General features: G+C 37.8%; 2 protein-coding genes across 2 annotated transcripts in view; one reads left to right on the top strand and one right to left on the bottom strand.

Annotated features, from left to right (window-relative positions):
* TMEM207 (transmembrane protein 207) overlaps positions 1-5,677 on the top strand; it is an 18,531-nt gene extending 12,854 nt beyond the window's left edge. The window contains exon 5 of the mRNA XM_047698391.1: positions 3,972-5,677. Coding sequence (XP_047554347.1) covers positions 3,972-4,102 — 131 coding nt within the window. The 3' untranslated portion in view covers positions 4,103-5,677. The remainder of the gene's footprint in view (positions 1-3,971) is intronic.
* Positions 5,678-17,616: 11,939 nt separating this feature from the next.
* Positions 17,617-40,396, bottom strand: CLDN16 (claudin 16). Its single transcript, XM_047698274.1, is given in 7 exon segments — positions 17,617-19,551; positions 20,352-20,543; positions 23,231-23,395; positions 27,983-28,085; positions 39,974-40,108; positions 40,110-40,160; positions 40,163-40,396. Coding segments are annotated over 7 exon segments (921 nt in total). The 5' UTR covers positions 40,304-40,396; the 3' UTR covers positions 17,617-19,417.
* Positions 40,397-72,089: the final 31,693 nt, after the last annotated feature.

The raw sequence follows: 72,089 nt of genomic DNA, 5'->3' as shown, positions 1-72,089 counted from the left end.
TGACAAGCCAAGAGGAGAATTTTGATGGAATATGGAAAGCTGGGATGGACTAAAATTTACTGCTATTAAAATATATAAAATGGGAAATTTCTTCCACTAACAATACCAGACAGCAGTATTATGGCTCAGGTTGTCAATTATCTTGATTAGAAATATTCAAGAGACAAAGACAAACACTTGCTTGGGATCCTCATAAACAGTGTGCCAGCCCAACGCACCCAATGCACGATGATATTTCTGTCTGGGAAAGGTCCTTGGGAATCTCACACAAATACCTAGGCCCCTGTTGATCTCATGTACCAGTAGGCAGGCCTTTTCACAGTTCTCTGCTGATCTACTACTCAGATTCCTCAGTCTTTCCTCTTCTCTCATGGGATCTATGTTTCTATGTCCATAGCATGTCCAAAAAGGGGGAAAGAATCCCTCCAATATCCCCATGGAGGGTAAGGAGAAAGAGCGAGAACTGCTAGAGAAAGAGGAAGGGAGGGAGACCAGAAGGAAGCCAGGAAGGTGGAGGGAAAGGGGAAGGATGAAGAGTAGAGGAGAAGGAATCTATAGTTGGAGGTTGGAGGTATTTTGAGGAATGAAATGAATAATGATTTATTTTATGCAAGCCTTAGGTCATGTTACTTTTTTCTGCCTCAGTCCCACATCCTCTTCCAGGACCCAGCCCCCAGATAGTTTCTCTTCTTCTGTTATCACCCAACACCCCTCCCCACTCCCAGCTCCTCTCATGGATCCAGTTTTCCCTTAGCATCACTGCTGTACCCCCAGAAAGGACCTGTTCAATGCCCTACACCTTCCTCTGTGAGGTTCTCTGTGAAGTGATCTCTGGAACCTCTTGCCCTTTCTCTCAGCCATCAGACCCTAACAGTTCTAGAATAACTCAGCACCTGTGTTAGGGGCAAGCATTTCTTGTTTTAATGTTTTCTTATGGCCTTACCTTACCTTACCTATTTTAATGATGCTTTTGGAATCCCTTTTATCTGAGAAGTCCACAGAAAATGGGAGATTTTGAAAGGTATTTTCCCCCTCAAATTAATAAATGGAGAGAACACACACTGGGCCACAGAAATGACGTTTTAAAGGACTGTATACAGATTTTTAGTAGAGGTGGGAAAAGAAGAGAACATCATTAAAATTCTCCACACCCATCTATACCCCAAATCAGAATCAATGCTCTCACTTTAAAGGATCTGGTTCTGTGAGACAGGGTGAATAGGTAGACAATACAAGTGACCTGAAAAAAGTTTTGAGTTTTTTAGTTTCATAGTTTTGTTTATGTGTTAAATCTGTATTTGAAAAAATAAGTAATGGCAAAGGAGTTGTAAAGTTGACCATAAACAGACTTTTTTTTGTTTTTGTTTTTTGTTTTTGTTTTTGTTGTTGTTGTTGTTGTTGGTTTACTGAAAACAGGTCTTCATTGAAAATAAGGTTGTGAAGCTGAGTAAAAGCCCTTATTTGTGAGAAAATAAGACATTTAAGGATAATGAAAAGAAAAACGTTTGGGTTCTGGTAGGTGAGAGGACAAAAGGCTTGAGGGAGAAAAAACAATCTAGTGTTCATTAGAAAGAGAGAATTTGAGAGCATAAAGAAAAGATCCCCACAATTATCTGTCCATATTCCTTATTAAAAATAATAAATTGGGACGCCTGGGTGGCTCAGTTGGTTAAGCAGCTGCCTTCGGCTCAGGTCATGATCCCAGCGTCCTGGGATCAAGTCCCGCATCGGGCTCCTTGCTCGTCAGGGAGCCTGCTTCTCCCTCTGCCTCTGCCTGCCATTCTGTCTGCCTGTGCTCGCTCTCTCTCTGACAAATAAATAAATAAAAAATCTTAAAAAAAATAAATTACTGTAAAATCTACATTGCCTCCATTTCCATCCTATGTAGATCAGACTTGGGTCCTGTTAGCCCCAGCAAGGCAGCAAACAGGTCCCATGCCATTTCTGAGAAGCCAGCGAGGTAAGTGCCCACGGAGACACCCCTCCTGAGGCCACTCATCTTAGGGGTTGATCTCCTCAATAATGCTGCCTTTCAGAGATCCAATCTTCCTAACCCCATTTCTTCCACAATTTCAGAGATAATCTTCCCTTTTTTTGTACTTCTGGGTAAATAGAAATACTAATCTTTCATCAATGATGAAATGTAAGGGCTCTGAATTGGGGAAGGGACAGAGAAGAAGCAGGCTTCACATGCCAGCTCCTCTCTCCATCACCTCTCCCAGATCCTATCTTATTTTAGGATTGTTTCCGAAGTGTTACCTCTCTGAACTTTATGTTCTTTAGGTAAATATTCTGTGACTCATTTTAGGTAAGGAAAGAGGGAGCATTTCATTCACCTACTTTCGTTTCAGAGCATAATAGTAATAATAGCTCACATTTATTGAGCACTTACCATGTGCCACGTTCTGTGCTAACACCTAACATCTTTAGGCTCATTTACTCTTCCCTACAATGCTATGAGGGGTTCACTATCATTCTATACTCCAAAGATGAGGGAGCTCCTCCTCTCTGCCATTGTAGTACAAAAAGGTACATTGTATAAATGAATGACATAGTTATGTTCTGATTATATTTAATATATAAAAGCAGTCACAGAACTAGATCTAGTTCAAGGGCCATTTTTTTTTTTCTCTTTAAAGGTGTATTTTTTTTAAAAGATTGATTGATTGATTGATTGATGAGAGAGACAGAGAGAGCACATGTGAGCAGGGAGAGGGGCAAGAGGAAAGGAAGAAAATCTCAAGCGGACTCCACACTGAGTGTAGAGCCCCTGAAAGGGCTCCATCCCAGGACCCTGAAATCATGACCTGAGCTGAAACCAAGAGTCAGAGGCTTAACCCACTGAGACACCAGGCACTCCTCTTTAAAGGTGAATTTAGAGTTGTTACTAGAATTTATAGTAGTCATTGTTTTGAAAAGAAGCAATCAGAGCACCTGGGTGGCTCAGTAGGTTAGGGTCTCTGCCTTCAGCTCAGGTCATGATCCCTGGGATGGAGCCCCGAGGTGGGCTTCCCCCTCTCTCTGCCTGCCTCTCTGCCTACTTGTGATCTCTGTCAAATAAATAATAAATAAAATCTTTAAAAGAAAAGAAAAGAAAAGAAAAGAAAGGAAAGGAAAGGAAAGGAAAAGAAAAGAAAAGAAAAGAAAAGAAAAGAAAAGAAAAGAAAAGAAGCAATCAAACCATTTCAAGACAAAGACCAAGGTAGAGGAAAATATATGGATTGTGGCTTTGAAATGTTACTGTTGGTTCTTGTAACTCAAAAGCAGTAGCAGTCTTTCAAGGAAATACTAACAGGAGATTTCCAAAAGAGCTATGGGAATAAGTACATAGCTTCTCAAAGTGATCAGTTTGAGGAAGAAAATGCTTGTTTTTGATATTTAGTACCTTACAGTGTGCATAATCTTAAAGTCAAAATTTTTATTTCGAGGCATTTTTAAAAATTTGATCAGGTTTTTCCTTTACTGTGCATGTGTACTTTAGATGCAAACTTTTCACAAGTTAACATTTTTACTAGTTCTCATAGAGAAATGTTTAATTAGTTACATTTGTTTAGTTTGCAGAGCATAAATATGAAATAATGAAGTTCAGACATTACGTTTAAATATTTCTATTGAAATTTGCCTTTCCCATGATGGAAACATTAGCTAAAATACTGTTAGTATTTACAGGAATCTTGTCTTTCAGTCTACCAAAAAGGGCATTCTTCCTACTTTCTGCCTCTAAATTGTAAATGCTTCTTGATGGGTTAGTCAGTGATGATATCATCTGTTCATGAGAGCAAATTTCCTTGCTATAGTGACTAAACTATCACTTTAGAGAGAGCAGGATGGTTGTAAATTTTTTCTCAAGGGCACAAATAATTTTCTGTTGCTCCAGTGATCCAAGAAATGCCAGATTTTATTAGGCAGTTCATGTACTTCTGTCTTATGCTGACTAGAAAGATTACAAGTCCCCATTTTTCTCTTTCCAGGGACAGAAGTGGCTGTGAATCCAACTGTTGGAATTCACCTTCAAACTCAAAACTCTGAAATGTGTCCTGCTCCATGTTTTGGCACTTTAGACCCCCCACCTCCATATGAAGAAATTCTGAAATCAAGCTGATAGCTCCAGATCGTCAACTGACAACATTAGAAACATTTTTTTTTTAATTCTGAAACATCAAATGTAGGAACAATTGTTTTATTTAGTGTGAATTTTCAGAAATCAATTAATAAGCCTGAAAAAGGACAATTAATAGAGTCTGCAAAAAGACAAGAGAATGACTGTAGAGAAAGAATTTCGGTCAGGGAGATGTTTCAGTAGTGAATTACTGGACTTTTCATGTATCATTGCCATATTCTGTTTCATGCTATACAACCAAGTGATTGTCTCTCTATCAACACTCCCATTAATGCATGGAGTAGTCTCCATTAAGTGCGATTCCACTCCAGGTACACATCACAGCTTTCTCTGCCTTATTCTCTCTGTTTTCATCCAACCCCTCCCCTCGTATGGAGTTAATAAGAGTTATCATAATTAAACGATGGTCCAAGTGGAGATTCAGACATGTCCAGACCCAAACCAGAAAGAGAATATTTGAATTAGGGTAAAAGGTGAGAGTAGGAACAAGGGACACTCAGAGTTGAAGGATGAAGGGTGAATGAAGGAGATTAAAAGTCCCCGTTCGAAAAGGTGCCTCTCTCAGCCTGAGGAGAGAGAAAGTGTAGATGGAGGCTGAAGGAGACCCCGAAGCTGTGCGGCATGTGTAATAGCACAGTGTGGAGAAGGAGGAGGCTCCCATTTGGATGGTAAATGTAGGCTCTAGAGCCCACAGTCTTTCTCTGGTACCTGGAGACTCGGCATTTCTTGAGGAACTATGATAAGTATCTTTGGCTTAGATATCAATGTTCTTATTGAGAACACTGACTACAGAAGTAGCAATGGGACAGTTTCAGCATTTTTGCAGTGACCATGAGCAACGGGGTGCCAGGAAAAGAAATCCATGCTAGAACAGCCGGTGGTGTTCAGCTGACAAATTTGTCAAACAAAACAACTGATACCTCCACTTATTTACTTAAAATACCTCTTAAGATAGCTTGATGAAATTTATCTCCTAATCTTTTCGCAAACTTGTTTTTCCAAACTTTCCTCATCTCCAGCGACAGTAACAGCAACTTTTGAGTTGCTTAGACCAAAGAACTTGGAGTCATTCTTGAGTCCTCCGTTTGTGTCTCTTCCTGTATCCCTGTTGTCAGAAAGTGGCTTGGCTCAGCTCTTAACTTTAAAATAAGCTTAGATTCTAAACAGTTCTTACTACATCTCTGGTGGGAGCCACTCACAACCAATCATTGCCTGGATGACTGTAATAGCATCTCGACTGGTCCTTTTGCTTGCAGCTTTGCCCTTCTATATATTCTATTTCCAACACAGTAGCTAGAGCAATATTTTCAAAACATAAGGAGAATCATGTCCCTTACCTAAACTCCAGTGACATTCCACCTCACTCAGAGGAAATGCTGAAGTCCTTATCCCAGGCCCCTGTAGGATCAATACCCTGCCCAGGTCTCCTTTCCCGTGACTCTCACCCTTACTTATTTGTCCCAGAAACACTGTTATCAGACCTATCAGGTGTTAACCTTCCTGCATCTGTCTGTTCGGGCCCTAGTACTTGCTGTTTCTTTTTTTCTTTTCTTTTCTTTTCTTTTCTTTTTTTTTTTTTTTTGACAGACAGAGATCACAAGTAGGCAGAGAGGCAGGCAGAGTGAGAGGGGGAAGCAGGTTCCCCGCTGAGCAGAGAGCCCGATGCAGGGTTTGATCCCAGGACCCTGGGATCATGACCTGAGTTGAAGGCAGAGGCTTTTACCCACTGAGCCACCCAGGGGCCCCATTTGCTGTTTCTTTTGTCTGCAACACTCTTTCTCCAAATATCAACATTGTTTCACTCTCTTACTTCCTTTAATTCTTTGTACCAATGTCACCTTCTTCATGAGACCCACGCTGATTATTCTACTTTAAAAATTGCAACTTCTCCCCATCCTGGCACTTCCACCTCTTTGTCTCAGATACACTTTTTTTTTTTTTTTTTTCATAGCACTAACCACCTACTCTACTACAAAATTGAATTCTATTTATAATCTGGTCGCCTTCCCTTGCTAGAATGTAAATCTATAAGTGGACAGATCTTTGTGTTATTCACTAATTTATATCCCAGGGTCTAAAGGAGTCTGGTATTTAGTATGTATTCTAGCAGATTTTGTAAGCCTTCTTACCTAGTTCAGGAAAGTCCCAAAGGTAAATGGATGAGATTTGGTAGGGATAAGGCTTTACAACAGTGAATGTGGGTAAGAGCCAGGGGCAGATGGCTTATTGCTACTAAAATAATCTCATTAGTATCTACTGATGAAAGAAGCCCAGAGAACTTGTGTTAATATACTCTAATAATCTCAGGTAGGTAAGCAAGGTTTAGGGTGTATACAAGGTGCTTCCAGATTTTATTCTCATGATAATTTTGTGACCTAGCTACCCCTAACTTCGAGTTACACATGGTAGATTGAACATATCTGCTCCCCTCTGAAATGCACTAAGATTATAATAAAAGAGGAAAAATGTTTTTAATTCACAAGAACAAAGACATTGGCAAGAAGATGACAAAGAGCATTAACAGCAAGATTTTGGTATACAGAGAGATATCTAAAATGGAGGCAGATGGATAAATCATAATTCATTGGGGTTTCAAGTTTCTCCACTTGGCTTAGTGTCTTCAGGGACAAAACCGAGAATAATCAAGCAAATTCATGCTGTAGCAATGCAGGGAGTCCCCAAGAATTAGAGGTAGGAGAGGTGAAGAGAACTCTGGAAATGATGATGAACATGATCTACAGGAAGATAGTATTTTTTTTTTTAAGATTTTATTCATTTATTTGACAGAGATCACAAGTAGGCAGAGAGGCAGGCAGAGAGAGAGGGGGAAGCAGGCTCCCTTCTGAGCAGAGAGCCCGACTCGGGGCTCGATCCCAGGACCCTGGGATCACGACCCGAGCCGAAGGCAGAGGCTTCAACCCACCGAGCCACCCAGGCGCCCCCAGGAAGATAGTATTAAACAACTTAATTAGTATTAAGAACATATTAAGAGCCAGTTCCAGTCAGGACATGACAACAAATAGCTGTAGGATGATAAGAGGGATATTAAGAAAAAAAATACATAATAAAAATGTGGTGATAAATTAAAAATTGGTAAGTGGAAAGTGAAGGAACTGAAAAGATGATTCTGTATCTATGAAAAACAGAAGCAGGATTAACCCCCCAACCCTGAAATGGTTAAACTATGAATAATGTAAATAGTAAGTAATGAGTTTTACATTGGGCATTAGTTATATCAATAAGCTAAACAGAGGGGGAAGTGTGTCTAAGGATCTGATTAGGATTTAATAAGAAAACTAAATCCTAATCAGATTGTGGGAAGTCAGTGAATAATATTTAAAATTAAAAGAAAGGGATGCTTAGGTGGCTCAGATGGTTGGGCTTCTGCCTTGGGCTCAGGTCATGATCTCCAGGTCCTGGAATCACGAGCCCCACGTCTGGCTCCCAGCTCAGTTGGGGGCCTGCTTCTCCCTCTCCCTTTGCCTCTCCCCCTGCTCTTGCTCTCTCTGTCTCTCTCTCTCTTTCTCTCTCAAGTGAATAAATAAAATATTTTTTAAAAATAATTCAATTAAAAGAAAATTTTTTAAAAAATTGTTAAGTATGTCATTTGGAAATTGGGTCCTAAGTATCTGAAGCAAAACACTAAAACAGTTGAAAATTATTGCCTCAAGAATTTGGAGATAATGCTATGTGGGGTTGGGTTAGAGCTAAGAAGTGCTGGCTTTTATCTGAGCCTATGATACAATTTGAGTTTCAAAACTAAATGCATGCGTTACTTTAATTCTTTCTCAATCTCTCTTTCTATAGCCCTAGCTATCTATCTATTTATCTATCATGATCCATCACTGCCTTCATTTAACAGATTAGAAAATGTGGGTTCTGGAAAAATTACTGCCTTGCCCAACATTCATTGTTTACTAGCATGAGGGACAAAACTAGAGACGAGGCATTTTGATCTTTCAGTTCCTATTCCAGATATTTTTCCCCACAATGATCATCTAACTTCAAAAGTGGCTACAAGCGGCACATGGCTGGCTCAGCTGGTTGAGAGTCAGACTCTTGATTTTGGCTCAGGTCATGCTCTCCATGTTGGGAGATAGAGCCAGGTCTGGCTCTGTGCTCAGCAGGGAGTCTGCTTGAGATTCTCTTCCTCTCCCTCTGCCCCTCCCCTGCCGACATGTGTGCATGGGCACGTGCTCTCTTTCTCTCTCTCTAAAATAAATAAATCTTTTTTAAAAAGTGGCTACAAACATCAGAGAATGTGGGTTATAAGTAAGTGTACCTCTAATAAGTCATGCTACGGAGTTTTTGTTCATATCCTATGAGCTATGTATGTTAAAATTCATTCCCATTACAGAACAGGCAGTGGATATAATCGACACCTAGAAAAGTACAAGCGCATCTGGAAACAGGGCTAACGATTCAGCAGCTGGAGTTTGCCAAAGACGTTAGTGAAAACACGGTTGAAGCGATCGGAATTTATTTTTGTGACTTGCATTTATGTGTCAGGGCATGCCTTACCAAACTGCATGCTTGGCATGTGGTTGGTTGGTTGGTTTTGGGGGATGGGGGGAGAAGTGTGGGAGGTGTTGGCAGGTAAGTAGGGCTGATAGAAAAAGTTTGTTTACATAAAAACTTTTTTTTTTGACAGAGATGTCTTATCAGACAACCCAGATTACATTTTCATTTAATTCTAAAAAATACCCATTAAATGACCACTACATGTTAATTATCATGTAACATTCTGGATAGATTTCCCCACCAAACTTGTTAGTATGATTTATAGTGATATTAGAGTTTCCATTACTTTGCTCAGATCTCCAGACAGAGACTTAGAAGTTCTAGCAGATGCTCCTCATGGTCCATGGAAAACTACTGAAAATAATAAAAGTAATTTGGATTATATGATATCATAACATTTAAAAAGGAAATTTAAAACAATAAACCTGTACATTTTCTGTCATCTCATCTCTGAAAATCTTTACTTGCATCTTAGTTCACCAATAAATTGTTAAACTTCTATTTAACCTGGTGTTTCAGGTTTAATTCTAGTAAGACTAGAGTTTTTTCTTCTTATGTTAAAGAGCATTCATTTTTTAAATGAGGCTTTTCTAATTGCGCAAAGGTGTAGCTTTTTTCTTTAAGCATCCAGCAGAGGGCATGAAAGCCTACTTATGATTGTAGCCCAATGCTAGATTTGATTTAATGGCTAATGAAACCACAAAGCTGAGTTACTACTGATACCAGATTTTTGACAAACCCAAGCAGAATGGAATGATAATGATGTTCAAGCTTCCAAAGAGGAAATCTATTACCTTACCACATATTGCTCACAATGAAGCTGAGCATCAGGTGAGAGATACTTGCCATGGGAGGGTCTAGAAAATCTGATATACACTCTCACTTCTGAGGAGGGGATCTATGAGTTTGAGTTGCCCACAAAGGCAGGCTAATGGGCGTACAGGATGTTCACGTGGTATGGAGAATCTACAGCACCAACCCCACAGGTCTAGCCTATTTCTTTTGTACCTGACCACAAGTTCCCCTTTCATTTTCAGTTTTGTAGTTCCAGATTTGTTTCATTTGTGTTAGGAGCACAACTTTTATAAAAGACAACTTTAAAATTCAATATCTTTCATGAAGATGAAATAGAGTTGGGATAGAACTGAATAGCATTCATGTGGACAATGAAATGAAACTCCAGCAGAATATTATATCTAGGGCAAAATGTGAAATACGTCAGGATCGTGTGAGAGGAAATGAGACGATGAAAATATGTTGCCTGTGAAACCCCACTTTTGATAAAGAATGGTTTCTTTTTAATCAGAACAACAACAAAAAAGACAAATATATACATCCCAAAGGAATCTCACTTTTAAGTTCATTTTGCTTTGTGATTTTGTGCAAAATAATCTTATCTAGGCTATTTTTGTCTTTCATATTGAATACTAGATCCTGGGAAAGAGTGTAGTTAATTGCTTTATTATTTTTACTAATTGTGTTTCTAGGAAAATGAAATAAAAGTGATATCCCTTTACAAAATGGAATTGTGTGGTGATAAAAATGTAATTTAAAGTTGTGCATTTAGACAAGAGTTATTCTTTTCTTCTAAAATTATGTCAGTCTCTACCTATCTAATTCCTGAAGCAAATAACATATATCAATCAAGATGGCAGATTTCTATATTAATAAGATGAAAAATGGTATTGTTCAGAAGCACTGAAATTATCAATAAACACAGGTTTCTTATTTTTATTACTTATTGGGGAAGGCTTCCTTTTTGGAAAAATCTATTTTGTGGGATGCCACAAGCAAAATTAAGAGAAATTTTTTTTTTCCTTAGCAATTAATACAGTTACGTTTGCTTTTCTATTTAATAAGTAGTTTTTGTTTTTCCGGTTGCATATGAAAACTGAAGTGTCAATTCAGATTATTTTCTCTTTTATATATCTAAATCTGGGTAAATTTATAATGTTAAAAGAATCTTAGCTACCACTAACTAATTGCCTTCTAGATTTAGCTATTATTTTTTCTTGAAAAATATCAAGAGACACAAACTAAGAAAGTCTAAGGACACATTTTAAATAATCAGTGAACGACTACATACTTACCTAATATCGTGGAGAGTATTTGTCGCCTGTGACTTGGCCAAAACAAAACAAAGATCAGTGCTATATGAGGAGAGTTGGATGAAGGGATGGGATCCCAATCTTTTAACGATCTTAAAGCATTACTGGGGAATGTTCTGATAAGCTGCTAAATGTGAGGGACACCACCCATGGGACACACTCAAATAATAAGAGATGGAGAAACCCAGGGCTTTTACCCTACTGTTGGGGGTATACATATTTGTTTCAGTTCAGAACCGAACTGTATAAGCCTTTACAAGAGAGTTTGTTTACTTTAAAAATACATTTTCTTTTTTTTTTTTTTAAAGATTTTATTTATTTATTTGACAGACAGAGATCACAGGTAGGCAGAGAGGCAGGCAGAGAGGCAGGCAGAGAGAGGAAGGGAAGCAGGCTCCCTGCTGAGCAGAGAGCCCGATGTGGGGCTCGATCCCAGGACCCTGGGATCATGACCTGAGCCGAAGGCAGAGGCTTTAACCCGCTGAGCCACACAGGCGCCCCAAAAAATACATTTTCTTTTACTCTGATTTTATTAGCATAAGTAAAGGATTCCATAAAGAAAGTAACAAGAACTGACATATGCTCAGAACAGCCATTAATGGAACTTAACCCCATGTGATTGTCTCCACTGTGATTCTAGCTCCTGATTTTTATTCTCCAATAACATATTTTTTTCCTGAGTTTCCCTCATTTGTTTCTTTTTTATTTATTTATTTATTTATTTATTTATTTATTTATTTGACAGAGAGAGATCACAAGTAGGCGGAGAGGCAGGCAGAGAGAGAGAGAGGGAAGCAGGCTCCCTGCTGAGCAGAGAGCCCGATGTGGGACTCGATCCCAGGACCCTGAGATCATGACCTGAGCCGAAGGCAGCGGCTTAACCCACTGAGCCACCTAGGTGCCCCTCATCTTTGTTTCTGACATGGTTGGCTGACTGCTTCAGCTTCTGCTATATTAACCAATTAGCTTTTAAAATTTTTATTTACTAGCCTCAAAGCCTTTCCCTTCTCTAATAAAATAGAGCCCCTTCAGATGTCCTCTTCTAATCCATATTTCCCATCAATCACTCTAGAAAAAAAAAAAAAAGGCATGGTGTAATGTTTGTTTTAATTTAGTAAGAGAGAAACTGTGTTTTACAACTAGAGCATATCTCAGCTCCTTCCCCTAGTTTCTGGGTGATGTAGGCTTAGCTTTACCTAGAATAACATAATTTAAAAAAACAGCAGAAAAGTTTGATGATTTCAGCAACCCTCAGAGTTTTCCTTCCACATGCAACCCCTCCTCTGGCAAAGTCAGGAAGACAATTCAAGAGCCCAGTCGACTGGGCTTCATGTCCCTTTATCTGTAGGAAGTGAAGATTGTATCAAAAAAGCATCCTCTTTCCTTCTTTAAAATGTCCAATTTCCTTTTTGACTCCGATTTTTCTTTTTTCCTCTGCTGAGTATTAGCAACAAACATTTAAGCTGTTGGTTTTTTGCAACTGATGAGGTATTAGAATATAGGTAAGGTTCGGGTGGAGTCCGGAACCAATGACAAAGAAAGAATTCTTGAGACATCTTTGGTGCAAAGTGGTGGTTTATTAAAGCATGGGGACAGGACCCATGGGCAGAAAGAGCTGCTGCCCTGGGGTTGTGATGGGTGGCAGGTTACCTACGATGGGGTTGGGGAGGTAAGGAAAAAGGCAGGTTTCAATAGAATTTTCATGTGCTATAGAGGACCTATAAAATACCGGATGCCTTGAGGCCTTGTTATTGTCAAGGTTTTTCCCTCTAGCAAGGTACTAACATTAAGATAGTTGGGAGATTCCTAAAGAACGTCCCACATGTCCCACCCAGCAGTGAGGGTTGGGGAAGGTTGCAGGGTGTCAGCTTTTGCTTGGTCCTCAGCCTGCCTTCTGTTCCCTCATCAGAACCAGTTAAGTTTTTGCAGAGGAAACCTGATAGTACTTTACATTTTTCAAATTTCTCCTAAACCTTGGTTCAAGTGGAGAGTACAGAAATCACAGTATTTGATTTGAGTCATATCAACAGCAAAGTGGGGACAATATTCGATTTGGAATTCGGGGTCCAATTAAAAAAATATTTTTCAGACAGTTGCAACAAAATAGACATTGGAAAAATCGATACTAAGGAGTTAATTGTTACTGTTGATTGATAATGATATTGTTGTTATAATGTTTAAAAAGTCTATGTTATGCATATATAATGAATTATTTATGAGTGACATAATACGATTTCTGAGATGTGTTTTAAATAACCAAAGTGAATAAATATTATTTTCTTACTCTTTGGGCTGTAGAAATATCCTATATACTGAAAAACCGCCAGCCCAAAATGGTGTTACTTAGACAGAGTTCCCAAACTGGGGCTTAATACTGAATCTTCTTGCAGTTTCAACCTCCCCAGAAATGTAGCCTTAACAGGTCAGTCAGGAACTTTTTTTTTTCAACACCAGTAAGGCTGTCACCTGAGTCCTCTTTATCCCCCCACAGAAAGAGGAGATAATTAGCATGATGAGACAACTTACAGATAGCCTCCTCTGGGACAATCCTTTCCTTTTGCTAGTAACTTCCTTGACCCACCCCACCCTCCATTAATAAAAACCTTCTATTTTGTATAGTTCCCCAGATTGCCTACCTGATGGATAGGGTGCATCCTGATTCATGAATTGTTCAATAAAGCCAATTAGGTCTTCAAATTTATTTGGTTGAATTTTGTTATTTGACAGAGCATATGTCCATTTTTCATCTGCTAACTCTAATCCTAGTTTGTGGCTTTTCTTTGCATGAGCAATAACATTTAATAAGCTATTTTGCCTTTTGCTTAGAGTATATTCTATTTTAAGAATACATTGACTAAACCATCCTATGCCAAAATTCAGTCTCTTAAATATGAACTTTCTTATTTTTGATTGCCTGGAAGGTGTTTTTACTTATTTTTATTTAATGTATTTTAAATCAACTCAGTTTCAAACTTAAATGTTTGTTAAATGGAAACTTTATCATAAGTGAAAAACAGGCTTTTTCAAATCCATATAAAAATAAATAGAAGGCTATAAAATAGAAAGACTTAATGTGCCACTGAAAATGTTTTCAAATACCATTGTTAGTAGGTTTGATCTACTTTGAGAAGCCCGACAATATACCTTTTGAAATTTGGACTACCCCACATGGGACTAAAAACCAAAAAAAACCTTAAAATTTCCATCTGCAGAAATATTCAATTAGTGATTATTTAAAAAGTTGATCAACTGTGCTCAATTTAGTTAAATAAATGCAAATCAAAGCAGAAATAGGATACCATTTTCTACCCATAATTTCAGTAACAGTATTAAAGATTGCTAACATCCTGCATTACCAACAGTGTGGGAAAACAAGCACTTTTATATTCTGCTGGTGAAGTGTAAATCAGTACTTTTTTTGGAGGCCAATTTGGCTATAGGTATCAAAAATTTAATATATTCACATGGATTCAGTTTTTCTACTTTTAGACATAGTAATGTATTTGTTATAATCCTATGAGGACAAAGGGGTTTTTAAGACAGTATTCATTGTCACATTGCTTATAATAGCAAAACTGAAGATGTTTAAAGGGACAAATTAGATAGACAATGGTTCATGTAAACAATGAACTATGAAGCCATTAAAATGGATGAGGTGGTATGGAAAAATATCAATAAATATATTTAAGTATTGATTTTATTTTTAAAAGGAAAATATCGAGTAACAAAATGCCGTATATACATTGTCAAAGGATCTCTGTATGCCATAAATTTTAATTTTTGTTTCTTTGAAAGGATACAAGAAATATGGGAGAAGTACATCTCTTGGGAGAGAGACTGTAAGGGAAGTCCATGGAGGTGGGTAAGAGGAACATTCATATTCAGTACTGTTAATTTCTGAAAAACATTATGCATATATAATTTTCTCTGTGTTAACTCTCTTCTAGGTGCTGGAATAATCGTGGGGTTTTTGTGTGTCTTTTTCCTTATCCCTTTTTATTTTAAACAAATAAAATTATTTCAATAAATCTTTAAGTGACAAATTGCAAGCTTTTTTTTGAATGGAAAGAGGTTAACCAATATTGAACTGTGCATTATATTATTTTCAATTAATTACTGCATATCAGGGGCTAACATTATTTACTTGGGAACAATTACTTCTGAGCTCAAAAACTGCAGAACCTACTCCAAGAACTATTTTTCTACCTAATTCTCAGTTCATCCCCTTAAAATAAGATTCGAACTGTTCTCTTCAAAACCAAAAAAGTAAAGCAACTGATATGAAAGAAGATTAAAGTGTAAAGGAGAAGAAATGATCGGAAGATTAACTGAGAATCAGAATTATGTCTGTGATGGTGAAAACTAGCTTAATACTTTGCTGCATAAAGGATTCCACAAAGAAGCTGTCTGCATTAGGAACACTAGGATGGTTGCCATGCCAAATAAAACTAGCACCCCGGGAACTTGGGTTGTATTTCTAACGATAGCATTGAGGGTTTTTAACAAATATCTTCTGTTGAATTTTCCTATCTTGGAAAGAGGGAAAATGCTATCTCCTCATATTTTTCATTTTAAAATAATTTGTGGGGGTGCCTGGGTGGCTCAGTGGGTTAAGCCTCTGCCTTCAACTCAGGTCATGATCTCAGGGTCCTGGAATGGAGCCCTGCATAAGGCTCTCTGCTCAGCAGGGAGTCTGCTTCCCTCTCTCTCTCTGCCTGCCTCTCTGCCTACTTGTGATCTCTCCCTGTCAAATAAATAAATAAAATCTTTTAAAAAAATTTAAAATAAATAAAATAATTCGTGAATATCAAAACCTCCTTCTCCGATGTGCCTCAGTGGCTCAGTTGGTTGAATGTCTGCTTTCAGCTCAGGTGATGGGATGGAGCCCCAGCTCTGGCTCCTGGCTCAACGGGGAGCCTGCTTCTCCCTTTCCCTCTGCAGTTCCCCCTGCTTGTGCTCCTGCTGGCTCTCTCTCTCTCTCTCTCTCTCTCTCTCTCAAATAAATAATAAATAAAATCTTACAACAACAACAAAATACCTCCTTCTCCCAGTTAAGCTCTGGGAACATGGAAGTACTTGCAATTTTTAGCACATTAGTTGCTTTCTCTTGCTTCTTTCTCTGTGCATGTTGTTCTTTGTATAGAATTCTTTCTCCCAAGTTGTCTCCTTTGAACATGTCCCTCCTCTGCAAAGCCTCCCCTTACTCTTAGGCGGAGTGATTGCTTTCTTATGCCAATGCATACATACCCACACTGTAGCAATTATTTTATTGCACACTAACTTTAGTTGTTTGTGTCTCTGTCCCCTCTGTGCTTGAGGATGCTTGAAAACACACAGATGGTCTTTTAATCAAACTGCACAGATATATGCATGAATGATGTAAGAACAATCCAATCAACAAATCAGTTGCATGCAACGGCTGCTTGGGTTTTGCAGGCCACAGGATGATCACCATTTCATTCACTCATTTATTCAAACACAGGTACTGAGGGCCTGCGATGCATCAGGCACGGTGCAGAGTGCTGGGAATAGAGCAGTACACGAAGTAAAAAATGTTTTGCCCCTTTGGAGCTTGCAGTCTTGTTAACTATTTTTAAAGATTATTTATTTATTTATTTGAGAGAGAGAACAGAGGGGAAGGGCGGAGGGAAAGGAGAGCTGAGCACGGAGCCACACAGGCCTTGCTCTCAGGACACAGAAGCCATCACCGGAGCCAAAACCAAGGCTGACAAGAACTGGCTGCCCAGAATCATGTTAAAATTTTTGTCCCTTTATCCTAGAGACAATAGGAAGACATTTAAGCAAAAGGAGAAACATGATTAGTTATGGTAACTACACAGACTCAGATGGGGAGACGAGGCTTATTTTACAGACAAATTTCTACTACAGTTGTAAATAAAATAAAATTAGAAAATCACCTTTCTACAAATCCTAACCAATTATTGATTCAGATAAGGATTATCAATTGTTAAAGGTGTTATTTTAAAATTATTATTATGGTTGATGGATAATGGAATATCCCTACAGTTTCCAGAAGAGCTCATAATAATCCCTTGCTTCTGTCACTAATATATACAACTGAAGAGTGGATGGATTAGATAGCCATCATCCTAACCCAGTGAATCATTTTCGCATAACTGAGGCTAAATCAACCAGATATTAAATCTCCAGATATGCTATCACAACACTTACAGTGTCTTCTAGAAACTTTTGAACTTGATTACATCAAGTCTACAGATTTAAATTTCAACTTATTAGAAATAGAAGGCATAGAGAAATAATCTAACTGTCATCAAAACAGAATCCAAAAGGTGGGACAAAATTAAAGAAAACTGGTTCCATTGTTTTGTTTTGTTTTGTCTTTTCAGAGTCAATGAAAAAAGATGTGGCTCAAATCAAAGAGATTTAAGGGGCATACCAACCAAAGGAAATGCAGATTCTGGTTTGGACAAACCAGTTGTCTTATGCATTTTTAAAAACTTGGGGAAATTTCAATGGGGATAGGGAATTAGATAAAATGAAAATGTATTGCTATAAAAAAGCAGAAGTACTACATAGGAAAAAAAGTAGCTCATAAGGCAACATATACGAAATTATCTCTTAAAAATAAATACATGCTTATGTGGGAGTGTCTTTGCATATATGTGTATAAAAGCAGAATGTCTGGAAGGATATGCAGATAACTCAGTGAGGTTTTAGGACTAGTGATGCTCTCGGTGGAGAGAACACAGGGCCATATTGTAAAATATGGAAGATACATTTTTGGTTATTTTTGTTCTACAACTTTCTACAATGCATATATACAACATCTATAATAACAAAAGGCTAATTCCCAAAAAAATAAAAAAAAAAATATATGTCCCAGGATATACAAAACATTTTTATTGAGAAAAATTTCAAAACATTCATAGATGTCAGTTATCACCAGAATCCTCTGAAATATTTCCTCATACAAATGAAGTCTTTTAGGGTGGAAAAATTTATATTTCTAAAATCTGATGAGTCATTTAATTAATTTTACCCTGCCTTTCCCAAGAAGAATTTCAAAAGACTTATTAGACTATATAAAACATGACAGAAAATACCTTATTAAATAAAAGTAGAAGTAAAAAATTTAAAAGCCAAGGTTGTGAAAAAGTGAACAAAAAAAATAAGTTTTAAGCTGCATAAAATAACACTAATATAACAAGTAAACATGATCTACAAACAATTTCTTAAGTGTCAATTACATGGTTAGTTATATCTACGAAATAAAAGTTAATCAGTTGCTTTCAGTTCTAAGATTCGCTTAGAATTTCTCCTGAGAATACTGGTAAAAAGATACCACGTGGTCATGAACACCATTCACAACAACATAAATATATGTATTAGGCTTTCATCATCTCATTTTCACACGACTTTTAGCTTTTTAAATTTAAAACACTTCTTTTGGGGGGCCTTCAGAAATTCACAACTAAATCTTCATTTTTCCAAAGAACTAATTTCTAGTTCAGTGGATAGCCTGTTAAGGTACAGCAAGAGTATTAATGCTATTCATGCAATATATAAGAAATCAGAAAACCTGAGATTAAATTATTTAACTTTTTAAAAAACCCTACCATTTAAAAAATTAAGATGATTACATTAGAATATGAGTAAAATCCCATTAGCAATCATTCACTGATTTCTTTAAGTGTATAATTAAATATATAGTTCTTTTTTCAAATAAGTATACAATTTATGAGAAAAATTGATCTTATTTTCACTAAAGAACTGTGAGTCTTTATTTCTTCCAATCAACAACTATGTTACATTTTATCACATGTCAGATATTTTCCTGGGTGCTGAGGATCCAGTGGTGTGAGGACACCAGAATCAGTGAATTCTATTATAATGTATTCATGAAACATTTTTGGATATCTAATCAATCAACGAATGAACTCTCTGGTTCAGCTATCGCTGCTGTGGTCTAATAGTTTGGCAATATATAGGCAAAATTATAGTGTGATAAAATAATACACAGATCTCTTATGTTGTTAATGAGAAATAAATCACTGCTCTCGTATTAATTAAGCACTTGCATTTGACATGCCAGGCTTGGAGGGGAAACTTCTTATCTTTAAATTCCACCAGTGGCTGGTGTAGGAAGCTGTTGATTTATTTTTTCTATTTTAACAGTCAGAGTAATGGTAGGGTTTGATATACTAGTTTAAATTTAGAAGAATCATCTTCTTCCAAGTTATCAAATAACTCACTCAGATGAGAACACGAAGAATGAACCAAAAGCCAGGAAATTTGCTAAGAGGCTGTCAATCCCTTCAAAGATTAGAATCTCTGGCCTCTTTAGAAAGTTGCTTTCTAGTCTTAAAGTGTCATTTTACTTGAATATCACCATGTCACAATCTTTAATAGCAATATAGAAATCACAAACAAACATTTGTATATCCTAGCAACCTTATCTGGAAATACAGGGGAAGTGTATGAGGGCCTGTGAAAGAGGAGGGTAGAAAGGAGGAGAGACAATATGAGAGTAACAGAAAAGGAGCAGGATAAGAGAATCAAACTTCTTGATTAAGCTGAGCAGTTAATTTAGTTGAACATATTGAGGTTTAAGTAAGTGTTCCTGGAATAACCCAAACATACGGATTGATTATTTCAGTAACATACATGCAGATAGACACGTGGCACTCTATACCCTCGTGTCCACTGCATACATTTTGGCAGTCTCTGTCCGAGGGGCTACGTATGACTTGGCCATCGAAACAGTTGCTGTTGAATAGGCTTTCCTCATGGAATACGGATAGTGCCTCTCAGGTCCAACATCTGTTGGAAAGAGATAAATGTTGTGATATAAATATAAATAAGACTCAGTAAATCTGGGGGAGAAAATGTCATTTTACCCATTCTTCTCATAAAGAGGAAAGAATACAAATATTCTAAGACAGAATCATCTAAGAAGAACCCTAGAAGAAATTTGAAGATTTTCATCTGGAAAGCTTTTTTTTTTTTTTAATTTAAAATTTGGGTAATTTTCTTTTCTTTCTCTCCCCTCCTTTCTCTTTCTCTCTCTTTCTTTTTCCTTTTCTTTCTGTCTCTTTCTCTCTCTTTTCTCTTTCTTTCTTTCTTTCTGATGAGGAGATGGATTTCTCTTACTTTTAAAGTGATATTTTTAGAGACCCAATAAAAACACATTACATTTATTAACAACAATTTTTGACTTAGCTCTCAGTCTACTTCTTTATTTAACTCTGGATATATATAGAATAGATTGGATAAAATTAGATATATGGGATTAGGAACACACTGAAATCATCATTTTATATTTAGATATTGGATATAGCTATAACTGTGGGTGTGTTTGTTTTCACCCATTATACCACTAATCAGGTAATAAGCCATGAATATTGCAAATCAGTTGCCTTTAAACAACAGAAATTGTTAAAGTATCATTTATGATAAGTAGGGATCACGTATCATTTATAATAAGTAGGGATCAAGTATGCAAAAGGCTATGTGAAAAGTGTTCACCATTTCATTATTTTGTGCTGGTAGGATCTGTTTCCATTTGTCTGGGAAGACTGATACAGGATGCATGTAAATGTGTTACTTTATTTTGTTCTTACCTTTGAAGAGGTATAAGCAGCATGTCAGGACGGCACCAGCCAAAAAGCAACCCAGAGACCCAGCCATTCCGAGCCAACAAGACCAACCAAATTTATATTGGATGCCAAGAAATATATTGTGCAAAACCAGAGAAGAACGTTCCACGTAAACATCAACAGCATACCACACCGAACCAATGATTCCTGGGGCACCTGATAGAAAGAAAAGTTGCTAAAAATAATGCAGGCCTTCCCAAGTTTAAATTCAAGGAGATCTGACTGCTACCCCAAAATGCATGGCATAATTTAGAGGGATAATAATGATGTGAAGGATTCATGGACAGCTCAAAGTTTGGATACCTCTTCGATGTCTTCCTTTTGTTTTCTATTTTGCATTTCTTCTCAACTATATATCAGTTTATACATAAAGAGAAATACAAAGATTTAAACAATGCAGTCTTCCTCTGTTTGTGTAAAGTTAAAATGATCATTGTGGTTTTCTTTAATTCCTTCTTTCCAATGTTTTCTTAAGTGTTATATAAAATAAAATATGAAAAAAAGAAAGAACACAAAATCAAAGACAAATAATATATAGCCTATATTCATTGTCTATTGATTTTTAATTAAAAGTATATATCTTTAAGACTATTCTATTTCTCCTCTGCCCAACCACATAGACCCACAATTAAAGCTATGTCAACTACATAATCAGCACCCATAAGGAAACCATGTTTTAGAAGTCAATAATTTTAGTGTGTTGGGGTCAAAAACAAATAACTTCAGTAAAAACTGCTTTTATTTTAAAATAAATTCTTTTCTACCACCCCTACACTATATAAGCATGAACAAAGAAATTTTGTTCCTTTTAAACAAAATTTAATACCCCAAATTGTCTCTCTGACAATTGGACTGGCTTGAAATGATGTCACAAGAGTCCTCTCACTTTAAGGGTATAAATTGAACATCATTGATTAGATGCAAGGGAAAAAGGTGAGGAACTATGGGACAAAATGTTATGTGAAAAGTGTTCACCATTTCATTGCATTTTTTTCCCAATTGTTTAACGCAAGAAGTTTAAGAAGGAAAAGATCATGAACACATAACCTTCAGATAACAGTTTAAATTACCACATATTTTCTATAATATTGTAATCTATAAGTTTAATATGGAAATTCCTTTACAAAATTTACAGATTATGAAAAATTATACATATACACACAAAGAGATACATATATATGAAATATGTATATATTTAATTTCATATGAAAAGAGTATGCCATAAATATTTATATGTAACATATCATGTGTATGGCATTAGTATTTTAGACATAAAATTAGTATTTTATATACAAGATATATGGCATACTAGATGGTTCCAAGCCCTTGGCCATCTATTGAAATTTAATTTTGTCATTTCTTTAACCACTCCTGTAGGGATTTTCCCCATCAATTCATTGTTTCTTTGTTTTGGTCTTTGCTTTCATTTATTCATTTATTTTTTTAATAAAAAATGGTATATCTAGCGATATTTCAAAAAGTATTCTGGAGTAAAATTGTATAGCATTAAATGGTGTTTTTTTTTTTTAATTTGTTGAGTAAAACACATTTTTACATACAAAAGCTCCATGTTATCACTAGGCTAGACATGGGAATAAACGTCTTAAAAAGGAAAACTTACTAAGTTCTTGTGACTTTTTAATACAACCTGAGGATCATCAGGCCTTGACTCAGTGTGTGTGTGAAAAACTTCACACAGTTTTGACTGTGTGATGGGTTAGGCTCTCTGCTATGTGCTTACTCCATCCACACTGGATCTTCAAGACAACAGTTCAGAGTAGGTATGATGACTGGGGCTTCACCTTATTTTGCAAATCAAGAAAAGGAGACCAGTTGCTAAACTCACACATCACACATGTATATGTCTAAGTATTTATTTTTCTTTTTTATTGTTTTTTAGGTAAACTCTACCATCCACATGGGGCTCCAACTCACCACTCCAAGATCAAGATCACATGCTCTACTGACTGAGCCAGCCAGGTGCCTCTCCAAGCATTTTTAGTTCCCAAATCCCTATTCATTCATCTTGCACTGCCTGGTGAGATTCCCACGTACATTTGCTTTGCTAGCTTTTGGCTGCTACCATAAAAAAATGATGGTTTTCTCTCTGAGGGCTGTGCCCAGTGGTTTTCAATCTTCTTGCACTTTGATTTCACCAGTGTATTTTCTCTCAACTTGCATTAAGATCCTAAGAAGACATCATGTTGTGACAGAGGAAGACTAAACTGAATTTAATGACAGACCTGCATAAAATATCACTCTTGCTCTTCCATCAATAAACACCATGTAAAGTGCTTCTTGACTGTTCATTAGTCATGCTTGATTTATTAGCCTTCAGGACTCCATTTATTCATCTGCTTCTTAAGTGGAGATATAATCTGCTTTATTGTTACATTTATGATCAAATGGCACATGAGAAAAGTCTAACATAGGACTTGGCACAATTTAGTTCACTGCAAAAAAAATTGGTGGGAGTGAGTACAGGTATGGAGGGGATGGTTTGACACTTACTTTAGAATTTAATTTCAGGAATAATAATAAAAAATAAATTATTTGAAAGATTTTAAGCATTATGTAACTTTTTTCAGCATTTTAACTTTTTAAATGGTTAAAAAGTAGTTTAAGGACTTCAATAAACTTTGCTTTGGGACATTAACAAAAATTAATTATCTAATTCTACAGCTAAAGGAAGTAGGGTTGGTGGATGTGCTCTTTTTACCTGTAATCTAGAAAAGCAGATTACATATGTTCCTCAAACGAACTGCTTGATGACAAGCACCCTTCTCCTTCATTTCAAGATCAATGACAAGCATCCCTACCCCCACCACTAGTGCAGAGAGTACCTGCTATTAGCAGTATGGTTCCGGAAACAAAGCAGATGCGGACTTTGATGTATGGCTCATCAGGGAGGAATTTCACACAGTTGAGACCAAGAAGCAGAGTGATAAATCCAAAGCCAGCTAGAATATCTGCAGTAATCATCAATGCTCGAGTTACCACCAGCTTCACTGGAAGATCAGGACAGGTGGTTACATTGTGGTCAGAGGAAGGAGACATGTTAAGGCACACAGGTGCACCCAAAACAGATAATCACATGCATTGATACATGCCCACTGAAAAAATTAGACTTTAAATCTGCATGAACGTGGAATGTTATCATAAAATGCAAAAATATAATGAGATTATTGATATTATCATTTGTTTAAGCACTGATTATTACTTAGTCCTGCTGGCCCCCTAGCAAAATATCTGGGATATAATGTAGACTAAATAACTATTTTGTTGCTTATTTCCTGTTTTGGAATGAGTCTTGTTGACAAATATTACAAGTGAATGCTGGATTGAAAGTAGATTATCTATTCTGCAGAAATTACCCCAGTAAATATTTAAGAAATTAATGATCACTTCATTTGTTTGAAGTTTTATTTAAAAATGTACTCTTAATAACTGGCTAAAATACGGTATAGGGAGCAGAATAAGATGCTTCAACATGTAACTTGTCAATTCAGGTTGGTGAGAGCCATTAGTAGGTTTTTAGAAGGAGAAAGAGCTTCTGTTATTTAGTAGAACACTATATCTAGAAGCCAGATCATATTCTTTTTCATTTCATTTTCTGGTGGTGATCCTTCTTGGCCAACATTTCACATGAAGCCTTCAATGTTGCACTGTCAACTGAGCAAAATTGAAAACTATAGCCATTTGAGAATATATGGCAGAAGGTCCAGGGAAGAGGATATCAGGTAAACAGAATGGACTAGTAGTAGTCATCATCTACAATGGAAGCATCCTCAACTGTGAAAACCTATTGAGCTGTGAATCCTAGTTATGCTAAATTTAAAATAGGAGAATTTGGGGCACCTGGGTGGATCAGTCAGTTAAGCATCAGCATTCAGCTCAGGTCATGATCCCAGTGTCCTGGGATTGAGTCCCACATTGGTCTCCCTGCTCAGCGGGAGTCTGCTTTTCCCTCTACCTCTTCCTGATGCTTCTGATCTCTCTCTCTCTCTCAAGCTCTCTTTCAAATAAATAAAAAATTTTTAAAAATAAAAATAGGAAAATTTTATCACAAATGGAGGGTTAATTATCCAATGTCAAAGCTACTGCTATTTTAGCTCTTAGAAAAGTGATACAATTTATTCTTTTGATGGCACAATAATTATGTTTTATTTTCATAGTGATTGCAGTTTCCTGGAATTTTAAATAATTTTTGCTCAATGGTGAGATAAATTTAGGGCTTATTTAGTAATAGGTTGCTTATAAAATATGGCCAATTTATTTAAAATAAAAAGATACTTTTATGATTCATCTAAGAGAGGAAATCAATGCATAAAATCAGCATCTACCAGACTTTTTTTTTTTTAATGTAGACTCCACACCCAGCGTTGAGCCCATCATGGGGCTTGAACTCACCCCTTGAGATCAAGACCTGAGCTGAGATCAAAAGTCAGTCGATTAATTGACTGAGCCACCCAGGAGCCCCAACTTCTACCTGATTAATAGGTAAATATTTAAGATCTTAAAAGGTGGCATTATTTAAAAAAAAAATTAAACTTAAATTTCTAATTTAGGCCAAATCAAAAGTCTATTTTTCTCAAAATTCAGGAAAGAGAAAAAGATGTAACTAATGAGGTGGTATCAGTTTTTATGTTTCAACAATCTTGAATAATATATACAAGTGAGTCTCCTACTCAGCACCCCAAGCCAAGCAGTCCCACACTTTGGAGGGCCTTCCTTAAATATTTTTAAGTCTCCTTTTAGAATCTGGGTCCAACAAGGCCAGCACTGCCATCTGGATTGGATGCTTTAAAATCATGGCCCTGGTTTTCCCCTCACTAACACTCAATCCCACACAGAGTATGGTTTCTTTCTTTCCTTCCTTTCTTCCTTTCTTTCTCTCTCTCTTTCTTTCTTTCTTTCTTTCTTTCTTTCTTTCTTTCTTTCTAAGATTTTTGTATTTATTTATTAGAGAGAGAGAGAGAGAAAGAGGGAGGGAAAGAATGGGGAAGAGCAGAGAGAAAAGGAAAGAACAAGTTTAGCAGACTCCTTGCTGGGCTCAGAGCTCAACATGAGGCTCAATCCCAAGACCCTGAGATCAAGACCTGAGCCAAAATCAAGAGTCCATCTGTTAATTGACTGTACCACCCAGGGCCCCCAGAATGTGATTTCTGATGCTTCTGTGGAACTCCCCAGCTTATGCCCATGGTGTCAGCCCATGTTCCAAGAGGGCAGTTCTGCAGGCAGATGGCTAATACTAACCAGCCAGGAATTTCTTTCTGGGAATTGTCTGAGATCTGGCTGGTAGAATAATGTTAAATATTCTGATTTGGGGAGGGCGTACTCAACAAGAGTCCTGAAAAAAAATTTGTCTGAGTCTGTATACCCTTGGTCTACAGGAAAATGGAAAAGGTTATCTAATTATGATTCTATAAAAAATATCAAAGACTAAAAATAAAATATCACAGGTAATATCCTAACTTAGAGGGTGTAGTTATGTTATTTTCTTAGAATACATTTTCATCTTGTGTCTAAGCATAGGATAGAATTTTTTAAATCAAAGTGATGAATGTTTAAGGTATTATTTGAAATTAATAGGTAAGAATATATTTTAAAAGGTGAGATGGTATAGACAAATGATTAAAAGAAGGAATATTGGGGTGCCTGGGTGGCTCAGTGGGTTGGGCCGCTGCCTTCGGCTCAGGTCATGATCCCGGGTCCTGGGTTCGAAACCCCGCATCGGGCTTTCTGCTCAGCAGGGGGCCTGCTTCCTCCTCTCTCTCTGCCTGCCTCTCTGCCTGCTTGTGATTTCTCTCTGTCAAGTAAATGAATGAAAATCTTTAAAAAAAATAAAAAATAAAGTGGCTAAGCATGGGGCTTAGATACTTATAAAAAAAAAAGAAGGAATATTAAAATATAAACAGCAGTTTTCTCTGTGCAGTAAGCTTATGAATATTTTCTGTTATTCTTGCATAAATGTACATAACATATTTCAAAATTTTAAATATTTTACCTTTTTTTTAAATTGCTTTCACCATAGCACTACATTTCTGGAATAGTCTAGTGTCCACATAAACTTGCATTCTTATGGACCAAATCATGATTCTTTGTAGGTAGAATTAGGTTAGCTCAAGGAGGGAAAAAGAAAGAATTAACAGGTCTTTAAAAAAAAGTGAAATATGGGGGCGCCTGGGTGGCTCAGTTGGTTAAGCAACTGCCTTCGGCTCGGGTCATGATCCTGGAGTCCTGGGATCGAGTCCCGCATCGGACTCCCTGCTCGGCGGGGAGTCTGCTTCTCCCGCTGATCTCTCTCTCCTCTCATGCTCTCTCTCTCTCTCAAATAAATAAAATCATAAAAAAAAAAAAATGAAATATGGGCCTTAGGAATTCGGTTAAAGAACACTCAAATCCTAAATAGCAGAAGAAGATATTTTCGACCACTGCTCCTTTTAAGTGCTTATCCCTGACTGAAATAGCCATCCAGGGGAAAAGTCACATTCCAAGGGTTTGCTTTTCATTTAACTTGAGAAAAGAAGTTGCCATTCCCTGCTATACCCCATCCTCCACTTTGAAAGAGACCGAAACCAATTAGCGTTAACAACAGCTCTGGTATTTCTTGGCATGACTGGATGTTCTAAATAAATTAATGCTATGGAGAAAAACTGAGAGAATCAATGGTAACATCTCTTAATCTATGAAATCTCTTTCTTTCTTTCTTTTTTTTTTTTTTTTTTTGAGATTTTATATATTTATTTGACAGAGAGACAGAGAGAGAAAGCACAAGTAGGCAGAGCGGCAGGCAGAAGGAGAGGGAAAAGCAGATTCCCCACTGAGCAGGGAGCCCAGTGCAGGGTTGGATCCCATGATCCTGGGATCATGACCTGAGCAGAAGGCAGCCCTTTAACCTACTGAGCCACCCAGGCACCCCTGAAATCTTTATTTCATAGGAACATGGGTCTTGCTAACACCTGATCAAAATTTAAAGCTAAAGGTCAGGAGGATGAAGGAGAGGGCTTTACCCTACCTGCTAACCATGCATCATCACGTATACTGATGTTTTCATTCCCTGATCCTGTCTGTGTTTCTCTCTTTACCTATCTATCTCTATGTCTGTTTTTCTGCCTCTCTGTCTCTGCCCCCTACTTCCACCTTCTCTCTTTCTCAGCAAATTTCCCATTGAATTACTGTAAACTTCCTATTTGACTTAAGTCACACCTAAAAGACATCTTTGAAACACTTTTCATCTAATCTGTGGATTCTAATTCTCAAATCACAGCACCCTGAAGAATTCATTTCAATTTAAAAAGTGTGTACTTTAAGTCTACTGTGTGTAAGACGCTCTGCCAGGCCCTTTGGGGCAGCAGAGATGAAAAAGTTAATATTTTTACCCTAAAGGAATGTATAAATACATGGAAAAAGATAAAATAGACTCAAAATGTTTCAATTCACATTTCTGAAATAAAATAAATGTTTTAATCAAAACTTCTAAAGTTAGAACTTTACTATAGACTGTAAAAAACCAAAAATACACAATGGAAACCCAAGTTCAGTGTTGTTTGATACCCTCTCCCTGGCAAGGGGCTTGTCCAAGGCATACTTACAGGGGTGTTCAGCAAGTATAGAATCATACTCGTCACAGGTGCGGATCCCATCAAAGGCATTAGTGACACACTCCCACCAGAGGCCTCGGCATTTTGTGCTTACCTAAATGTTGGAGAAGACACCATGCAAAACAAGTCACTCAGACACCCTTCAGCTCCCCTCCATCAAAGGAAGACCTTGGCTATTGTGCATTTGATAGTACAGTACAGTGGTTGCAATTGTGATCGGAATTTCATTTACAACAAGCACAATGTACTTTAGAGTATTTTCTCTTAAGCACTAACAGCTAAAGGCTTTCCCCACCAGGAAATGAATTTACTTCCTGATGGGGGTAGGGGGTTGGAGGTGGGGGGCAGGAGGAGTGGTGCTAGATGTAGATAAAATCACAATTAGATATATGCAAGTGTCTATGACTAGTTCCATCATGGAGTCGTAGTTTAACAGGGAGACAATTCTTGGCTTTCTTGTGCTGACACATGTTCATCAAAAAAAATAAATAAATAAAAATCAATCAATAAATCTAACAATGGTTGCTAACTGTTGGCAGCCTCAGTCTGTTAAGAATGTACATTAATTTTTGCTCACCATAAACCCTGTATTCCATGAAGAAAGGTGTTATGATATACAAAGTTCATAATTTGACAATAATTGCCAAAGAAACTTATACCTAAAGAAAACAATAAATCAAATATAAAGGCCCACAACTTCTTCCTTTTTGTTCCACTGACATACTACAAATGTTTAAGCTGTGAGATGAATGTGAACAAATTGAGCCTTGACTTCATACTGTCTGACAGCCATAAACCACTTTTACTTAGAAACTCTGCAGATGAATCTAAGTATCCACCTAGAGCTAAAAGATACCAGTGCCCCCAGACTTTCCCTACTTTATCTGTTAGCTGCAAGTCACAATAGATTTCTTTTTTTTTCTTTTTTCTTTTTCACAATAGATTTCTTAAAATTGTAAACATGCCAATGGAAAATAGTTTCAAATATTCCTGACACAGCTCATGCATATGGAACAGAGCTAATATGATTGTTTGTCTTGATTCAATTACAGATTCACATTACCTGGGAATTCTGGGAATAGTTTAGTACAATTTAACCAAGAATTATCTTGGAAAACAAAACGTAAATTTTTCCTTAAAGAAAGAATAAACCACAGAGTGGGAAGAGAAATGCAAAAGCAGGGAGATCATAACTGGTGTGAAGAAGGAGGAAAGGAACATAAAACACTTTGATCTCCAAAAGCAAACCTTATCAGGGAGTATTTGTGCTTTGAAACTCTCTGCTCCATGTTCTGCCTGCAAACCGTGAGCTGTGTTGTGAGCCAAATAAAACCGCACTGCTTGCCACACCACCACAAATTTCAATGTTGTGCTTCTATTATCACTTTCCATGTAAAATAATCTTAATTGGTAATTTAAAAATTTACATCGAGTCTATACTATGAAGCAGTTACTACTTACTTATCTTACGATTTCATTTATTCGTTAAAGGATCCTGTGAGATATCAATTATTTCCAGCTATTTCACAAATAAGGAGAATGAGGCACAGGAAAGGTTAGTGATAACCCCAAGAAAGTATAGTTAATAAGTGGAGGAGATAGGACTCAAATACAGCAGTCTGTGTGTTTGCTCTTAAACCCTGCGGTATACTTAAAAACCCATTTTTAAAAAAATACCAAATCCCTTTCAGGCAGGCATTGGAAATTGGAAGATAGCTTTGAGTGAAGTGTTAAGCCCAAACTTTAATATCATCCTATGGCTATTCTACAAAACCTCACTTTGGCTTACTGTTCCTAAGGTTAAATCTGAAGGGATATTTTGGAGTTTAGGAATATTATCTGCCTAAGGAAATACAGGAACTACAAATTTAACAAAGAAGGTCAACCTGGTGAAGTTTAACATATCAATTTCTTTTTTTTTTTTTAAAGATTTTATTTATTTATTTGACAGAGAGAAATCACAAGCAGGCAGAGAGGCAGGCAGAGAGAGAGGAGGAAGCAGGCTCCCTGCTGAGCAGAAAGCCCGATGTGGGGCTTGAACCCAGGACCTGGGATCACGACCTGAGCCGAAGGCAGCGGCTTAACCCACTGAGCCACCCAGGCGCCCCAACATATCAATTTCTAAAGAAGAATGTGAACATCTCAAGTTAGATATGCATGCAAGTTAAGCTACGGGTAAAAAAAAAGTATAGACTTTAAATCTAAGTTGATACTAACAAGGTGTGTTGTATCCTTGGGTAAGATCTTTCTTACCTTTTTTGAGCTTCAGTCTTCTTATGTGTATAAAGGAGATGGTGTTAAGATAGTTATAAGAATTAATAATTACAAACACATAATATAGATGATTTGCTCGTAAATGATCTTAGTAAAGTACTTAAATATTATAACAACCTGAATAGCAACTGTGTACAACATTACTAACTAACAGCGATAGAAGAGAAGAAAGGTTGATATAATGGGTTGAATGATGGACCCCCAAAAGATGACCACGTCCTAAGTCCCAGAACCTGTCGATGTGACCTTTTTTGGAAAGAGGGACTTTACATATTTAATGAAGTACAAGAGTGGGCCCCAAATCGAATGACAAGTGTCTTGATCAGGGGGCAATGTGACCACAGAAGCAGAAATTGAAGTGATGTCGCCATAAATCAAGGAATGCCAACAGCTCCCAGCACCTGGAAGACACAAGGGATGGATTCTCCCCTAGAGTCTTCAGAAGGAGTACAACCCTGTCAACACCTTGATTTCAAAGTGGCCTCCAGAACTTGGAGAGAATAAATTTCTCTTGTGTGAACCCACCAAGCTGTGGTAAATTGTTATGGCAGCCCTAGAAAACAAATACAGTAGAGATGCTTGGTAGGGAACTGCTAGACCATATGAGAAAACAGGCCTTCTAGTAGCTTATCGCCCTTCAGTGTCTCGATTAACAGGAACATACTGCATCCAGTTTATTCCAACCTGAGCTAGGTTATGTGGATTCAAAGTCACTGCTCTACAATCAGACAGTGACTGTCCACAGTTCCCGCTGTCTAACAGCCACTAAAACAAGCCAACCAATCCACCATGGTATTTCTCATTATATGTAAGCTTATTTAGAAAGGAACCTGTGATAGATATGTGATAATTCTCATTTTACACTAAGAAAAGTGTCTTTTGGCAAAATAATCCAGCAGTGGTGTCATTTTCAAGGCTATTGATCATTTACCTGCAATGACCATATTTAGAAAAGCAATGAGCTCATTAGAGGAAACAAGGAATCCAATTTCATTAGGTATTAATGCTCAGGGGCACACTATGAGATTGCTTGGTATTCACACTCGGTTAAGGTACGTGAGAATAGTGGCTGTAATTAACTAAACTTCTGTGTTAATATAGCACTTACTGGAGACACCCTTAAAGGTGCCTTTGTGCACAAAAGACAAGGTTAAAAGATTTTATATTATTAATCATATTTAGGAAAGCCCCCCCTTGTCTGTAATATATAATCTTCACTTAGTTATCTCTGTGTTTCACAACGGCTTATTAAGAATTTTCCTAAAAGGCAAGTAAATCTAACTTCTTAAAAGTTTTAAGACAAGATGCTGTTTAAAAAGCAGACTGAGGCTCAAAATATTATGGTTAACCTTTCTTAAAGGGCAAAAATGCAAAATGTTAACTAATAATTCTTATCTTACAAGGTCATTCAAAATAGAAGATTCCAATTTTAAGCTTACTCTTTTAACATGCAATTTATACATTAATAAATATAGATAATGGTACAAGAGGAATTTCTACATTATTTCAGTGAATATCTATTAATCTTGGAGTGAGGAGCAGATTATCTCCTCAATGGGGAGAACTCAGTTTATCTAAGATGTAACAATAAAAGTACAAACATGAGGCCAGCATAAATCTCTTAGTATTAATTACTTGCAATAGTAAAACAAAGAGATCTTATGGAACAGTTCAGATTTCTGGCTTCTGTTGGAAACTTGGTCCTTTTGGCCACCCGGACTCCTCAGTCCCACATAACAATTAGCGCCAAATAAGCGGCTGCTCCCTTTAGGTGGGATTTGTGCTCACAGGTTCCTTACCCCCTACCTGGGCTGCCTCTCTCCTGGATGTTGACTACCCAGTTCCCAGCAGCACGTAACTTTCCTGCTCCTGGCATATAATAATGAGAACATCTCCCTTTGCCTTCAAATTTTCAAATTTGTACCTATCATTCAAGTCCCACTTCAAAGACATTCCTTCTTCCATGAAGTTCTCCCAGTTTCTCCAGCAGGAGTCAATTTCTTCGTAGATCATGCCATAATTTGTCCATATTCTATAGTATTTACAATACAGCATTATTATTTTTATGTGCATTTATGTACATCCGTCTCCCGCGTCTGTCTGTTGTCATCTTTCCGACTTTATTCATTGAGTCAGTCATGCATCAGTCAACAGATTAACAAAATGCTGGAGATGCAGCAGGGACCAAGACAGGTGTGGCACCTTGTTGCAGGGAGCATACAGACTCTCCTGCTGGAAACATAAGACATGCTGAATAGATGTCAATTGAGAAAAGAAAAGTCGGTCAATTTTCCAAATCCACACACATTAACTGACATTTGAACTCTGCCTGATACACTATATGCATTGTTGATGCTTAATCTGTGCTTTTGGCTTGACTGAATAGACAAAACAGCTGAATATGAGAGTCAAAGAACTAGTACTTATCAACAGAGTTTATACTGACTTGCTATCAGCCTGGACCCTATCTCCATAACTTGCTCTGGGAAGTGTTTACCACAGGACCCAGGATAAGCCAGGTACCACTCAGAGAAAGCTTTAGGAACCTGTATCGACAATGCCTCTTCCCTGTTGAATTTATGGTATCCTAAATTAGCTCCTTAATCCTGGGATTTCTTATTCTTTTCTCTTTAGCAGCCTTCCATCAAGGCTTCTCTATCCTACTCTTTGCCAATTTTTTCTTTCTTTATCACTCCAGAAATATTTACGAGCAGCAACACACAATTTTGCCTACCTTGTTTTGTTTCCTGTAGTTCTGGATGTGTTTGTCTTGCCTCCAAGTATTTTCTCTATCATTTGAGAATTAGAGAAACTTAAAAATATTTTAATTTACTGGCATATATTTTTCTCCAGCTACGTGGGAGAAAAAAAAAATATATATATATATATACAAACGCACACACACACACACACATACACATGATAGGCTTAGTAAATATTTATTGTGGGCCGATCACTATCAAATAAGATTTTTTTTGTTAATATGTGTTAGATTATAAAAGCATATGCAGTGAGATGTGTGTGTAAATATAACACAGAGGAGGAAGTATGAACAGTAGAATAAGTCATGAAGATATATTATTTTAAAAACTATCTTGCATGCACATACTAGAGGAATTTATACTTTTCACATCACTGTGCCATTCTTCTGCTAATGTACTTGAACACTTAAGATGCAACTTACCTGTTTCTAGTATTTAATTAAATATATTTATTAAGATGCAAAAGTTTTAATAATACTATAGTAAGTAGCAGGTTTTACTAAGACTGGAAATAATTTCAATCTGAACATGAAAGTCATTTGAATTTTTTATACTATGGTTCTGAACTTTTGTTTGAATATTTTATATTATTTTTCTTACTATATTGGGTTTTAAAGAACTCAAAACAAGTACTCATAATGTTAAGGAAGCAAGATTAAAGTAAGCATAATAGGGGTGCCTGGGTGGCTCAGTCATTAAGCATCGGCCTTCGGCTTGAGTCATGATCCCAGGGTCCTGGGATAGAGCCTTGCATCAGGCTCCCTGCTCTGCAAGAGGCCTGCTTCTCCCTCTCCCACTCCCTGTGCTTGCGCTCCCCTTCTCTGTCAAAAAAATAAATGAAATCTTTTAGAAAATAAGCATAAAATGTTACTTTTCTTTTCTCCTCCATTTAGGTACCATGGATTTATTTGTTAACCTACATTTGGTTTAGTTCTGCCTACTTATTTGTGGAGGACTAGCCAAAGGTGTAAAATGCAAAAATGAGATAATGCATACTTAGTAGGCAAAATATAATTTTTGTGGCCTTCCTGATTATATGACCTAATTTACATATTTGAACTACCTAAATATTTCAATTTTAACAATTATTGTTTAATTTGTTTAAGTCACATGTTTAATCATTTTAGAATGCTTATGAGAGCATGCTATTACAACTTTGAGATGACGGCTACATCAGTCCTGACAGATCACAATGTACGTTGAGAAATGATAATAAAATATTCATTTACTTTTTTCTCTCTCCTTTTCTTCATTTCTATCTTTATTTGAAGCACCAAGCAGGAAAGTTTTATTCTCTGGGCCAGAATGCACTCTTCACCAATCTTATTATACATCCCAGGGAATTTGATTTTTATTCCTATCTTATAAAAAAGAGGAACTAAGCCCCTGTCTTGAAAAAGTTTAAATTGTAGTAAGGTTAAAAAAAAAAACTTGCCTAGGAAAAGGTTGTGGTCTCCCTACAGAGATCCTTCTCATTTATGGTTCAGTGTGTAATTTCTAAAGATCACTTGACATTACATTTCCTTCATTTATTTATTCTTTTCGTAAATATGCCAAGTATCTTCATATGTGCCCAATTAATTCATGTGAATCACAAGTTCCCACGATTTGGAAGTTGGTGTTAGGTGCAGTAGGAGGTCATGAGATGAACAAGAGAACGTGCGTAGACGCCAGTGTCTGCTGAAGGAGTTCACAATGAGTTGAAAAGTAAAAGTACTACATAAAAAATCAGAGTACATGCCAGGTATAATAATTTTAATATTTATTTTATGTCTAAAGCAACTGTGGCATCATTCCTGTAATCAGAAACTCCAGAGGAAAGAAAACCTGGTTATGGGGATAAAGTAAATACAAATATAAGAAACTTTCATTTGAAGTAATAAAATTTTAATCATAATAGTGTTGGGTATATAGCAATTTCACAGTAAATAATTAACACAAGATAAACTGAAAATGGATTAATCTTGTGAAAACATTCTCTCCTTCTGATAATTGAAAGGCCAGTAACTTTGGAAGAAACTATTTTTTTTTTTAATTTCAGTGTGGATAATGAAGAAATACCTATCTTCTAATTGAGTTAACATACTAACAATATAATTAATTCACAATTTATTTTTCTTTTTAAAATGTATTCAATGGGTACCTTATCCTATTTTGTCTCTATTGTCTGCCTTATTCCCTGGTTAGACAAAAAAGGAGCAGTCATAAGTATAAAAACGAGCAAACCACAGCTCAGAGAAGTAAACAAAATTTCTCCAAGAGAATCAATAGCGAAAACAGGAATAGAACGTAAATCTCATATCTCTCCCTTCAGTGAACATTATACAAAATGTCATCTCCTCCTCCAGAACAAAAACAAGACAATAAACTGCAAATAGACAATAATATATCTCTTGTTTATCGACTGATTTGTGTTTGCCCGGTACTGTGGTAAATGCTTTAGGTTCATGAGCTCACTTAATCCTCACAAGACACTTATGATGTGCATATTATTATTCTTTTACAGAAGAGGAAATATGCTTTATAGCAAATTAAATGTCCGCAATTTAAAAGCATACAGGTATTACCCGACAGTGCGGGATTTAATCTCAGGTCCTCGAACATCAAGTGCAACCTATAACTTCCTCACTATAAAGCATTGTATTCCAGGTCCCCTTGAGGTGCTGTATCATAATCTAAATGAAAAAAAAAAAAAAAAAAAGAATAGTGGGATGGTCCAGGGACGTTGCTGCTTGATGACTTCTGTATAGAGATTAGTTTTCTTCTATTTAGTCTCTTGGTAACCATACCATTCCTCCAACTGCCTAAAAACGATTAAGTGGACTTCAGCCTTGACTTCTCCCTTGAATCAGCTCCTTTTCCCACATGGAATTATCAATCCTGCTAATGGGAATTCTTTAGAGTTTCCCGTGTTTTCACACGCCTTTCTATGCTTGTTGCCTCAGTAGTCCAACCACCATCGCTTCCCTTCTATTATATGGCGAAGACCTCCCAGTTAGTCTCCCTACACTTCATCTACCTTTTCCAGCCATTCTCCACAAGTAGCCAGAATAATTGATCTTTGTGAAACACATGCATTTGTTTGTTTTCAGTGAAGCACCTTTCTCTACTGAGTAAGATCTTGATTTTATGTGAACACAAAGCCTTTGGGACCAAGCTCCTATATTCTCCTCCCTACATTGGAAATTCTTACGGTGCTGAGGCAGTCCAAAGTCACAAATGTTGCTCTCATATCTGGATCTCTGCCCATCCTCCTTTCTAGGCTGGGGATACCCTACGACTTCTCCCTCACCCATCTATTCTTCAAGTCCTAGTTTAGGTATTTCTTCTTCTGGATTGCCTTTACTCATTATCTGAGATTGGGCGAGCTGGCTACTCAATGTTCTGAGTTATGATGGCATGTGTCACACCATACTGTAACTGTCAGCTCACTTGTCTGTCTCTGCCAGCATGCTGGGAGTAACCTAATGTAGATCTAGGTTACATCTTCCTTCCTAAGCTGTACCCATCACGGCACCGGGTGGACAGAGATATCAAACAGTATTTGTGGGATGAAGGGAGAGAGAAAGGGAAGGAAACGGAGATGAAGGAAAAATGACTGCAAAGAAAAAGAATAAATAAGGAGAGGAAGAGCATAAGGGATAGAAGAGAGAGGGAAGGAAACAGGAAAAAAGGGGGAGGAAAAAGGGGAACAAAGAGGATGAAGGGAAGGACAGGAAGAAGAAATAAATAAGGAGACAAGGAGGATGGGAGAAAGGAAGGATGGGCGTATGAAGTTACAGAGAAATGGAGAATGTTCGCGATAGATTCCTAGTAGAAGTTTCTGGGGGAGGCTGTAAACACCATCAGTCCTTCAGTGACTGGCTACATCTCCGGGATTGCAGACCAGTCATAGTCAAGGAGTCCTGATGTTATTAAAGAATGTGAAGACAGAGGAAGGACTTTAAAACAACGCAGTTTACTTTGTTTCATAATTGAAGAAACTGGGCTGAAGACTGAGTCCAGTCTTGTTCAGTGGAACACAGGCAAGTCACAAACACAGGCTGGAATGATCTTAAAGCCCAAGTTCTGTCCAGCATATGGGTCTTCCCAGAAACACAGGGAAATCAGTAATGAAGGAGCAGGCTGGGGGCTAGGGCTGCTGTCCCTGATTTAGGGTTGTGCAATGGGTCAGTCCTGGGCCATTTCTTTTTTTTCCTAATGTTTTTACTTCATGCAAAGAATTTCCTTCTTCAAGGGAGGCCAGAGTAAGGCAGAATAATATTTTATGCCATTTTTAGGATTCTGTAGTAAGACAAAAGAATATTTGAGCTTTTTCTGCCTCGTGGTCTTGGTTATTCACCTTCATCCTCTAACGAGCCCTGATCTTTTACTCATTCTTTACTTTGGCGATGTGTCCTCTGGTCTGCAAGTCCCCTGCTGCCATTTCGACCTTTTGAAATACTTTGCATCTTTTGGAGGCTTAGCTCAAATGCGTTTTCCTCCCTGAGGCCTGCTTCAACGTCCCCAACGGGAAATAATAATTCTATCTTCTTTCCTCCAATGGTACATTGTTCATTTCTTTCTCAAATATGAACTGGCCTATGCCTTTCATTATAGTTTCGTGTTTATCTTTTTCTCCACACTAAATGTCCACTCCTGGACGGCAAGACCCTCTCTGGCTTTATCTTTGCCTCCCCTGGTAGATCAGCGCAATACTTTCTATATGCCATCCATTTCATATTCGTTATGTTGAATTGAACTGTAGAATCTATTTTCCAACTCTGACGCCTACATCACCCTAGAAGATTAACAAAGCTAATGGAGCTAAAAATTCATAATACTCCTTTGTGTTTAAATGCTCCGTGGGTAGGTTTTTTTTTTAAATCACTTCTGTTGTGTCCACTTTTGTCCGATAGTTGCTTAAAGTAAGACGTTAATAAGGACCAAAGATGATACATCCGTAAGAAAGGAAGCAAGGAGAGAGAACAGTAGAATGGAGACTGTGATGATCGGAACCCCCAAATCTATGGATAACTGTATGCCTTTATATGCCAGCCAACTGGGGGAGCAATTATTACCAGAAAGCCATGTCCTTTTAAACATATTGATAAATAAGGAGATCGTTGGAGAGAAGAGGCCTCATTTGTTTCAGCGTTTCTGTTTTAACGTCGAGGCTTTTTGAGAAATGTGTGTGTAATACGTCTCAAGTATAAGAAAAAGAAAGAAGCTAAAAAATACTAACTCTGCTCCAAGATTAGCAAGGATTTACTTGTGGTGCATAACCTGGGCTGCTCGTTCCATTCATTTTAACTAGCAGTGTTCTTACACAGAGCAGATGGCAAATTGGTTGGATACTGAAATCAGAGTAAGAAGGTGCTTTAAAGGCAAGGACTCTCAATCTCTCTCAGCAAGGTCCGACCCTTTCTAAACTTCCATTTCTTACCGAGTGAAGTTAGTAATGCTGTCATCTTGAGCAGAAAGATTTTCAAATTGTTTTAGAAAATATTTTAACAGTGCTTTTAGATAAGATTTTGCATATTTGTAAAAAATTACTTCTGAATGTGCTCTAGGTCAGCATATTTCTAAATTAATCTCCTGCTTCTGGCCATCCAGATTCTGGGACTAACAGCAGAAGACATTTTATCTGCGCTTTACTCTGAGCACCACTCAAAGGGCGTTGTGTTTCTCATTCCCCACTGACATGCACAGCCAGATAAAATACATCACTGGACTCGCATAGAGCAGACATTCTTGGCAGTGTTTCAATTCTATCATAGTTTTCAGAAACATAAGTTTCTGGCTCTAAAGAAGTATTTATAACTAACCCCATTAGTTTTGAAATGCCATGTAGAAGCCAGAAGAAAATTAAAAGCAAAATAAAGAAGTAAATAAATAAATGCAAAAATATTACACATCAAAACAGAAAATGTTTACTTTCCATTTCTAACTTCATCTTGAGAGTCTAATAAATAAAATTAGAAGAAAAAAAATATAGAGATTAGCTCTTGGGTATCTTTCCTAAACTTCATAGAGGTGACATTACAGCATTTGTTAGAACAAATTGTTCCCCTCAGGATGTACAGAAGAAAGCAGATTGGGTTGCTATATAGTTTTTGAGTTCCTGATATATTGTTTCTTTTTCTTACCTACACTTTCTAAAGCCTTACTAATGAATCATAGCTGATTTTTGAAGATTAGATTTTTGCTCAGTTCTACCCCTCTCAAATTCCTCTAGCCACAGGAAATTATTGTAAACTTCCAAATTGCTTCTTTCCGAGCTTCTCCGGTAAGAAAAATAAAATGCTTGAGATGTGAACCACTCACTCATTTCTTACTTAACAATTGGCTTCCAAGAACAGCTTATTTTTGGGAGGGTTTTATAAATCCATATCTGTCGCTGTTACTTCGAGATCCACAGGAAAGATTTGTTCTCCCTCAGAGTACTTGTTCCTACTTGTAAACTCCTTAAAATAACATTCTTCTCTTGCATAGTAATTGGGTAAGTTTTATATACCTTGAGCTTGATTACTCAATTTCTTACATTATCACTATTTAAGAGAGGCTCTCATGCTACTCATAATGTCATCATCAAGATTAGAAAGTGTTTGGTTGTGAGAAAGGATGTCACTGGAATGTTTTTCAATTTAGTATATGCAGCAGTGGAAGAGGTGAGTTTCTGGAGGGTTCAGTGACAGGGGTTATGTGATTGCCTTTATGTGAGTTCATCCTGATGAAAAAAAGAGGGATTATTCAGTTACTTCATCTATAAAATGGGATAACAACACTACCTACCTCATTAGCTGTGATGATTAAATGAGCTAATAAGGTAAGACTCAGTAAGGAGTAAGTCCATCCATGTTGGCCATTATGTCTTTCATTAGCCCTGGTAAGTGTCCTGAGACAGTGGGACTGAGAGAAAATTCGGACAGGCTTGGGTCAGGAAAAGAAGGTGCTGACTTCTTACCTCCAGGGAATCGTCAGCATTCACCATCCAACAGTCTGTCCAGGTGGCCACAACCAAGAACCCAGTAGAGAAAAAGGCAAAGAAGCAGGCGGCGTACTGAAGAAGATCCCTCATTTTAGCAAGCAGCCTATCTGGAAGGGACACATGGGCAGCTGCCAGCCCTGGGCCCGCTCAGGTGGCTGGAACGTTGTCAGGTTTCTGAGCTTCTGCTACCTGGGAATGTGAAAACACCAGGCTTTTACTTTTCCTCACACCCCACTGCAGACGTCTTAAGTTGTGGTCAGAGTAATGCAAACAGGCTGTGACCCACAGAGGGGTCCTGGAGGTCATTATCCAAAGCACGCAGCCTCCAATCAGAAGCCAGGTGAGTCAAAGTGCTGAGTGTGTTCTGGGTAGGGGAGAGAAGGAGACATGGTAACGTTTTCTGCCCAGACTGTGAGCTGATGTGAAATGATGGTCACCCGAGGCACGTGCCAGGGCCAAGAAGGAGAGAAGGAAGAAGGGTCACACCCCATGCTGACGCCTGTAAGCTGATCTTTCTCAGGCCCTCCGGGGAAAGTGAGCTATTCTCCTCCCCCCCTGTAAGGAGGCTACACGGTTGACTGCGTGCCATTTTATTATGAGGACTATTTTAATATGCGTTGACTGCCTTAGGTTACCCGTGCAACTGTACTAAACAAGTGTTAGCTCCAGGGAATTTGCATTCCACAGTGCTGGGCAGAACAGCCCCTTGAAGGGGATTCCAGGACCTGGCCCCAAGTGGAGCCACAGCTCCTAATCTTGGGGCACCACAGGGTGGGAGGGAGGGCACTGGCATTTTCATCCAATCGGCTCTGCGCTGAGATCCTGGCTTTGAAGCTCAGAGGCTGAGGGCACTTGGGTTGTGGTTTCTGTAATATTGGAAGTATGAATGCCATCTTCATGAGATGATTGTGTGCATTAAATGATACTGAGTTACTATATCATTTGGAAGAGTATCTGACAACAGTAGCTAAATGGTAAAGATCAACATGACCAAGAATTCCCTACAGGATTACTTTTCTCCCATGGACCACTGTTTGAATATATGTCCAAAAAAATCCTGTTTGTGTTAGGAAAAAGGATTTTAAAATAAGTGTTTGATACAGCCCAGGCAACTGCAGTTTTACCTATACCTGAGTGGGCGTTCTTATTGGGTATAAATATTCCATAACCAGTAGTCTTTTAAAAATACTTAAAAGAGCATACACACACCATTTTATCATCATTAGAGAGAATTCTCTTAACTACAACACAAAATTCAAGTGACAATAGTAAAAACTATTTTGCATAGTTCTTAATCCGAGAGAGAGGGACAGAAAAAGAAGGGGTTAGTGAGGAACACAAGAATTACAAATAGGTCATTACTTTGGGAAGAATCAGCCAATAAGATATTAATTTCAGGAACAGCTCAAGGAAGGATTCTTTTTTTTTTTTTTTTCTCCATCATATAAGTGACTGGGTTATACTATTTAGGGTAAAAGCCTAAAATCGGTATTGATACAATATCCTTTGAGGGCATATTGAACTAGTACGCTTTTATGACTAAAACTTGTTATTTTCTCATTTTAATTCACTTGTATTCAAATATATAAATGTAAATTTAAAGGTAAAAAATGCAAAAGTTGATGCAAAACCATATGTGGACTATAAAACCAATTGTCACCTAAAACAAGGATATATATGTTGACAGTAATCATTAATTTATAAGCTGCATTAGGGATACCTTCAATTTTACTTTAAATTTTATTAACTTATTTTACTTAACAGTTGGGAAAAATAATTTTTGGTTTTTTAAGTACTCATTCAAAGAATGGAATTACCTATGGTGTAAGGCAGCTACAATGCACACATGCTACTTTGGTGAGTCACAAATCTTTCCCTGTGCCCTAAAATCTACAATGTTCACGCTCTGTTGATCTGGGAGAAGAAACCCATTCCAAAAGCGCATAACCCATTACGGGAAAAGTCCCAGATAGCAGCTAGCTTTCTACCCAGGGACTTTTCATAATGAACTCTTTCTGCTAACAGTGCACCCAGGGCAATGGGTCTAAAATTTCAGTGTACCCTAGAATCTCCAAAGTCACTTGTTATAAATGCAGAAGTGGGGGCTCCAACCTCAAAGATTTGAATTCAGAAACCAAGCATGGGGGGGCAGGTGTTCATGCATTACAAATGTCTTGTATAAAATTCTGATTCTGAAACAGATGACCATGTTTTGAGAGACTAAGAAGAACAGAAGAAAAATCAGCATTAAAACCAGCATGCTATTTTTCAGAATCAAATACCATAGATCACAAAGGTATGGGAAGGGAGATGTCGGAATTGTATCTTTGGTACCATCACTTCCCTCCTGAGCCAATAGCAGGTCCCAGATCCAGGTATCAGGACTTAATGGAGAAGATGAAGAGAGGGAGAAAACACCGAGTGTTGTACGATCAACAAGCAAACACACACATGGACACATGTATCTTGGGAAATCAGAGATTCTTCCACAGAAAAGACATAGAATATAACTTAATTTGTTTAATTTCCCAAGTTGTACTGGACATTGTTAATGGTTGTAATAGGGAAAAACTGTACTCTTAAGATGGCTGACCAAACCAGCAAGGGAGTTCCAACCCTTCTGGGTTCTTCTTTCCTACCCGGTTTCCTGCATGTGCCAAAAGTACCAAGTATGCAGAAGTAGAAGGGTACAAATTCCCTTCCCTGCTTGTGCTTGGGGCTCAGACCTTTGGAAACAACCTCCTCTGAGCCCACTGGTGTTAAATAAACCTCCGATCCTCCAAAGTCTCCGAGTGCAGATTGGTTCTTCCGCCAGGATCCTGTCCAGGTTCTGTAACAGTTGAAGGAGGTGGTACTATTCCTGCAACTATGGAACTGTTCCAGAATCAAAGACTTGGTACTTTTGGGGGTGCCTGGGTGGCTCGGTGGGTTAAGCCTCTGCCTTCGGCTCAGGTCATGATCTCAGGGTCTTGCAGGTCATGATCTCAGGGTCCTGGGATCGAGCCCTGCATCGGGCTCTCTGCTCAGCAGGGAGTCTGCTTCCCTCTCTCTCTGCCTGCTTCTCTGCCTGCTTGTGATCTCTCTCTCTGTCAAATAAATAAATAAAATCTTTACCAAAACCAAAACAAACAAACAAACAAAAAACCTTGGTACTTTTAGAGATTAACACAAGACGAGTCAGTTCTCAATGTTATTTCTAGGGTGAGGCCATAATATGAAAGGGGATCTATAACGTAAGGCTGAATTCAGAGTTACCTGAATGGAGTTGTTCACTTCACACTGTGAGCCTGGCTCTGGGCCATTCACTGTAGCTTCTCAAAGAAGGGCACCAAGTCTTTCATCGTCCATGTTTTCTGTGTCCCCAGAACCTAGCTTAGGACTGAAGTTAGAGTCATGTGTCCATAAATGTGTGCTGCATGGAATGGAACTAAACCAGGATTGAGTTGATAAAGCTAACTATGGGAGTCTAGAGCCTGGGCAGAGAGTGAGAGGGATTTGTCTGTATAGGTTTTTGAGCGACTTGTTCTGCTTCTACACCTGCCATCCTCACAGGTGCCAGCACATTGAAATCTTCCTTAGAAATGCACACACATTCTACCATGAAGTCTTTCCTACCCTGAGTCAGGATAGCACTTTCTTTCTTGGACCCCGGGCACATTAGTTAGAAAGAGACAGAGCTTCCTGATGCAGTAGAAACACAAAGGACAATTATCACTGTGCATGTGGCACAGCAGTGTTTACAAAATATTTTCAAATGCATTATCTCATCTGAGCCTCACGAAGACAGCTTTGTTTTGTTCACCAGCGCATCCCAAGTACTGAAAATTCTGCCTGGCATGCAGTAAGTCTTAACAAATACCAGCTGCATTGAATTGAATCTTCCCAGCTCCCACATTTCACAGAAGAGGAAGTAATGTTGGGCTTGGTCTTTCTGAACCCTCCAGGGTCCCCCAGGATCAATCCTAGGCTGGCAGAAGGGGTGCTATGATCTTTACAGCTCCAGAGCTCTCTGTTGTGCACGATCCCCAAGACATTTTGATCCACTCATATACACTGTGTTCCCTGGGACCCACACTACTCCTGGCTGAAGCTTTAGAGCCACCCGGTGAGGTGGGGCATGGCGTCCTCAGCCTAAGGACTGGGCTGCTGGTTAATGAAAAGTGCATTGTAGGACAGGAAAGGCTGCAGTTCTCCTGTTAGCCTCTAGGTGGAAGCAGCTCTGCATTTTCGGTTGAGAAAGACAGCAAGTGGTTTTCAGGTTAACTCCGTTGTTTTCGGTTAGTGTCACAAACTGTCCCTTCTATCTATGCTCTTTATAATAGTACAAGTCCTTAGAAGGAATAGTTGATTTACACCACAACTTGTGAGTAATCTTCTCACTCATTTTTAATTGCCCAGAGCCCACTGGAAAACCTTACACAGTAAAATCAGTAGCTGTGGTTAAAGGGTCATGCTGACCATAACCAATAGCAAAATAAATCAGTAGTTAAAAGCTTGGACCTCAGAGTCAGGCAAACTCGAGTTCAGGCTAAGCTACTTAACACATGTGAGCTTCTGGGCAAGCTACTTAATTGCCTGCTCAATAAAATGAGAATTATGCATTCTGTCTAAGATGACTGTGAGAAATAAGTAACATTTTTCAAGGTCTTAATACCGTGTCTGGAAAATAAGAAGCAACCAATGAACTATGACATCAGAGCAGATGAGTTGAAACCCCTTTCCCTAGGCATATAGAGAAGTGTGGGAAGTCTCACCCTTCTCCATGGTGACAGGGAAGTGGGATTCAATACATACCACCAGCTGGCTCCAAAAATATCTCCTAATAATTTATCTACTTTCTTGCAGTTCACCTCGTATGACGGCGGGGGTTGGGAGATGCACGGTCAGGGTTGAAATAGCTGGGCCACTAAGAGTTGTGACACGGGTTCTAAGACATCTCTTTTGCAACCCTTGCCTGGGGTCTCTTGTCTCATTGTGGAGTGTGGCACTGATCATCTAGTGACCTCAGTTGAAACTGAGACTAAGATGTATCCAATTGAAAAACCTATTATACAGGCTTATGTGATGTTAGACGGAATTCTAGTAGTCATCCTAGCTAGATCATGCTGGAATTTGTTGTGTTTCATTCTGAGTGCCACCATTTAAAGTCAACTGAAGCCCATCTAGAGGAGAAGCTTCCAGTTAGTGAAGTTAGTGAGGAGATTCATAGGCATCTCATATTAGGTATGGCTGCAGAACATTAGGGTGAAGACAGCATTTTAAGTCTAAATAAAGGAGACAGTAAACATGGTAGTGGGTTTTAAATAATAAGACGATTGCTGTGTGGGAAAGAAATGATGATCTTTCTGGGAGGCTTCAGAGAATGTAACTAAAAAATATTTAAAAGCATAGAAAGGTAGAATTGGATTCAATTAAGGGAAAATTTTCCAAAATTTAGAAATGACTGAAAGGAAGTGGTCTGTTCTGCTGAGTTTCTTGACATTGAAGATATTCGAATAGAAGGATCACCATTGGTAGAGTTCATGAATCCGTTCATGATGGAATATTTGAACTCTCCAATGGGGAGAATGCTTGGGAAAGCATGATGCCCTCGAAATTTCATGCTCTTAATTTATCTCTTACCTTACATAGAATGTGAGTTTTCCTCAAGCCAAGCCTCAGAGATGGCTCAGTGAATCATTCAGTGCATACACCAGTATTCGTTCTGTAATTTTTCACCTGGAAAAACAAGATTTCATCACAGTACAGTACAATCCAGCCCTCAAGGGTGCTTCGGGTGAACCGTGCTAGAATAAACCTGGTATCAAAGTTCCACATTCTACTCCTTTTCAGGTTAACACATAATTCAAAAAGCCATCCCAACATGAAACTTTTTTCGTGACTGGCCTACGCCCCTGCATATATATCCTTATGTTCAGTATTAAAGGGATATTAAGTGAATCTAACAGAATCAGGCTTGATCTCACAAGCTGAACTTTTTCCAATTCACTCCAGCACATTCAATTTACCATTACTAATGTTTTTTTCACTATTTTGCCTTTCGTTCTTGTTTTCTCTCCACATATGTAAGTATCCATGTACTGAGTCTGTTTCAGCTCATCTTTTTAAATGACAAAGGCTATATGAATGGCGGCTGTTCAGTGTATCTTTAATCCATGCTGGGCAAGGAAACACTGAGATTGTCGAGAAGCTGTAGGAAATGCTCTTATGAACTGTCAGGCTGCGTCCTTGTCCCTACCGTTGGACCCACTCTTACAATCCGGTAGGCTCAATTAATGTACTCTTAGTTCAGCATTCAGGGATGACAACTGCACAGAGAAAGTTCCTATCAAGACAGTGGAGTACTGACTTCCTATTTCATTCAGTACACTGGTGCTAAAATGACATCAGTGATAAAACAATGTTATTAAGGGCCTAGAGGTAGGAGGAGAAAGTATAAGATGAAGAAACACTGAGTGCTCTGGTATATCCTTGGTTTAGTATATGTTTAGGGCAGTAGAGAAAAAATAAAGCTGGAGTGGCAGGTTATGGTCACATTGTGGAACATATTCAATTCCAGATTGAAGAGCATGGATTAACTTGCTATTTGTTGAGTCAGTGAAGGTTTTAGACGAGAAAGCAAAAGTGATCAAGTAGCAGAGAGACCAAGGAGCATCCCTTTTTATTGTTACCTGTGAACTTAATTCCTATCTGTCCTAATCCTTAGCCTGATACCAGAGTGATCTTCAGCAACCAGGTATCCCGGGGAAGCAAATATAAACACCTAGTCAATTAATTATATTTTTAGGAAATTGCCTTCACTCTTTCCCTTGCTCTTTGCCTCACCTCCCTTCATACCAGTGCTCTGTCTTCCAGTGGCTTCCTAGATTCAGAGCCTTTGGAATTTATCTGTCATTTAAAATCCCAGTACTGGGGCGCCTGGGTGGCTCAGTGGGTTAAGCCGCTGCCTTCGGCTCAGGTCATGATCTCAGGGTCCTGGGATCGAGCCCTGCGTCGGGCTCTCTGCTCAGCAGGGAGCCTGCTTCCTCCTCTCTCTCTGCCTGCCTCTCTGCCTGCTTGTGATCTCTCTCTCTGTCAAATAAATAAATAAAAATCTTAAAAAAAAAATAAAATAAAATCCCAGTACTGACCCTTGGACTTGCCAATTAACCACATCCCCTAGTTTTTAACCTTTGGTTGTCCTCAGGACACAGCTTGTACTCCCCCTCCTGGCCAGTCTGAATAACCTCCATCCCATCCTGCTCAACTCTGGTCCCTGGGCCCCTGCCTTGTATCAGTTAGCTTGTAAGACCTATTTTCTTCCACTCACCAGGAAAACACAACTCCATGGCTTGATTGGTTCTCTGATTCTTTGGTGTGTGACCTAAAATCCTACTCATTTAGAAACAAATTTATCCGCCTAGTTCTTTTTTTAAATTTTCATAATTTATCTACACTTTATACGTCCAGCATTATTTTCACGGTCAGTCTTGAGCTGGAGAAGCACTATGGAATGAAAAGAGAATAGAAATGCAAAGGACTTGATTGCTCAGGGGGAAGAGAGTATGGTGGGGCATTTTGCTATTCCCTCTTCATATCCTACTCTGTGCTCCATGTAAGTGACCATTGCTGGAACCACAAATACCCTGACATTTCCTGACTTATATTTTCACTCCTTTTGCTTTGTCTTCAGGAATGAACCCCACGAAACCCCCAAATCTACTTATCCCAAACCTTCTATTTTTCAGGATGCCTTTTACAGAAAGCCTGTTATTAATGACATGGGACAAAATTTTTTCTTCCTGGTATTTCCTCTATACTTCTTGTGATGGTTAACTTTGTTATCAACAGGAGAGGGTCACAGGGTACCCAGATGTTTGGTCAAACATTGCTCTGGATGTTTCTGTGAGGTGTGTGGGATGAGATCAATATTTAAAGCCGTATACTAAGTAATGTAGATTGTCCTCCCTAATGTGAGCGGGTCTTATCCAATCCTCTGAAGGCCTGAGTAGAACAAAACTAAGCTCCCTCCCAGCAAGACAGAATTCTTCCCACCAGACTGCCTCTAAATTGGGACATTTGCTTTTCTCTTCCCTTTAGACTTGTACTGATACATTTGCTCCTCCTTCATCTGGAGACTGCCAGCCCCAGACGGGAACTATACCATTGGTTCTCCTGGTTCTCAGACCTGCAGACTTTGGACCAGTTCTTCTGGGTCTCCATCTTAGCCATTTATCTCTCTCTCTATATATATGGATGAATATATATTTACATCTATATCTATATCTATATCTATATATATCTATATATATATATATATATAGATATATATATATCTCCCATTAGTTCTATTTCTTTGGGACCCTATTAATATACCTCTCCAAAGACAATTATATATTACCCGCTCTTTGCTCTCTCAGTCCTTATCAATGCAACTCTTATTCTAGTCATTATGCAAATTTTTTCTGAACCTTTGGTTACTTATGTCTCTGAACACATGTTTATGCTCTTTCTTCTGACTGGGATACTTTTTATTTATTTATTTGCCATTTATTATAATCCTAATCATCCCTAACTGCGTGAAGTCTGATTTGATATGGTTGGCTCACTCTCCTCGCCACTGGACTTGTAATCAATAGCCACATAGGTTAGCATGTTATTATCAAATTTTCTATATGTTAGTTTGATGTCTCCAGATGATTTTTTTTAAGAATTTTTTTTAAGGATTTTATTTATTTATTTGAGAGAGAGAGAGTGAGAGAGAGCATGAGATGGGTAAAGGTCAGAGGGAGATGCAGACTCCCCATGTTGCTGGAAGCCCAATTCGGAACTCGATCCCAGGACTCGGGGATCATGACCTGAGCTGAAGGCAGTCGCTTGACCAACTGAGCCACCCAGGAACGCTCCAGATGATGCTTAACAAAACAGAACTCTCCAGTAGAAAGCATTAGGCATAAAATTAGGCTTGATATCCAAAAATCAATAAAACATCATTCAAGAAGTTTGCAGTCGAATGGGAATAGATAGATAGAACTTGTATTGAAATATATGTTTCTGAAAAATGTTTCAGGTACATAAACGATGGAGTGATTAACATCTCTAGGCAATCATTATTAAGTCTTCATGGAAATACTTAATGATAAGTACTTAATGATAAGGTACTTAAGGTACCTAAATAATAGGATACTTAAATGATAAGAATTTGCTGAACACAGAAGTTGGAAAAATTGTGTTGCTATCAAGGGAACAAAGGCACAGGGGCATGTCAATTATTCAGGAATGAGTTTGTGACAACCATCCTATAAGCAAATGGAGCAGGGATTTTTTTTTTTTTTTAATTTTGCCTGTGCTTTAAATGTTCAACAATGTAGGGTACCCGCGTGGCGCAGTTGGTTAAGCATCAGACTCTGGGTTTTGGCTTGGGTCATGATCATAGTATTGTGAGTTCAATTCCACATCAGGCTCTGCTCCCAGTGCAGTTTGCCTGTTTCTTTCCCTCTGCTCCTCTCCCTGCTCATGCTCTCTGTCTCCCTCTCAAATAAGTAAATAAATAAAATCTTTAAAAAATAAACAAACATAAATAAATGTTCAACAATGCTGAGTACAGTGATTATTACATCATAAATCTCACATATTGGGGTTGTTTGTTTGTTGAAGAATATAAACTTCCTGGAAATAGAAACTACCTAGTTTTATTGAATTCCAATACATATATGTTGAGTGAATGAATAAATTAATAAATCAGTTCCATGTGTCAGGCGTCATGCAGGAAACTCATCAGAGAATAACATATTCTGGTAGGGGAAGGATACCCAATAATATTTAGCTCTTAATAGATATTTGCTCTCTGTCAGATAAAGATAAAAGTTTACTATGCATATATCTATCTCTTTAAAAAAAAGTTTACTATGCATATTCTAAATAAATCTTTGTACAGTGGCCCAGTAACAGTATAGTTTATTTGAAATATACTTTACATTTAAAAGTCAGGACATTCAGTAGAAAATACTGAGCTAGAATTCCATGTATTTGGCTCAGTTCAAAGTACACTTTAGAATTTCTTAGCTTTTATAATAATGAAGGAGCTTTAACAATTGTCCAGTAAATTTCACCATTGTAGATAGCCAATTTTTGTAACTGAGGTACAAAACAAAACAAAACTTCAAGTAAATTTCTTTACCTATGCTTCAAATGAATAAAAGTTCTATATACTAGTTTTTAAAGAATTAATGGAAAGAACTTTCTATCAACTTAGTTATATTTAACTGGATTTCATGAATATTTTCACTTACATCATTTCATTTTGTATTTAAGACATAATTAGAAAGGCATCATATAACCATTTTGCAGATGAGGAAAATGAGGACCATTTGTCAAGTGGCTTAACCAAACTGATAGAACTAGAAAGTGGCAGAATCCGAGTTTGGATTTCAGACAGTCAAAGTGGAACATAGGCAGGTGTCCAGTGGAAACTCTAAAAGCCAACAGAGATGAGTCAGGGAAATGGAAGTCCTTCTGAGAAGATCAAGGCCCACTCACACCTGGCAAATATTCAGGGGTAGGCTTTTACTCCACTGGTACCTGGAATCAAAATCCTGACTCCATAAAATCTTAATGGGGGATTCAGATGTAAGATCAATATAAGATTGCATAGGTAGAATCACAGGGCCTGGCACTCATAAACATTTGGATTATCATCTTGGTACTACAAAAGCTCTCTACTGAAACTATGAAGCAAGTCACTTTACTCATTTGAATTTATCAGTGAAATAGTTTCAACCAATCTGCCCTCAAGGAGGCAGTAAAATTGAGTGACATCACTCATGCAAGGTGGAAGGCTCTATTGTACTTTGTGTCCTGTTTTACACATTTGCAGAAACATCATAAAGTTCTACCCTCCTTTAGAAAGACTTTCTCTTGCCACTCTGGCCTCTCCCCTCTCTCTCATAGACCTACCCACTGCAATCCTCTTCAATCTTTAAGGAATGTGTCAAATGTTATCTTCTTATGAGTACACTGTGAGGCCCCCATTTGTATGTACTCTCTGCTTTGAATTAATATAAACTCTTGGCTTATAATAATAATATATATTATATATCATGATAATTATTATCATTGCAAACATTTCTTGAGTGCTTATTACATGACATAGACTGAGCTCATTATTTTTCAAATATCTTGTCTTTCCATTCTCCCAATGATCAGAAGAGACCATTGCTATTATAAACACACATGTTATGAGTTAGGGGACAGGTGACTATCTCTGTTTTTACACTAGTACATAATGGAGCTGGGATCCTGGGTCAGACTGACCCAAGAGAACAAGGTGTTAGTACCCCTGGGTAATATAGTCTTCTATCTTACATTAGCACCATACTATTTCCTACTAGATCACTGGAAACCCATGATTAAAATCAGAGGACTATCTTGGAGATAATCTTTTTAGCCATCTTATTTTGCAGATGAAGAAAATAAGACTCCAGGAAAGTATTTTAACCAAGGTGACACAATAGTTAATGAGACAGATAGGACCCAAACCTTTTCCATTTGTCACTTTCCACCATGCCTGTAAGATTCACAAGGGAATAGAGGGCACCTCCTCATCCTTTAACCACCTGCACACATACCTTCTCACAGCAAATGCCTAAAAGTTAAATTTTATTGGATTATTTTGTAATCAAAGATCACTAATTAGAACACACAGAGATATCAGAGTTGATTGTGGTTGTTAATGGCATACATCAAATGCAGACTATTAAGTGATGTTCTTGCATAGGTAAGGAGATTTAAATAGATGATCAAAACATTGGTGGACAATGTTTTGTTTATTTTATTATTTTATTTTTTTGCCAGAGATCAACTAAATTGATCAACCAAGTTCCACTAAGCCAAACTGATTTACAGGGATGAAACTAACTAAAAGTGATATGACCAAAAATGGGGCCTAGAAGTAAAAATTCTTATGGTTAGGAGACTTATCATGTGACCTTGCATTTTAATGAAATGTTCCAAACACAAAATTCAAATGTGAAAAAAAAATTTCCTTAGGGATCAAATGCATTAGCAACAATTCATTGATACCTCCTTTACCTCATTGCACTCCTCTACCCACCAAAGGTTCTCATTATTATCAAGAGAAAATGCAAATTATTTATCATGCATGCAAGATCTTTCCAATATGACCCTCTCTTCTCTAGATCCACCAACTATGACCCCCTAATATACATGCAGTTTCTTTGATCCAATAATACTCTCTGGAATCTGGACAAAGCCTTTTCCTCTGTCTGGAAGATCCCTTCCCTTCCCCTTTGCTCACCGCTTCACTAACTAGTCTTCCTCCATCTGGATGTAGGTTTCATTACTTCATAGGTGATTGACTTTTAAAACTGATCATCAGAATCACCTGAAGAGTTGTTATCAAAAAGCAGATACCCAGAGTGATTGTGATTTCCAGCATCATAATTTCTTACAGGAGCTCTGGGAGATTTTGGGAAAACACTGCCTTAGACTCCTTAGAGCCTATATTGTCCAATGGTATCCTCTAACAGACTGTAATTGTGTCTCTTCTCCTAACCAGGTTAGGAGCTCCTTATTGGCAGAGACGTGCCTTCTAGATCTCTACCAACGGCTAGTATTAGGTTGTTAATCAAGGTTGCATGAATAAGCAAAGTTGGCAAATCAGTTGAGAAAAAGTTGAGCTTTTTTTCTCGAAATGTTTCCTATACCTGCAGTATAAGCATATTGATTCCTTTATTTTCTGTTAAGCTTTTCAAACCCTCTTGGTTAAAGCTGATCTCTTCTTACTGTATATTGTCATGGCAGATATTTTTTAAATTCAATTAGCCAACTTATACTACATCATTAATTTCAAACATGCTTATAGTACATAATTAATTTCAACTTATAGTACATCATTAATTTCGATAATTTATCAGTTGTGTATAACACCCAGGGATCATCACATAATGTATCCTTATGGTATATATTTTTGTTTGTTTTTCTTTTGCAACACTTTATAGCCTGAACTATATTAATGTATTTGGGCTTCTCTCCCACTGAGTTCTGAACTTCTGAAGTCAGAGTAAGTCTTTTCAGTTTTGTGATTCTTTCAGTAATCATCAACATACTCCATTCATACTTGTTGAATTAAAGCAAAATTTATATTTCTTTAATAGTCTAAATTTTCTAATGTTTCCTATCACTGAGGTTCCCAGAATAAAATCCTTATACCTACATAAAATGCAACATTCCACAGAAATGCATCTAATAATCTTCACTTGATCTCATATATAAAGGCTTTTGATTCTCAAACAAAAATCTAGGACACACACACACACACGTGTGTGTGTGTATGTGTGTGTGTGTGTGTCTGTGTCTGTGTCTGTGTATATCCAACAGGAAGAGTGATGAGGTTTCAGAAGGTAGGAGTAGGACATAACTAGCGCAGGGATACAAGATTTGTCATCATAAATAAATCTGTAATTGGTTTCTGAAAAAACGTATTCTGAAGTCAGTGATGTGTATTAGTTTGCAAATTGTGCCTCAATCACCTAACTCCAATGTCCCTTCAGTTTCAAGCTTTCTTCTGTAGGACTTGTCAGTAAAAGCAGTACACAAGAACTGGATGTGATGCTTGGCAAGGTGAAGTTGGTGGTTCCTGGAATTATTGTTCCCAAAGTGATGATCTAAAATCCAGATACAGGGTCAACAGAGACAGAAATTTAGAGCTGGGTAACTTTATCAGGGATTAAAAAAAGAAGAACAGAAAAGCTAAGGCAGGTCAAGAGTGAAGAAATAGACAAGGTTTAAAGAAGGCAGGCGACCAGAGGAAGATAACAATTAAGTTGGAAAAGCTAAATTTTTTAGAAATGGAAAACCTAGTGAGTACTCATGTTTAATTAACCCACAAATATCTTGTTGGGTAGAGGAAAGACTCTTGAAATAAAGAAATTGGAATCAACTGTAAATGCTATACACATAAATGATGAATGAACAAATGTAGAGAAGAACATCAGGATCAATTTATGTCTATAATTTTAAGTAGTGTCATCATACTCTATTCTTTCAACCCTCTGCCATCCTCTTTGGGCAGACATGTCTTGTTCTCTCAAATGTAACTGGGCTCCAGCACACACACACACACACACACACACACACACACACACACACACACCTGGTTTCTTCCTTCATGAGATCTGTTTATGTCTAGAACATTCCCTCTTACTCCTGCCATGTGGGTCTTTCAGCTGAGCTCCTGCAATAGCCAATGGCTTTCTCTAGTAAGACCCAACTCAGATCTATAATGAGGCTACACTCATAGCTCTGACATTCCAAAGAACCCAGGAGTTGAAGCAAAATTAAATGCCAGGTCTGTAAAACAAAATGAAACAGCCTAAATCCCTTTGGTCAGTTAACATTTGCAAAAATGCTGTCAGTAAGTTATTAAGCAAACACTATTTATTTGACCTTCACAAATTGTGTGTGAAAGGCAAAGGTAGGACTGCTTATCATTTATCCTAAAGTGCATCTCACTAGCTGGAGTTTGAGCAACCTTTCTGAATATATAAAAATGACAGGGGTTAGGTGTAGGAAGGAAAGAAACAGAAATACAGTCCTTCACAATAAGACATAAGGTATCTTTGAAAATTTTGGAAGCATATGTCCCTCTTTAAAAAATAAATAATACGTGTAGTCCAAAGACCTACAAATCTAATGCTATTGAAATTTATTTAACTATATCCTACTTTGCTATCTTCTCTTTGAAGATGCCAAATGCTAAGATAGACCTAATTGATCTGTGCTTATATTCTTATTAATGATCCTTAAAATTAGAGCAAATATAGTATTAGAACTTACCATATAGTATATGTAAAATTTTAAAAATTCTGTTATGTATTGCTTTTAAACCAAAAAGAGACTCTTTCTTGTTTATTTTAACAATTGTTATTATCTGTTTGTTTGTTTTTCTAATAAATGATTGTCAGCTGAAAAATTAAGTCCAGTAAGTGATGTGTCTGGATCTAGCTAGATGAGTCAGTATCTGAATGTGGAGTGAATTCTTAGATCTTGCATGCTGAACTCCATGTGCTGTATGAATTAGGTTTAACCACAAGAGGATTGTTTTCCAAACAGATGGCCAACAACGCGTCCAGTCCTGCAGAGTGATGAAGAATGGAGTGCTTTGGGATGTTAGAAAGGTCAGGAGGAGAAGCAAGTAAACAGTCAGCCTGTTTTGGATGGCATCTTACATAAGCTGCCAATTTTTCCCGAGCTAAAGCAATTCATAATCCTTATTGATAATTTATACATTTGGCCTTGTACACATTAAAGTTCTCCAACTCTATCAAAGTGGAAACTACCAAAAAAAAAAAAAAAAAAAGCTATTGTCAGTGTTCAGTGTTGGAGGGAAAATAAAGAAATCTCTATTGCTGTTCCCAGTGATTCATGGCCCCACCCCTCACATGGTAGACCAGACTAGATTTTTGGTGTCTGGAGTATTTTACTTGCTTTTTGATCTCTTTAGAACCATTCTATGTCTGAGTTCCATGATTCTAGGAGATATATCATAACAAGCTCCAATTCTGCTCCTTAAAATCCCTACTCTTACTTTTATCACCCATAAGGGAAGACAAGTATCTGAGACAGCCCATGAGAAGTTTCTTCTTACAAAAAAAGAAAAAGGGGAGTCAGGTTTTCCTAACAAGTAAGGTGGGGCTTTAATTGCAGGGGAAAGGTTTAAGGATTTCTCAAATCCCCTACCAGACTAACAAAGAAATACTCTGCCTGTCTTATGTTTTTAAAGTTTGGGTACATTTTTGTCTGTCATATATGTTCTACGTCATGGATTGATTCTGAAGAACCAGTAACATATTTTCTATTTCGCTCCTTGATTCTGAAGAATTTATTCTTAAAGAAAACATGTTGCCTGAGCACTGTACTGGATATTGAACAATCAAAGACAATTAAGAGTCTGTTTTCTAGGGGTCCACAATCTACCTTGAGCACAATAGCTTCAGGGCAATGTAAAGTAGTTAAATACCAGGCATTACAACTACATTTGAGGATTTGAGTCACATCTACTACCTAAGAAGTTCAGAAAAGGAGAGTCTCCATTAGAAGTTTATACTAAAAAACAAAATTCAGTCGGCATTTCTTTCCTTAAGCTTGTCGAGCAGATTAGAAATCAGGGACTGCATTTCTTTTTCCTAAATAAGTCACTCCTAAAAATATAACATGTTCTAATGCCCGTATACTTAATGAAATCATTCTTAAACTGTTTCTTTTATCATAACTATGAAGTAAGAATTTGCTAGCTAATAGGCTCAGTGACATTCTAGAGATGGAGGTAGGTTATGGATGAGGAACAAGGAACAAGATGTATAAAGTCTCTCAAAGACCCAGGGTTCAGCCCCAACTCAGACATATGGTCATTATTTTAGGAAAAAACATTTCACTACTTTAAGTCTAATTTTCAAAGCATGGGGAGGAAAGGAAGGGAGCTCTCAGCTTCCTGAAAGTCTTATTTTATTTTATTTTTTTAATTTAATTTTATTTTTTCAGTGTTCCAAGATTGATTGTTTATGCACCACACCCAGTGCTCCATGCAAAATGTGCCCTCCTTCATACCTACCACCAGGCTCACTCATCTCCCCACCCCCATCCCTTCCAAAACCCTCAGTTTGTTTCTCAGAATCCACAGTCTCTCATGGTTCGTCTCCCACTCCAATTCCCCCAATTCATTTTTCCTTTCCTTCTCCTAATGTCCTCCATGTTATTCCTTATGCTCCACAAGTAAGTGAAACCATATGATAATTGGCTTTTTCTGCTTGACTTATTTCACTCAGCATAATCCCCAGTCCCAGATTTCCTAAACCCTCTGGATGCCAAGCAGAGGACACTGAGGAATGGAGTTATTGGGCTGGTAATGTCAGGGATGAAAGGGTAGAACAAAACCAAGGTTTGAATTTTGAGGTTCCTGCAGATATCAGCTCGCACAGTAAGATCTGAGATGCTGGTGGAAACACCAGTGGTAAGAAGGTTGATGCCAATAACCAGGAAGTAGGAGGTGGCAGGATGGGGCAGGAGGCAGGCCCTGGCAGGCTGAATAGATATAAGCCACCTGCATCAGGTAGACTTTGATACCTACGGCAGACCTTTGCCAATCCCAGGTTTTATGTTTCCCTTGAGGGAAAACAATGGAGGAAAGATAATTTGCAGATAATTGTTGCATGCCAAGGACCATATTATGCACTTCCATAAATGCTAGGTCTTTAATGCCACTTTGCTTTTGAGGAAACAGTTTCAGAGAATGTTGGTAAGTTGTTCCAAGTTTAGGGACCATGAAGGAGCTTGATATCCAACCTGAAAAGGTCTGGTGATGAGCTCTTTGGCTGACCGTGAGCCTTGCCTTTTTTTGGTAAAGCTTTTCAATTCTTTCGGTTGAAAAGGAAAAAAAAATATCTCTGAATTCTGTCCAAATAAGAGATCTTTCATTAACCAGGCTTCAAGTACAGTAAGTACTGTCAGGATATGAGTTATGGGGAATTGAGGAAGGCTGAGATGTAGGGCCTGGGACCTAGAGATGAAATGGATGCATTTCACACTTGAGCAGGTGTTCATAGCCAAACAAAATACTCTGAGATATTGAGGCAAATACCTCAGGAGGTAGAACACAGAAAAGAAAGACAAGTGACCACAGATAGGCAGCAACCCAGCCAGGTAGATGTTCTGGGGCTGCAGGCTTATGGGCTCCAGTGTCAGAAAGTCTGGAAGCTGGCAACATAAACAACCAAGAGAATGGCAGAAGGTTGAGGGCAGATGCCTGACACGGAACCAGGATTCAAAAGTAGGGAAAATCCCTGCTGCCAGTTGAATTGGACAGAATTGCAGAGTGCTCTATCCAGTAATTAACAAATTAACAATTATATCTTTTGCACCTACTGAATTTAAGGCTCTGTTATGGTCTAAAATTATATCACTGAAAACAGCAGGCAAAAATGCTTACCTTCATAATTTACTTTCTACTAGAAAAGGGAAACCAGCTAGTAATTCGGGTACCAAAGAACAAGGCAAGAGCATAATTTTAAGAATAGGTATTAGTAGGCAAATTGAGAACATCAAAGAGTCTGACTCAGTCTTTCTGCCTGAACTATTAGCTTATGATTTATAAGCTTTCTTCTTAACGAAGAAACACTTGGTCTCAAAGCCTGGAGTAGCACTGAACCTACAAATTTTCTAGTTTGGAGGGGTAGAATAGCAGAAGAGTCACTGATGGTGTCAGAGGATATTTTAAAGAAATTATTATGGACAAATGTAACCCCCCTGACACATATATAACTTATTCATACCTACCTGATTGCCTATATGAAAATACTTATGTCCACAACAGAAATTTATGCAGATTCCACATTACACAAATTTATCATTCAGATCTCAGTCTTTGTGAATTATGTTCCTGCAAATAATAGTGTACGACTTGAATGGCTATATCTAGCAGCCCTAAACTTTTTTTTTTAATTTTTCTATTACATAAATGTATTATTAGCCCCGGGGGTACAGGTCTGTGAATCATCAGGTTTACACACCACTCGCTATAGCACATACCTTCCCCGATGGTTTGTCTCCCTCCAGATCCCATCTCATTTCATTTTTTCCTTCCCTACCCCCTAAACCCCCCACACTTTGCCTCTCAACTTCCTCATATCAAGGAGACCATATGATAATTGTCTTTCTCGGATTGACTTATTTCGCTCAGCATAATATCCTCTAGTCCCATCCACGTCATCGTAAATGGCAAGATTTCATTTGTTTTGATGGCTGCATATTATCCTATTGTATATATATACCACATCTTCTTTATCCAGCATTTGTTAACGGACATCTAGGTTCTTTCCATAGTATGGCTATTGTGGACATTGCTGAAATAAACATTCTGATGCACATGCCCCTTCGGATCACTACATTTGTATCTTTAGGGTAAATACCCAGTAGTGCAATTGCAGGGTCATAGAGTAGCTCTATTTTCAACGTTTTGAGGAACCTCCATGCAGCCCTAACTTTTACCAAGAGCTTTAATGATTGGTATTAACTTGGTAGTGGTGTAACCAAGATGCTTGACACTAAAATCATTCATTAAAGTAAGTTTGCAAAAAACTAGGTCACATTGACCCATTTAAATTAACTAGCATGTTCAAAAGTAAATAGCTAAGAAACAGCATAGAGAAAATTTCATAATTATCCCTTCTCCTAGCTAAAGGAGGAAATTTCAAGTTAAATAAAAATAACAGACAAAGCAAGACCTCCACATGACTCTCTCTGTGTTTTTTTAAACACATCTTTCAGTCTAATTGTAAAGACTTATAAAATAGCAGAGATAGAATATCACATTAGAGATTTCTAAAAGAGAAAGACGCCTTTCCAAACTTATTTAAGTACAAGTACAGCTCTAGATTTGGAAGCCATGTTTCCTGTAAGGCTCATTTACTGCTCTGTCCATGTCCACCACACTGTCATTCCTTCATATAGAAGAACGTCAGCTATGTAGGGTGAAGGGGGATGTTCTCTGTATGCCTATGGTTTTCTCAGGATATAAAATTTGCTTTGTAACTTTGTCCTAATTCTGACTCAGTTCATAGAATCATTACAGGTTTCACCTACCCACACCTACATTTATTTGAGCAACGGAAAATAACATTTGGTTTTTCCTTCCAACACACAAGTCTCAACAAAGCCAAAGATGGTTTAGTCATTTTTCTAGCCATTCTTTCATAAGATTTTATTTATCATAACGAGCCTGAGTCACCATTTTCCCAAAAGACAGGCAGAAAGAAGGAAATGATAGAATGATTTTATAACATAGAACTCAATAAACAAATTAACATATTTATCTTTATCAACAGGAAGAGACATTCATAATTAATTTTTTAAGATTTTTTTATTCATTTGAGGAACAGAGATCACAAGCAGGTAGAGAGAGAGGGGGAAGAGGCTCCCCACTGATCAGAGAGCCCCATGTGGGGCTCGATCCCAGGACCCTGGGATCATGACCTAAGCCGAAGGCAGAGGCTTTAACCCGCTGAGCCACCCAGTTGCCCCTCATAATTAATTTTTAAATGATAAAAAGCTAATTACTAAGTAGTAAGGACTAATTTTGTATGTATGATTTTTATTAGAAAAAGGCTAGAATAATTTATATCAAAATTTAAATAGTCAAGAATTTCCTCTGGTGTATTTTGTATTATTTTAATGGAGAAAGTAGTTTACTTATCTAGATTTTCTAATTTCTCTACAATAAATATTGGTTGTATAATAAACATGATAGAATGATCAAATAATAGAATTTTTTTACTTTATGTTTCCTCGTGAAATGTAGAACTACAGTTAAAGAGCATTTTATGCATCCAGCATCCATTTACTGAGCAACTACTATAAAAAATCTGACCTATACACAATTTCACTTGAACCTCCTCGTAAATTTTGAGTAAGTTAAAGATATGCTGGCACAGGACCTTCATGGTAATCACCAGAAAGAAAGGCAAAGGTATAGTCAGGAAGAATGGGCCAGTAGTATTAGCCTGACTTTGGGACTGGCTCCTCAAAGGCAATCAGTCTCTGGGGAAGGGTCTAAATTAGAGAGTGGTATATGGCAGCAGGATGTGCTACTCTCTAGAGGCAACCTAAATGAGGAGAACGACGGTGTTATAAAGAAGAGAGTTCATTTTTCAAGAAGCAAGACTCAAGATGATATAATCCAGAGAAAGGGAAAAGAGAATCAGGTTGTCAAGATCTATGACCAAGTTCTTGAGAGCTATAGAATCAAGGATATTTTATAAGACAGCTCTTTATGCTTTAATAATACAATATAAGCATAGATGATTGCTAAGGATTTTTTTTTTTTTTTTTTTTTTTTTTTGTAGCAAGTCACAGAAAACTCAAATCAAGCTAGTTTAAACAACAAAAGAATTTGGTTGGCATGCCTAAGTGAAAAGACACAGAGGCTTCTGGTTCTGTTCTCCACAATTCTTTAAGTTTTACCATCTTTTTTTTTTTTTCAAGATTTTATTTATTTATTTTACAGACAGAGATCACAAGTAGGCAGAAAGGCAGGCAGAGAGAGAAGAAGGGAAGCAGGCTCCCTGCCAAGCAGAGAGCCCAATGCGGGGCTCGATCCCAGGACCCAGGGAGTCGAAGGCAGAGGCTTTAACCCACTGAGCCACCCAGGCGCCCCTAAGTTCTACCATCTTCAAAAATGACAGCTTTGTCTTCCAAATGGTTTTCCTCATCCTGGCAGAATGGCTCCAACGCTCACATACACACAGTTCACCATGTAGGAGATAGGAGATTCTCGATGTACTAAAATCCCCACTAAAAGTCCTGGAAGCTACTCTGAATGGACTCACTTGGATCAAATGTCCTACTCTATTCTTATTACTGTGGCTAAAAAGAATGAAATGCACTGATTGGCTCAGTTTAAATTATTGCATTAGGTATTCACTGCTGTATAATAATTATATCAAAACTTAGTACCTTCAAACAATAAATGTTTGTCCCCATGGGTCAGGAACACAGGGTCAGTTTAGTTGGGTGGTTCTGACTCAGGATCTCTCATGAAATCAAAACGTGCCACAGTCTCACGATGCCATATGATGGGAAGCTTGTACTTCCACAACACTGGTGTTGACGGATCCCAGTTCCTCACTGGTTATTGGCTGATCACTTCAGATCTTCATTATTGGGGCCTATATTATTATTGGTTGCCTGAATGTCCTCATGACATGGCTTCTGGCTTCCCACAGACTGAATGATCAGAGAGACAGAAAGAGCTCCCAAGAAAACAGCTGAAATCTTTTTATAACCTAATCTGAAAAATATCATTAATCCTGCCAAATTCTTTTGGTCACACAAATTGATGCCAGCAAAATGTGGGAAGGGACTACACAAAGTGTGAATACAAGAAGAGCAAGATTTTTCAGGGTTATTTTAGAGGCTGGCTACCACAGCTTTGTTCACAATTTTGCAGCTACAAGCTGTACTGGCTTCTGTAACACTGCACTCAACATAAATTAGACTCCACTGTGTTCCCATGTAACATTATTTCTAATGAATTATAAAAAATTCCACAACAAAGTGGGTTTGAGGGCCAGAAAATTTCAGGCAACAAAACTAATAGGCTTCTTTTTGGGTAATAAAATCCCTTCACAACAAAGTATTTTGTAGGTCCTGTTTTCTGAGGAATAGTCTGACATATATTAATTCGGCATTTGGAGAAAACTTTCATCTTGATCCTCCTCTAATCCTAATGTTGACTCCTTGCTTAGTCAAAAAACATGCACTAAATGTCCCCACTGGAGAAATTCACGCTGGAGTAGTAGTTTTGAGTCTCTAGTTCACTGGCCAAATTTCCTTATGCGATAGGTTTCATCTGGTATGTGGTTAAATTTCTGAAAATAATTAATGCTATAATTTCAAGTCTTAAGCATCACCAATTTTCCAAAAGGTCACAGGATAGAAAGATTGTTTTATGAAAGTATTAATTATATATATATATATTTTTTAAGATTTTATTTATTTATTTGTCAGACAGAGAGAGAGATCACAAGTAGGCAGAGAGGCAGACAGAGACAGAGGGAGAAGCAGGTTCCCTGCCGAGCAAGGAGCCCGATATAGGACTCGATCCCAGGACGCTGGGATCATGACCTGAGCCGAAGGCAGCCGCTTAACCAACTGAGCCACCCAGGCGTCCCGATTATATATATTATTTTGCTTCCTATCTCACTCTACAGTTTCACCATGCACTTTTATATCCATCATCAAGTACAAACTTCTGTAGTTATCAGGACAAAATCATTATTCTATCATAAAATAAAAAAGAAAAATCTTTTCTTTCAGGATGACAAATGAATCTTTCTACTCAAAAGGAAGCAGGATATCAAAGATAGTATTCACTAAAGATAAGAACTTTAAAATAGCCCGTGTTTTCAAATTTTGATTTCAAGTGATAATTTTGAATGTTTATATTTATCCTGTTTCTTGAACACTCCCACATCCTGTCCTGAAGCAATTATAAGGCCTTGGCAACTCTCAGACATTCTTATTTTTGGAGGCTCCATCTTACATCGTATCAAATATAGTGGAAGCTGTGGTGTGTTGTCCAAATTCCCTTGAAGAATAAGCCATTCATTCTCCCAAGTGTCTGGGAGTGTTGGATACTGTTGGATCACAGCTGAGATCCTCTTCCAAGTACTGCTCTCAGTTATAGGGAGCTTTCCACCTAAGCACGTACTCCCTCCTGGGAAGCAACTCATATGTCAGTATGTAGAGAAACAAAGTCATAGCTCTCTGCCCTAATTTGGGACAACTCTGAAGGGTTATTCTAAATCAAAAGCTCTACATGGAATTGACCAAATCTTTGTTGCAAGTACATCACAGTTCAACTTCTCATTGTCTCCAGTCTTGCCTCCTCATCTTCTTACAGATGTGTACTAATGAGCGCTTCTGAGTAAATCTGTTTCCAGATCTCCATCTCAGAATCTTTTTTCCAGGGAAGTTGACTTAAGACCATTGGTATTGAAAGTGGACTTAAGAAACAGATTTTAAAATGGGAGTTTAGAAGCCAGATCATTCACCAGTGGAGTATTCATAGCCATTGGTGTGCTATATTAGTGAAATTATTAAAAATTTCACTGATGAGGAATTTGGAGAGAATAATGTTGGAATGGAATATCCTGATGGTGTAATATGTCAGATAAAGGGAGAAAAGAAAAGGAAAGAACTAAAGTGATAGTTACCTTTTTGAATTATCAATTTAAGGTAAAAGTGCCAGTATATAAAAAGTTTCTTATCTACCATAGCTGGAGAGCCAGTGAGAGCAGTCCCAGGGCTCAAGAGCTCTCTAAAAAGTGTTGAATTGCTGCCTGGCATGTCTGCAATGGCAAGGTCAAAGCCCAGATTGGAAAGTAGTATCCTTCCATTTGCAATGAGAATAATTGGGTCGATGCATTTGAAAACATTAACCCCTCAACATAAATCCCCCCACTCCTCCAGGTTAATGACTAGTCTTCCCCCTACTTTAGAACTATGTAGAGGACTCTTTCTTGCAAGACAGCATATATCCTCCTCACCCTTAAATATAGCTATACTTGTCCTCTAGATCAATAATTAGGGTTAGCTAATTGGGGAAAACTGGACCTCATAAGGAAGAAGTGAACACTTGTTGAAGACATTGCTAGACCTAGCCAAAATACAATGGCAGGAGCTGGGAGAGTATGTAGAGGGTAGGACCTAAGAATGCTAAATGAAAGAAAGTGGGCAGAAATCAAAGCTTTGTAAGGAAGAGTTGACTGATATGGGATCACTCTTCTGTGATACAAGATTTAATACTCAATCAAGAATTGTGGTGGAAAGTATTAATAAGATTCTTAGATGGCTCTTAGTACCTCAGGGAGAGAGATGACTCATATTAGGTGAAGTGGAAATACTAGAACTCTTATAAAAGATTGTAACAGGAGATATCACAAGGCTCAAAGTAGTGAGCATGCCAGAATGGATATACTAACCAAGACCAGAAACCCACAGCCAATTATTTTCTATGGAAGGCCCAAAACATGCTCCATATACCAACACAACAAAGAATGCACTGGTGAATGAGGGATCAGTATGGTTGATATGGGGGTAAGTGTCCTAGTAAAAGTCTTGGTTTCCAGATATGAGCCAGTTTCCAAGACCTCAACCCATTGGTTAAAGGAGAAAAATAAGAGACAAGGTCCAATGAGGAAAAAACATAAAAATATCTGGAGACCTGTCACATTATTGAGGTTCTGAGGAATTCTGTGATGTGTGACTTACTAAGACTCCTTACAACAAATACTGACAAGCCTCTTTAAAAGTGGCATATTTCACATTTGAGAATACTTTGACTTACTTACCAAGTGACATGCAAGGCGGCCAACTTTGAGTGGTCCCAGAACAATAAAGGGTTCTGTAGCTAATCTAGGCCATCGTTCAGGCAGCCTTGCCACTTGAGCCTTATGACCGAGTAAATCCTAATGTTACTAAACGTCTGATTAAGTCCCAGTAAGAAAATCACAATTTAAATCCCTAGATTTATGAAGCAAGTTCTAATGCAAGGCCATACATGTCATCTATAGCACAGAAATAAACAACATTTGGGAAACAGTCCCTGGGGCCTGGTAGAGATGGAGTATCTATCCACAGGACATTTCCATCATGAAATATATTCTATCAGAACCACAAAGTCATAAGATTAGGCCTGTCCACAATTTGTTGTTAGATAGAAGAGGTATATTAATATGGTAATAAACAGAGCCAAAATTACATAAACAGATGGTCTGGACTCTTAAGTCATACTCACCTGTACTACAGGGCCCTCTTAGCCAAAATTATGCTCACATGGGGGCTTCTCTATATCTGGCTGGATGAAACAGGACCAAAAAAAAAAAAGACACACTTGGTTTATATATAGTCTGGCTCAATGTGTGGTGAAAGCTAAAGATGGACAATTTCACACTATAGCCTCACTCAGGGCAGCACTAAAAACAGCAGTGAGGAGGGGCGCCTGGGTGGCTAAGTGGGTTAAAGCCTCTGCCTTCAGCTCAGGTCATGGTCCCAGGGTCCTGGGATCGAGCCTCACATCAGGCTTCTGCTCAGCGGGGAATCTGCTTCTCCCTCTCTCTGCCTGTCTCTCTGCCTATTTGTGATCTCTCTCTCTCTGTCAAATGAATAAATAAAATCTTTAAAAAAACACACAAAAAAACAAAACAAAACAAAAAAAACAGCAGTAAGGAAAAATCCTCCTACCAGTCAGAACTTCAGGTGGTACAACTGATCACTCACTGTATGTGATAAGATAAATAATTCTTAGTAAGAATATTCACAAACTCAAGGACAGTGACAAATATTTGGCCAGGAGACTGGAACAAAGATTCAATTTGGGAAAAGGAGGTCTAGGGAAGAGACATGTACATAGGTCTATGGGCCCGGCACAAAGAGTGGTCTTCAGATCACATGTTAATGCCCAGGAGAGAGCATCCACTACTAAAAAAGCAATATACATGGGCACCTGCGTGACTCAATTGGCTAAGCATTTGCCTTCAGCTCAGGTCACGATCCCAGGACCCTGGGACCAAGTCCCACATCCAGTTCCCTGCTCAGTGGGGAGGCTGCTTCTCCCTCTGCCAATCCCCCTGCTTGTGTTCTCTATTTCATTCACTCTTTCCTTCAAATAAATAAATAAATAAATATTTTTAAAAATTTTAAAAAGTAAGCACTAAACAATCAAACAAATGTTGAAACTAACCAGTAAGTAAAACTTATTTGCCGATGTAGCCCCAGCTCAACTTAACTCTTAAGACCAATCTAACTCATCAGCACTTTACCTTAATTGCCAGATAGGAAAGAAACAAAACAAAAAGATTATACTTTGGTCTTCACTGTTCTTTTTCATTCACAACATACGAAATATAAGTAAAAATAATTTAAAAATATAAAACAGTCAATGAAGTAAAAACTTGTGACTAATAATCAAAAGAAGACACAGTTTACAGAAGCAATCCCACAAATGACCCAGACCTAATTATTGGAATTAGCAAAGACTTTAAAACAATAATTAGAAATGTGGTAAAGCATTTACAGCTAAAGATAGATATAACACAGAGAAAGAGAAATACAAATTCTGAAAGGATCCAAATGGAAAGTTTATAACAGAAAAAAATCTGAAATTATGGTTTAATTTGATGAGCTCAATAGGAAATTGGGCAGTAAAATAAAAAAAAAATAGTTAACTTTAAGATAAGTCAATGAGAATACCTAAGACTGAAAGAGAGAGAGAGAGAGAGAGAAAAAAAAAAAAAAAAGATTGGGGTGGGGATGAGAATTAGTGACCTGTGGGTTATAAAAATTGATGTAACATGGTTGTAACTGGAGTCTCATAAGAAAAGGGGAGAGAAATTGGAAGAAAAACAATACATTTAAAAATTGTTGCTCAGGGAGCCTGGGTGGCTCAGTGAGTTAAAGCCTCTGCCTTCAGCTCAGGTCATGATCTCAGGGTCCTGAGATCGAGCCCCACATCGGGCTCTCTGCTCAGCAGGGGGCTTGCTTCGTCCTCTCTCTCTGCCTGCCTCTCTGCCTATTTGTGATCTCTCTCTCTCTGTCAAATAAATAAATAAAATCTTTAAAAAATTGCCGCTCAATTTTTAAAAATTTGATTAAAAATATCCATGTACACATCCAAAAATTCCTATAAACCCAGGCAGGAAAAATACACATAAAAACATATCTAGACACGTTTTCAATGAAAGCCAAAAATAAAGGGGAAACCTTGAAAGAAGCCAGAGACAAAGAAAAACAAAGAAAGAAACAGAAAACAGCATGTAACATAGAGAAAATCAGAAATAAGAGAATGACTTATTTCTCATGAGAAACAACGCAAGTTTGAAGACAATGGAAAGACACTTAAAGGAGTCAAAACAAAGGAAAACAAATCAAAACAAAAAGTCAACTTATATTTCTATATCCAATGAAAGTATCCTTCAAAACTGAAGTTAAGGGGCGCCTGGATGGCTCAGTGGGTTGGGCCGCTGCCTTCGGCTCAGGTCGTGATCCCGGAGTCCTGGGATCGAGTCCCACGTCAGGCTTTCTGCTCAGAAGAGAGCCTGCTTCCCCCTCCCCTCTCTGCTTGCCTCTCTGCCTACTAGTGCTCTCTGTCTGTCAAATAAATTAAAAAAATCTTAAAAAAAACTGAAGTTAAAATAATGACTAAATTATATCAGCCCTTTATCTGTACTGTCATTTGCAAATGTCTTCTTCCATTCTGTGGGTTGCTTCTTTGTTTTGTTGACTTTCCTTTGCTGTGCAGAAGCTTTTGATCTTCATAAAGTCCCAAAAGTTCATTTTCATTTTTGTTTCCTTTGCCTTTGGAGACATATCTTGAAAGAAGTTGTGGCCAATGTCGAAGTGGTTACTGCCTAAGTTCTCCTCTAGGATTCTGATGGATTCCTGCCTCATGTTGAGATCTTTTATCCATTCGAGTTAATCTTTGTGTATGGTGTAAGAGAATGGTCGAGTTTCATTCTTCTACACACAGCTGTCCAATTTCCCCAGCATCATTTATTGAAGAGACTGTCCTTTTTCCACTGTACATTTTTTCCTACTTTGTTGAAGATTATTTGACCATAAAGTTGAGGGTCCATATCTGGGCTCTCTACTCTTTTCCACTGGTCTATGTGTCTGTTTTTGTACCAGTACCATGGTGTCTTTGTGATCACAGCTTTGTTGTAAAGCTTGAAATCAGGCAACATGATGCCCCCAGTTTTGTTTTTCTTTTTCAACATTTCCTTAGGAATTTGCGGTCTCTTTTGGTTCCATACAAATTGTAGGATTGTTTGCTCCAGCTCTCTGAAAAATGCCGGTGGAATTTTGATCAGAATGGCATTGAAAGTATAGATAGCTCTAGGCACTATAGACATTTTAACAATATTTATTCTTCCCATCCATGAGCATGGAATGGGCTTCCATCTTTTTGTGTCTTCTTCAATTTCTTTCATGAATGTTCTGTAGTTCCTTGAGTCCAGATCCTTTACCTCTTTGGTTAGGTTTATTCCCAGGTATCTTATGTTTCTTGGTGCTAGAGTAAATGGAATCAATAATCTAATTTGCCTTTCTGTATTTTCATTGTTACTGTATAAGAAAGTGACTGATTTATGTACATTGATTTTGTATCCTGCCACATTACTGAGTTGCTGTATGAGTTCTAGTAGTTTGGATTTGGAGTTTCTTTGGGTTTCTGTATAATGTATCATGTCATCTGTGAAGAGAGAGAGTTTGACTTCTTCATTGTTAATTCAATTACCTTTTATTTCTCTTTATTGTCTGATTGCTGTTGCTAGGACTTCTAACACCATGTTGAACAAGAGTGGTGAGAGTGGGCATCCTTGTCATGTTCCTGATCTGAAAGGGAAGGCTGTCAGCTTTTCCCAGTTGAGGATGATATTTGCTGTGGGTTTTTCATAGATAGATTTGATGAAGTTCAGGAATGTTCCCTCTATCCTTATACTTTGAAGCGTTTTAGTCAGGGATGGATGCTGTATCTTGTCAAATGCTTTTTCTGCATCAATTGAGAGGACCATGTGGTTTTTCTCTCTTCTCTTATTGATTTATTCTATCACATTGATTGATTTGCAAATGTTGAACCACCCCTGCATCCCATGGATAAACCCACCTGGTCATGGTGGATAATCTTTTTAATGTACTGCTGGATCCTATTAGCTAGGATCTTGTACAGACAAAGGGCTGATATCGAAGATCTATAAAGAACTCCTCAAACTCAACACACACAAAACTTAATCACATAAAAAAATGGGCAGAAGACATGAACAGACACTTATCCAAAGAAGACATACAAATGGCTAACAGACACATAAAAAATGTTCATCATCACTAGTCATCAGGGAGATTCAAATCAAAACCACATTGAGATACCACCTTACACCAGTTAGAATGGCCAAAATTAACAAGAGAGTTAACAAGTGTTGGAGAGCATGTGGAGAAAGGGGAACCCTCTTATACAGTTAGTGGGAATGCAAGTTGGTGCAGCCACTTTGGAAAACAGTGTGGCGATCCTTAAATAATTAAATATAAAGCTACCCTATGACCCTGCAATTGCACTACTGGGTATTTACCCCAAAGATACAGATGTAATGAAAAGAAGGGCCATCTGTACCCCAATGTTCATAGTAGCAATGGCCACAGTTGTCAAACTGTGGAAAGAACCAAGATGGCCTTCAACAAATGAATGGATAAAGATATGGTCCATATATATTATGGAGTATTATGCCTCCATCAGAAAGGATGAACACCCAACTTTTGTATCAACATGGACGGGACTGGAAGAGATTATGCTGAATGAAATAAGTCAGAGAGAGTTAATTATCATATGGTTTCCCTTATTGTGGAGCATAAGGAATAACACAGAGAACATGGGGAGATGGAGAAGAGAAGGGAGTTGGGGGAAATTGGAGGGGGAGACGAACCCTGAGAGACTGTGGACTCTGAGAAACAAATTGAAGGTTTTGGAGGGGAGGGAAGTGAGAGTTTGGGTGAGCCTGTTGGTGGGTATTATAGAGGGTACGTATTGCATGGAGCACTAGGTGTGGTGCATAAACAATGAATTCTGGAACACTGAAAAGAAATTTTAAAAAATTAAAAATTCAACAAAATAACCAAATGAGATAATGCATATTTAAGTGCTTGAATAATAATGGATATTTCATAAAGCATATAAAGACTGTGAGCACTTATTGCCTATTAAGTCACTTGCACATAGTAGACACTAACTAAATGTTGGCTGAATGAAATAATGAAGCAATCTCATACATTTAAGTTAAGTGTTTAATATTTGTGAGATTATAATAATAGATGTGTGCTCTTTATAAAAAATAATAAGGTGAAACAAAGGTATTTAATATAAATTAAAAATTAAAATTGAGAGAATTAGTTTCCCTCAGTAAACCCACACAAACATAATTTCTTATTTTTTTGAAAATGATTCACTTAGAAAACATTTGATTATTTAAAGCAAGAATAGTGGCCATGTATTACATGGTTTATCATATTTGAAGGTAGTTCAAAGAACAGGAGGGATAAATATATATTTGTAAAAGTCTTTTTTTTTTTTTAGATTTATTTATTTGTTTATTTGACAGAGAGAGAAAAATCACAAGTGGACAGAGAGGCAGGCAGAGAGAGGTGGGGGAAGCAGGCTCCCTGCTGAGCAGAGAGCCCAATGTTGGGGCTAGATCTCAGGACCCCGAGATCATGACCTGAGCTGAAGGTGGAGGCTTAACCCACTGAGACACCCAGGTGCCCCAAAGTCTTGTTTTATAAGTGAAGTGATATAATATTATTCAAGGATAGACAATGATAATTCAGAATGCATATTTTAACCCCTAGAATAACCACTAAAAATAAACAAATAATAAAACCAGTCAAAACAGCAATAGAGGAAATTAAATTGAACTCTAAGGGAAAAAAAATAGGTTTACCTAAAGAAAGAAAAAGTGGAACAAAGGAATGAAAAACAGAGGGGGGAAAGAAAAATCAAATAACAAGAACATTGGCTTAATTCCAACCAAATCAATAATCACATTAAATGTAAAGGAACTCAAAGCTCTAGCTACACTTTGTTCTTACCTTACCTGTTCTCCCCATTTCCTCTTTCCTATTATACCAGTTCAGTTTCTTATCATCTCCATTTCAATGATTGAGAAGGTTTTGTAAAATGGTCTTCCTGCCTCAACTTCCTCACCAATACCAGGTAAATGTTTGTAAAATCCAAACCAAAGCTTATTACAGAATTCACCTCATGCAACCCTTATTATTGCCTTATTGGTTCCTTTTCCACCTAGATGTAAGTTTCCAGATCTCTTATCTATAAAAGAGGGCCTGGAGATGAATACTGGAACCCAAGGAAATGTCCCTATTGACCTCCCTGGAAATAGCTTACATCATTAGAGAATTTTGCAGACCCTTTCCCTTGGACTAGATTTCTGACTCTCTGCTCTAGCTCCTTAGGCTTCTATATTTGGTTTGCAAGGTTTCTTTGTTTCTTGTTTACTTTGTCTTAAATATTGTAGTTGGTTTCTTCTTTGCTTCAGAATTTAGAGGCCAAGGTTCAGCCAAGCCTCAATCCCAGCTCAACCTAATTCAAAGTAGGTCAGCCCAGCCCAGTTAAGAATATCAGCCTTTGTTAGAGTCACTGGTTTGGCCAGCAGGAGTATTCAAATACTTTGCACTGTCAAAACTTGAGCATATGGTTTTCTTTTGGTTCCTGGGCCCGATTCCAATGTGTGTGTGTGTGTGTGTGTGTGTGTGTGTGTGTGTGTAGGCTTCCCCACACCAACAAGTAATTCTCAGACACCATCAAGTCAATTCAATTCTGACACTTTCTAACCAGAGTTACTATCAGGCAAATTTCTTACAAGACTTCCCTCTACCTCAGATGCCATTCACAAAACCAGGTTATCATCTGCACTTGTGATGAACTGGCTATAAATCAAAGGTTCAGACAATCCCCCAACCCCCGCTTTCAGTTTGATTAATT

Source organism: Lutra lutra, chromosome 1 (genome assembly GCF_902655055.1).
Source record: "Lutra lutra chromosome 1, mLutLut1.2, whole genome shotgun sequence".
NCBI classification, from domain to species: domain Eukaryota; kingdom Metazoa; phylum Chordata; class Mammalia; order Carnivora; family Mustelidae; genus Lutra; species Lutra lutra.
Note: the sequence above shows the minus strand (reverse complement) of the source record. Positions and strands in the feature narration are given on the sequence as shown.